We start from the raw sequence: 72089 nt of genomic DNA, 5'->3' as shown, positions 1-72089 counted from the left end.
CATGTATCATGTTATTCAAGAACAATTAATCGGGAGATAAAAAAAGGAATTAGGGGATATAAGAAAAGGACAAAAACTGGTTCCAGATATCAATTCGTGGTCACCCCTTATCTAAGTATTTTACGTATTACCTAATCTACCCCTCACTAATCAGGATTAGTGATTAATAATAATTAGTAAAATCTTAAGATTTTTGTTGAATGATTAGTGTGTGTTTTATTTGAATTTAGGTGAGTGAGGTGAGAGTAGAAGGAGGGGAAAATATTTTTGAGTGGAATTTTTTTTTTTTTGAAAATGGAAGATGATTGTGAGGAGAGAATTGCAGCTGCTGAATCTTTAGCTCTACTACAACAAGGAGCTAACGACAACAACTCTCAATTGCAACTCTTTGTTAAGCCAACACCCTCGAATGATGATTTTTACGAGTATGGAGAGTTTTTCGAAGAAGCTACACAAGAAAGTAAACTTGCACAACATGCAAGCATCCCCAATACACTGGTAAAGCTGCTAGGAGGTTGAAAAATCCATTTTTTCTTTAAACCAGCCATTTTTTCAATTGTAAAACCTCGATGCCGGCATGGTATTCATACTACGACCATGTCGGTTAAGCGTTATCCCCCAATTTGAATATTGATCCGGCATAGTATTCTACCACAAAACTATGCCGGTACGCAGTTAACTTTTTTACCTACCAAGGAATATACTACGGAATATTAAACTGGCATGGTTTTATTGATAGGTTACCATGCCGGCACAGCATGAAAAACATACAGGAAAAAAATACCATCTAAAACCAAATACCGGCATGGAAAATTAATAAAAATAAACGTCGGAACTGAGTACCGGCTTGGTACCATCAATATCGAGAATGCCGGCAGTGGAACCGGCGTTGTTGATTTTCAAATTTACAATGCCGGTACCTACCAAAAAACATACATGAATAAATGTTTTCAAGAGCTAAATACCGGCACTACATATCAATTAATTTGAATGCCGGTAGCGTGTACCGGCTTAGGACAATGAATTACGACAGTGCCGACACCTTGTTTTCCGGCGTTGCTGTCTAATGAATAATGTATGACGGAATATGTTTCAAATTTGGTCTTCAGTTTTGGCTAAGTTCGACTATGTCGGAACATTGGTCGAGCATGCCGGTACTTGTTTCCGACATAGTGTTTTAATTTCGTTTGGAACTAATTTTCATTCGATCTTTAGGTGGTGACATTTATTGATCCAACAAATGCAGAGCCGCTTTATCGGGATACGTCGGAATACTATAAAATACCTTCGGTATGTGATTAAAGAATACTTTACTAATGGATTGCTAGTAATGAACCTTCTAATGAATGTGAAATTGATCTTTTGTAGGGAATAATAGATCGAAATGAAGCAATCGCTTGGGAAAAGAGACGGCTCTTAAGAACATGTGTGTGTTGGTGAGGAATACTGAACGTTCAAAGAGGCGTTTTGAGATGGCTTGCGAGAGAAGTGGGAAATACAAGGAGAACAATAGCCACAAGAAAAAGGATTATGTATATCCAAAGAAGACTAATAGGGTATACAAGACTCGTACGAGGAAGAGTGATTGCCCGTTTAAGCTTGTTTTCCATTTAAATGACATGAACAATTGGGATTGTGAGGTTCTGTGTGGTTGTCATAACCACCGGGATCCGAAAGATTTTGTTGGTCACTCCCTAATTGCGAAGCTGAAACCTCATGAGTTCGAGGATGTAAAGAGATTGACCAAAGAAATTATCAAACCGAGACAAATTCTCAGAGGCTTCAAGGAAAAGGATGAGTCCAACGTGTCTTCTCTACGTACAATTTATAGCGCACAAGAAGCTATTAGAAGGGTGGAATGGGAAGGTAGGTTCGTTATGCAAAAATTTGAGAAGATGGCTTGGTATTACAACTACACGTGTATCATTAAAAGAGGGCCGGACGAGAAGCCCCTTCAAATATTCATTTCGCATCCTTTGCTTTCACAATTGGCAAATACATGTTGTGGTGTTCTTATGATAGATTGTACCTCCAAGACAAACAAATACAATATGTCGTTGTTCAACATCGTGGGGCAAACCTCGGTCAAGGCAACATTCACATTGGCTTGATGTTTAATGGAAAATGAGAGGGACGATAATTATCACTGTACATTACGACAATTGAAATTATTCTTTCGGGAAAATCAACTTCCGAGGGTGATCGTAACCGATCAAGATGATGCATTAATGAAAGAAATATCCGACGTCTTCCTGGACACACAAAATTTCCTATGTACATGTCATATACGTCAAAATATCATAAAAACTTGTCATGCCTTGTTTGAACCCACTAAGGCGGATATTAAGAAGAGAATGATTGTTCAACTAGAGGAAGATGTTCGAAAGAACAAACTATCCCCCTAAGAAGAAGAAGATGAGAGAGGCAAGATAAAGGAGCGAGTGGACAAAGAACATACGGAAAATCATAAAAAGTGGTTGGAATTTCTAAGAGATTGGGAGAAAGTTTATTGGTCTCTTACCGAAGTTATATACGAAAACAGATTGGAGAAGTTTATTGCCGATTAGAATGAAGTTTATCCGATTGTCGTCTTGTATTGTCGGACTCAATGGTTGGATAAGTTCAAGGAAAAATTTGTGCGTGCATGGACAAACCAGTATAGACACTTCAAGACTGAAGAAACTAGTGCAGCGGAGTCCGCTCATCGGAGATTTAAAGATCTCATCCAGTCCGGTCAAGGAAATGTGGTTACGGTCACCGAGGCAATGGAGCAATACTTTAAGGATGATATCAATAGGATCAAGGTGGCTTTTGAGAAAAGCTCAATGGAAAGGATGACTCAATTTCTTCGTTATCGTAAGTTGCTCCAAGGAATAGAATTCAACGTCTCTCATTGGGCAATAAAACATATGATGATACAAATGGAATATGAGAAAAATTACGGAAAACCGGGTGATGTGTGTATTTGTCCCGACATGTCCTCATTGGGACTTTCGTGTCGTCATGTGCTTGTGAAGTATGAAGAAGTGATACCTATTGAGGTTATTGATCCGTTTTGGAAGCAACTATCTTTCGACCCTCCCCCTTCGGGAGATCCCGGGCAATATCCATGGGATACGAACGAAGCAAAGGAATTCTACGAAGCTTACACACGTGGAACCTCGGTAATCCGGCAAGTCTTGTTGAGTCAACTAAGGCTAATTACTCGTCCATGGATCGCACAAAGCGAAGAGCCAGGAAAGGGAGATCCAATAGGTAGACCCCAAACTAAAACATCAAGGAGAAAACAAAGGGTAGAATTGAAAGGAATGACTCAACGTGAAGAAGAACGCGCAGCTAGTAAGAAACGATATCTAACCACAAGTGAGATTTCGGAACAAAGGTTCGTGGAAGCGCGGGTTCCAAACAAAAGAGGTAAGTCGAGGAAGGAACCGCTATCAAGTCAACAACAAACGAAGGATTTCGTATCCACACCAAAAGCCAACTCATCGGAGGTTCCAATGAAGAGGGGTAGGCCGCCAATAGTATCAACATCAGGTTACAAAGAACAACAAGGTGAGCATTCCGAAGACATAATCATAGTCGATCTAGCGGAGGTTCCAAGGAAAAGGGGTAGGCCACCAAAGGTATTAACATCAAGTGACAAAGAACAACAAGGTGAGCATTCTGAAGCCATACCCTTAGTCGATCTAGCGGAGGTTCCAAGGAAAAGGGGTAGGCCACCAAATGTATTAACATCAAATGACAAATAACAACAAGGTGAGCATTCAGAAGCCATACCCATAGTCGATCTAGCGGAGGTTCCAAGGAAAAGGGGTAGGCCACCAAAGGTATCAACATCAAGTGACAAAGAACAACAAGGTGAGCATTCCGAAGCCATACCCATAGTTGATCTAGCGGATATTCCAAGGAAAATGGGTAGGACTCCAAAGGTATCATCATCAAGTGACATAGAACAACAAGGTGACGAGTCAAAGTTTGTGACAAACCCAAGTGATATCAAAGTTGATGTAGTTTTAGTTCCAAGGCGAAGGGGTAGGCCAAGGAAGTACGGACTCCCATCACATATCGAAGACAGTGCAAGTGTAGAGATTGCAGAGGATGGTTTGGATATAATCAAGTTAGAAAAGGGTAATATGAGGATGTATAAGGAGCCCAGAACAGGTAGGACAATTAGAAGTTATCATACCAAGATACAGTCTTACGTAAACCAACTTCTTGAGGTTATTCGCGAGTATATTGTATATACGGATGATGCCAATGGAGATGGAAATTGTGGCTATCATGCTGTGACAGAACAATTAGGAATCTTTGACACGGCGGTTAGTAGAGGTATGACACCATGCCGATATGCTAGAACGAGGATGTCCGAAAAACTTGTGAACAAGAGGAGCTTTTATGAGCAATTGGTTGGTGTAGGCGAGGGGTTTGATGTTATGCATTCTCAATATTAGGGCCCGAGCAAGAGATACACTTTCTTCCTTCTCAATATTGGATGAGAATGCCGCTTTTTGGGCATCTAGTGGTGGATACATTTAGATGTGTTTTTCATTATTTTACCCCCACCATAGAAGTAACATTGACCCTAAAGTGGTGAAAATGCGAAGGATCCCTTAAGAAGAGAAGAGTTGTTTTGGCGTTCGTGAACGGTAATCATTTCGTAATTCCAAAACTCAAGGAAAATTGTCCTTTGCCACCTATTTGTGGGATGGTAAAAAACAAGGATCTAGATCCCAATATCTGGAAGGGATGGATGACATTGTATGAGGAGAATCACCAATTTTGGGATGCGTTGGCCTTATCAAAGAAACCTCTTCAAGAGGAGGAGATTAAAGTTAATACGTGTGGAAGCGATGATGAGTAATTTCGGTATATGTGGTTCACTAATACACAACCTTTTGTTTTTTTTGGAAGTTTGAATTGTAAACATTAAATCATATTCTGATGCCTATGCCGGCATAGTTGTGTTTTATAATTATTACGCCGGAACTCTTGTGCCGGTGTGGATTGTTGTTTTGGAACCATGCCGGAATTACAGAAAAAACATCCAGAGAAATCAGTAAATTCGCCGGAATGGAAGTTAACATCATAACGGTACCAGTTTTCTGTCAAAAGCATATTTTCTAAGGAGATTGCAGACCACCGGCATAGTATACAAACACATTTAAATGCCGGAACTCTTTCATTTAGGAAACCGGCATTGATTACTCTTTTCGAGCATACCGGTACTGGAGATAACTTAGAAATTTATGTGATCTTGCCACATTCAAACTCTGTAAAAGAGGTAATTTGACACAAGTTTATCAACATAATAAATATAATAACAATACTAGATTCTATACCAGAACAAATTCCAAAGTTATGTTGTTCCAAACCGAAAACAAATCAAACATAAACCAAGTCAAGCAAAGAGTTTAGCAAACACACAAATAAACACATTGTTCAAGACTCGCAAACAAACATAAACCAACACTAGATTGGTGATTCATTTGTATATAATACCCCCCATTCCTTGGAAAAAATCTACACAAACTACCCACCAAATAAAAAAAATCCTTCTCTCAAGAAAGCAAGCACGGTGAAAGCTTCACAAGGGATGGGAGATTCATTATCTAGCTCTATTTGCAAATTAAATAGAATAAACATTAGTAACAATATAATCTTCACTACTATGACACATAACTAATATAATCTTCTCTTACAGAGTCATCATTGCAAGTGTCAAATTTGCAAGTTACCTTCTCATCTAGCCATGGAATGTTCTTTTATTTATTCAAAGTGTAGAAGCTGTGATGGGACGCGCCAGTTTTGGATTGCAAAAACTGATGATGCTGAAAATGGAAGAATGTTTCTAAGGTGTTTGAATCACCCAAAGTGCGATGAGTTTCAATGGTTTGACAAAGATGTTGAACTAGCAGAGTCAAGAGGAAACCACAAGGGCCAATGCAAGCCTATCGATGGGTGTGATGGGTGTTACATGAAGGGAAAGGAATATGTTGAAAGAGAAGAAGAACCAATGAAAATCATCCTTGACACCCCCATCCCGGACGATGTCTTCGAACAGATTCGGGAAACGCTCAAAGGTTTCGCGATTGTTGAAAAGGGATGGAAATATTTAATCTTTACCCAAATGTAATCCATTCTATGTTTTTTAGCATGTTGAAAAGGGATGGAAGTATCAAATCCAATGTAATAGACTTCTTAGGAATGAAATAAAAGAACATTCGAAATGGATTTATACTCAAAACTAGCAGACTTCAGCATAGAAGCAACCAATGCAGTGCCGTTTTTCTGTCGACTATGAAAATTTGGGAAAAAAATCATAAAACCGGCATAGATTGTAGAAAAACGACTATGCCGGTACCTTCCAATTTCTATACAGGAACATGAAATTTTTAATCTTCTAGTTCCGGTATGGTTTTATGAAACATTACCTTGCCGGTACAAGAAACCGGCAATGAACTGTAATTTTCTCGCATGCCGGAACCTGTACTGGCGTCGTTGAACCAAAGCTTTTCCATGTCGGAAGCAGTAGTAAATAAATCTTGCAAAAATAACATTTCACTAGAAATATAAACATATTCAACATAAAGCAATCACTCGAAACCTAAACATGTTCAACACAAACCAAACAAATGGATTCTGCTTAAATGTTCTTAATCCAGGTAACATAAACTAAAAGCAGACAAAACAACTAAAGAGTAACCATAAGGTACAAACGAAAACAAGTTCGTAATTGTTCAAGACGTAACAACCACCATCCAGAAAAAGAAACACAACTAAATAGTTAATCAATTGGTCTTTTGCTTCTTTTGTGCCGGTTTCTTCCTAATTTCACCGAACAAATCCCTTGCAGTAGGGTCTTCTTCAATTTTATCAAGCTTCTCCATGACTTCCTTCACTTCTTCATTGGATAGCCACGCTCCTTCATCGTACTTGCAACACAACTGCTTCATCAACTTGCCAAGCCGACGCCGCTAGTTTCATACATAGAACACATAATTAGTATATATATGGTAATATAAGATTATGTGTACATTAAACGACTAAGTAATTAGCAATACTTACTAGCAATCCAACGGTCTTATAAAGTTGGGAGACCGTAGGTGGTGGCGGTGCGGGAGTTGGAACGAGAGGGTGTTTCTGGGGTGGAACTTGGACATCATCCGGGCGGACGACAAAATGATGCGACCATTGCAGGTAATCTTCCATGTGGTTGGCATCAACCTCATCACCGTTTTCCGCAATCTCCCACTTATCCCACTGACTAATATCTACCAAACGACGTGGTTACCTATCCCTCCAATCTGTTGGATCCGGTTTTGGATCATACTCTACATGAAACCGATTAGGAGTTGAAAAGCACCGACAAAGGTCAAGAAAAAAACATTGAAAAGAGTCCGTCTTGATATGTGATAATTGCTTGAATTCAAGTTGGCGCATCACACGTGTAGGATTTTCCATAACGTATCCTTTTGGGTGGAACAACGGCCCATGGTAGAATGCAACGTTTGCATACCTCAAAACTTGGCGTTTTCCTCTAACCTCCTTGTAAGGGTCGAAGACAACATCTTGGGTACTCATCGCGTCCAAAGCCAACCTCATATCGATCAGTCGACCTATGTTACCGGGCTTCGGAGTGTTGTTGAACTCGTATCTCCTAGTTATAGGCGTATCGGGTTCGGGAAGGTCTTTGATCTTCAAGGAGGTCCAGTCCTTGAACAAGGTGGGGAAGTGTACATAATCCCACACCTATTCCAAGGTGAAGTAATAAGTTTTGTTTCTAAGTTCACGATAAGGGTACATTGAACGATATACATAATAACATAGGTTTAAAAACAAAATTACCTGTAGTAGAGTGAAATATCCCGACAAATTGGTTGGTTTTAGCCTTAGAGGACCTTCTCATCTCCATAGACATCTTCCAATGGATCCAAGTACTGAAGGTAGTTCGCACTAACCCTGTTTCCATTAGTGTCAGGGAATACCCTAGTGCCCAAGATGTATAACAGGTATGCAGCGGCAGTATAACGAATTTCTTCAAGGTCCCATCCATCCTCCAAACATCTTTGCTTTGTGTTTTCAAAATTCTTCTTAAGCAGCGTCAACTTGATTGTATTTGTCCTACCAGACTTGGATTCATAAAAGCTCTCCACAGAATTTTTGTAGTCCCAACCCAACATCTTCTTAGTCAGAGCGTGCAACTTCGACTATTCTAGGTCCAGAGACTCAACTCCTTCTGCAATTGATTTGCCGGTAACATTCAAGCCTAGAATGTTCTGAGCATCATCAGGGATGAAGGTCATCTCCCCAAAATGGAAGTGCATGGTATCGGTTTCACCATGATACCTTTCAACGAAGAAATTGACAGTCACGGAATCAGGCTTCACATAATTTTCAACCAAAGCATATAGACCAGATTCCATTACTATTTGTTGGACCTCTTCACATTCATCGGACAATTTCTAACAATCCGCGGCTTGGTTTCGGCAAACACGCACAACCTTCTTATGATCCTACAATTAGGAGACAATATATATAAGATATTTTACATAAATACACAACAATACATATGCACATGATAAAAAACACTTACATAGGTTTGATAGATAGTACGAGCCCACGAGTGCTTGTATCCAAATAGTGTTTTCGGTTCCGGAGCTTCACCCCAAATTCTACCACGTTCAAGGTCAGGTATCATGTCATTAATATGAGGAAGGTGAGAACCTTTAACTTTCACTTTGACATTGCACTTCTTGCCATTGCCTTGTGATGGTTGTTTACTTGGCCCACCAACTTCGCTTTGGCTTGCTAATTAACTTGGAGGAACCACATTATCTTCATCCTCACTTTCCTCTTCATCTTGCTCATCTTGCTCATCGTGGTCACGGATTACATCTCGACTACGGTCACCACCACTCTCCCAAATTATCCCTCTTGTCTCAGCCCCCAAACGCTTTTTACGATCTTCATCTTTCCCTCGAGGAGGGAGAGATTGAGGAGTATCAAGACTGTCCTTCCCTCTTCTCTTAGTGAGACCATCTTTAGTTTTTCTTTTGTTAGCCTCCTTGGCTTTTGACCTATATCATAAAATCACACGAAATGAATGTGAGACAACTCACTTTCAATTTTTCTATCGACATTGACTTACTGAAACAAAGCACGCCGGTCGTCTGTTCCGGCATTCAACAATGACCGTCGACAATGCCGGTAATCTTATGTAATTCTCCTGTAGTTTTAAGTCTACTACCAGCATGCTCGAAATAAATCAATTTCATGTTGTAACCTAGTTCCGGCATTCAAATCAACCTAAAAATCTATGCCCGAACTGGTGATAAATTCATAAACTCTCCTGTATGTTTTAAGTCCACTACCGGCATGCTCAAATTTTTACAAAAGAATTCCGGTATCATAAACCGGCATACAATGCAACCAAAAGTCTATGCCGGTACTGGTGAAAAATTCATAAACTCTCATGTATGTTTTTAGACCACTACCGGCATACACGAAAAGTTATAAATGACTGTCGGTACTAAGAACCGGCAGGGAATTCGACCAAAATTCTATTCCGGTATCGAAACTTCAGTTTCTGGTGAATCTGCGGAGTGAAACCGGCATTGTATTCATCCTAGATCGAATGCCGGAAGGTAAAACCGACACCTATTCATACATATTTCAGTGCCGGTAATCACTGAAACTCAAATGTTTCAGTTAGGTTTTGCGATTCTAACCTAAACCCATTGCTATAAATCGATTAAAACACTCATAAAGTAGTTTAAAATCACTTACCTTCTCACAGAAGCCATGGTTGCGAGAGGTTGATTGTCCGAATCCGCTGCTTGTTCTTCTTCTTTCTCTTGAGCAATCTTAGCAATTCTTTGTTCCTGTTTTTGTTGAGCAATCGATTTTGACGATTGGGCATTCGTTTTCTTTCGTGGAGGCATTGTTTATGATTCGGGTATGTTAATCGACGAAGAAATTTTCGAATCGACGAAGAACGGATGATGAACGATAAAGAACAATGAATTTTTTTTTCAAAACCTAACCCTAGGTCAGTGCCGGATTTGATGTGAAATGGGGATATTTGATTTGGTTTTTGATTTTAATGTTTTAGGAGAAAGGGTATAATGGTCTTTTCATAATGTTTTTTAATTAATCAAAGAGTATTTTAGTATTTTCATACCAAAAAATCACCCCTTAACACACACCATGGGTTGGGGGAAGTAATCAATATTCCCCAATTCCTTCTTTTATCCCCCAATTAATTGTTCTTATTTAAGCCATAGTAAATTATTCCTCTTGAATTCTTTTTCAACTTTTTGCAGGGTAAGAGCGTCCACAGTGGTGCGAGTATAACCAAAGATCAAAGACTAAAAAAAAAGACCAAATTTGGGTTTAGTCCGTCCTGTGGCGTAGCGGGTGACGAGTAAATTTGGTCGCGCGTTGATATAAAGTCCGCTTCATCGTCCAGCGTAGATAAAGATTACGCCTGGCATGGGACGTTGATAAAGATAACGCTTGGTATGGTGCGTGAACTATAGCAATGCCTGGTGTGTGGGACGGAGATTATACGTTCGCCCAGGTCCAAAAAAAAAAAATGGGGCGTTGATAAAGACAACGCCCCAAGCAAATTTCCTAAAGTTTTAAAACTTTAGGCGTTGACTATATAAACGCCTCTCTTCAGGCGTTAAGAATATAAACGCATGTTGCCCGCGTTAACTTTACGTACGCCCGACGGGACGTACATTTAACCAACGTCCCATCCAGGCGTACATTTTACCAACGCCTGTTCGTTGGGCGTTAACTATACGAGTGCCTGATGAGTGGCGTAGACTATATCAACGTCCGTGGTGTAGGCGGAGATTATATAAACGCCTGACTATATTTGGGTTTGGTCTTGGTCGCCGACCAAATTTGGTCTGGTTTTTACTCTACGCCAGCCCACTGGACCAAATATTTGGGTTTACTCGTCCACTGCAGTTGGAAACTCATTACGGCACTTAATAATAATTAAGAATAGCATTTCAGATTCTGAACTTTCCTTTTTTGTCAAAAGACGATCACTTACAAAAGAAAGTTCCTTCTCAACGAGGAGAACTGGAACCAACAGAAAAAAGCTAAAATCAACGAAAATGTAACCAATTATGCAATTCCAGATCAGGCAAGAAAGAAGGTCTAGTAAAGTCGCAGCGACCTGGAGCTAAGGATGTATCTCTTTATGCCTACCTGTTAACTGAGAAGTTTGTCCTCCGAAAACTAACAAACCCCAGCTGAGCTATTGTCCTTTAAATGACATTACATCTCGACTGAGTAGTCCAGGGAAGTTTACCAGTCCCAAAAGCAGATATCACGGAGCTTGAATTAGACTGAATCAGGATGCTAAATAAACCCTTTCTGGCTTAAGTCAGACTGACGAAATTTCTGCTGTGTAATTGGTTGCACAACCAATGCCACCTGCAACAGCTCCAAAGACAACTCCATGATTCCTGACAATGAACCCAAATCCAGCAAGACCTGGTTCTCTTTGACAGGCATCACAACAAAATATGTACCAATTTGGAGGAAGGATACCAGAAAACTTGCCTAGCATTCACATTCTTCATTTTCCTGCACCCCAGCCCAACTTCTTGTAGATCCTACATTCCATTCCACATATAACCCTTCATTCTTAAACCACAATCCTTGGTACAAAGACAAATATTTAATTCAATTCCTCTGTTGTTAGGTTTTGAGCCTTCTCAAACACAACTTTGTTTCTTTGAACCATAGTTCCATCATGGTACTCATAGCTAGCTGCCGTTAACCATATTTTTTTAACGACTGGGCATCTTGGAAACTTCAGAACATCATTAAAGCTAGTCGGATTACTAAACAGAAAAGTCCCACTCAACCAACTCCAAATGGTTTTACTGAACTAACAGATCCAGAGAATGTGGTCTAAGCCTTTCTTCTGCAACTTGAACCTTGAATCCTACACAAATTAGCAACTCAAACCTCTAACCTGCTTTATTGAAATGAACGCCTTGTTCAACTACCAATAATCCGGCTATAGATTTTAGGCGGTCAATCAAAGTCAATAGAGATGGGGTACCGAAGGTTAGTAATCTACCGCCAACCGCAAATGTTAGTAACTACCAGAGTCTAGAAGATAAAGCAATTAAAATACGCAACAGACGACGAAGAAAAAACCAGAAAATAATATCCATTACTTTCAGTAAAATGTAAATAATATCCATCACTTTCATCCAAGCAATAAAACGTAGTATGAGTTAGAATATATACATGATTCAGAGATTTGTTGAGTATGCAAAAGAATACCTGATTCTGAAAGCACTTGAATTTGCCAATATTTTTATAAAATCGTAGACGGGCACAAACACTAAGATGGATCAAAATGTAAATAAAAGGTAAGAACGAAAAAACAACACTGTCCAAAGCTTTAGGCCTAGTAACTCTATTTGCCTAATCAAGTATATACACCTAAACACTAGAATACATTCCACATATGCCCGAGAGCAATTTTCAGTTATAATTCCATCAAGATGGTAAGAACGGTATGACACAACAAAAAGTCGAAGACAATGAAAACAGATAAACAACTAATCGTTCAACCATATCTAACTCAAATGAACACTGTGTACACATATATCTCACTATCAGACACGTGTATATAAAAAGATATGTGGAAAGCATGTAGACCAAGACATCAAAACATGATGCGCTGCGAAACACCGAATAAACCCCGAGGAGTTACTTTATCTCATCCCCAAAAGAAGCTAAGATCAACGGTGGAGAGAAAGTTAGCTGACACGGACGTGACAGGGGCAGAAGACACTTGTCTGACACGAGCAGACCTCTCAACTACTCGCATTAAACACTCTGAGCAGTGTACGTGTCGATCAACCTGTGGAACGAGCGAGGATATATCTGCGGGATCAAGGGGAGAACGCAGACCTCTGCGTGATAGACGCAAGAACACAAGAAGATAAGGTTTCAACGGCCTTCAGAGATGGGTCCCACATTCTAACCTTATAAATACCCCTTCTCCACCAAGAGGAAGGGGATCGGAAAAATCAGGAAGGGAAGGAGAGAGAGAGAAATTGCAAGTGTAAGTTAATCCTTTAGAAGAGAGAAACATGTAAACCCAAAAGTCATTCAACTACTCGTGTAACCGTGAAGAATATAGTAAAACAACAAACCCCGTGGACGTAGGCCTTAGTGCTGAACCACGTAAACCTCGGTCTTGTTTACATTTCAGCACTTTATATTTGTCTAACCCCATGGATCTTTACTTATACGTTTTTCTTTCTTTGTTTTTACCTATATCCCGTGCGCAAACGCCTCGCATGGAGTTGTTAGATGAGGCTATGATAAACCCGAAGGTTTTGAGCCAAGGAATCAACACTAGGATATCATCATCACAAATCTCTCTAGATTACGATGATTGGTTGTGAGCATCCGAATGAGTCCTTCGTGATTTGTGTGTTCACAATTTGGCGCTAGAAACAGGGACTTCGTCCCGGTAAAAGATTTATCTTGTCCTGTGATTTCATTTTAAATTGGCATATGATTGCTCTGATTTATCAGCTCGGACCGTATAGATCATTTGTTAACTGTATTGTATTCAAAAACCCACCTATTATCTTCGATAATATTTATTGTTTTAATCCGGATTTTCTTTAGATCTCGTGCGAACCCGTCTCTTTGGGAGGTTTTCGTAGTTTTTATACTTGCATTTTTAAAAGGATCTCCTTTAATAAAGCTTTAACCCGTGTATTGTAACTCGTGTGTATTAATCCTCTCCTGGAAGAAGATATTTCGCCAACTAACCCGATTCACGCGGACATTCCCGTTTTTCGTTTGAAATTCCTTGTGATAATAACGATAGATTTGTTAAAAGATTCTGTTAACAAGAATTTTTTTTTAGTTAGTAGTTTCTCTAACAGTAGTAAATAGAATGTTAATTCTCGTAATTGTTTTGGTTTTCAAAATTAAAAGAAAAAAATCATATCAGATACCTAAACTTTCTTTCCACTCGTGTGTGATAGACAATTTGACAAACAAAATTAAATTAATCAAAATCGTCGAAGATATGCAGTTGAGAATAAAGAGTAAAGCTCAAATGTTTTTCTTTCTCTTTCAATTTATATTTATGGTGATATGAGAAGTAGAGTATTTTACAAAACATTTCCACATGGATGCCGAATCAGACTAGATACACTGGGTGCAGGATTTTTTATCGACGCAAGCTAACCCTTCATTCAAAAAGGAGAGGAAAAAATCCAATCAAGCGAAAGAACACTTCCCATATCCCAATAAAATAAAATGATATATCTTGTTGTAAAACAAGTGATATCATTCTCTTTCCCTTCCTCACCACCATCTCATCCTTCATGATTTTCTTCATTTAGTTTTGTTAAAACAATGTATCTTCTACTTTTTTATCGGTAAGCTCGAAGAAGCCATTAATTTACTCACACACCAGTTCTTAGTCTAACTATAGAATCGGATACTACTTCATCTCCTCCTTTCAACAACAACGACAAGAAGAAAAACTTAAGAAAAAGAAAGTACAAATATCACATTTAATCCGATAGATATTATATCTCTTCATTACCGTATCTAGTATTTGTTCTTAAAAAAAATCAGTGCTATATGAGATTTGTAAAAAAGAATTCAACCATTTTTCTTTGTATCTTGTTATTTCAACTAAAATATCTTTAAAACCTTCTTGATCTGCAAGTAAATCTTATTTCTCTATTCTTTTAGTTTAGACCATCAAAATCTACTTTATGATTATCCTAGAACGACAATTTTTTTTTTAGTAAGAGTGATATCATTCCCCCCCCCCCACCCCCACATCACCACCGTCTCGTCCTCAATGATTTTATTTTCTTGTTTTCTTCATTTCTTTTTGTTTAAACAAAATATCTTCTACTTGTTTATCTGTGAGGTCGAAGAAACCAACATTTATGATCCAAAGAGGACGAGATCAACATTAATGATCCACTTGACGACCTAATTCCTAATTTGAAATTTGGATACGAGCACAATTTCAAAAAGAAACGAATTAAACATTAATGATCTACAATGTGATTACACTTCCAAAGAGGACGAGATCAACATTAATGACCCACTTGATGACCTAATTCCTAATTTGAAATTAGGATATGAGCACAATTTCAAAAAAAGACGAATTAAACATTTATTATTCAGTTGAAACCCAAAAATTAGCAATAAAAAGATACTTGAATATATGATAACTTCAATAATTAAACATTTATTATCCAATCGAAACCCTAATTTCTAAATTGATTACAAAATTAGTAAGAAAAACCATTTCTAATATCATCAAAACCTTCCAACTAATTACAATATATAAATACACATCTCAAGACATAACAAGAACATCAAAGAATAAATTAAAGCCATCTGAGAAATAAGATCTATGTAAATCAAGAAAAACAGAAGGAATCTTATATTAGAACGTAGGTCTTTAAATTGATTCTCCAAACGAACATTTCTTCTTGAGGAAAACATCTTCGTTACCGGCGATTTCCATTTCCATCTACTCAGATTCTTACAAATTCGGTTTTATGGCGACTGTCTCTCTCTCGATCTTTCTTATAAGACGATGAGATGAGATTTGAATGAGACAAAGAGTCTTTAAATACTAGGGTAACCGACTTATTTGTTTCTAGGTTTTGACTCCCACTAGTCTAGTTTAGTGATCATTTGACTATTTTAGTAAAGAGTTTTGACTACTGGTTAAAAACGTAAACGTATAAACTAAATAAATGGACCGTTTTTGGATTTGTGGAATTAAATGGTGTTTCTTTAGATCTCATTGTTGCCGGGTTTTTTTCTCTTTCCGGTGGGAACTTAATTTACTCACACACCAGTTCTTAGTCTAATTATAAATTCAAATACTACTTCATCTCCTCCTTTCAACAACAACACGAACAAGAAAAACTCAAGGAAAAAGAAAGTACAAATGTCATCTTTAATCTGATAGATATTATTCTCTTCATCGCCATATATCTAGTATTTGTCCTTAATAAAGAAAATCAATGCTAGATGAGTTTTGTAAAGTTTTTTCAACAAGTTTGGTTTGTTTATTGTGATTTCAACCAACATATCTTTAAAACCTTCTTGATCTGCAAGTAAATGTTCTTTTAGCTTGGATCATCCAAAGCTACTTTATGATCATCCTAAAACTAAAAATTGTTTTTTCTTTTTTAATTTCTGAAGATATGATTATGATCTTAGCTGAAAGTTGAAACCATCTTTTCTTCTTCACCCGTATAATAAGTATAAAAAGAAACAAGACATATTAAACCTTTGGATTTTGGATTTTTTTTCTCTGAATCTGAAATTTATGTGTCGGACGAGCTCATCTCATTTCAGTTTTTTTTTTTAAAAATACGGGCATTTTTCTTCGACTAACTAGTTTCTTTGTCGAGTAATTATTATGGTTTGGATCTTCGTCTATATTTTGATGTTTTGAATATTTATTCATCCTCATCAATCATCATTGGAATTATCATCATGTTTTAAATAATATTGTATGACATTCAAAATCTCTTTGTCTCTCTATCTGTTGTCAATTATCTCTCTTTACACTGTTTATTGTCACAGAAAGTTACATGGAGAATTAAATGCAACGTAGATAGACGCCTCGTGTCACTCTTTTTTCTAATCATGACGATTCTCTCCTAACAATTAGGTAAGGTAGGATTTGGTAAAAGAAATATAATCGAAATTTTGGTTAAGTTTGTTATTGGTCAAGTCAATATTCATTTCAATTATTAGGATCGTGCATAAATACCTGTCTTTTGTATTTGTTTCAGTACTTTCTCAAAGTTAAACAAACATTATAATCAAGAAAAAATATTCCAATCAACTAATTAGTTTATTTTTATGAAAAACCTGATGAATATTAAAAATACATGTTGATGGAAAATTTGTTTTATGTTTTAAGACACATTATTGTTAAAGGGAAATTCAAAACATTTAGGGGAAAGCTGACTTTTAGTCGAATGTGTCTGGTGGGTTAAATCAATGAACAAACTTGACAGATTCTGCTCTTGGGCACTAGACCTGTATTTATTTATTTTTAAATTTAGAATATGTTATAAGCCTCTAGGTCTTATGGAATCATGTTTAGATAAATATCAACATTCGTTGTTTTCTTATTTCAAGGATAAAATATTCAAGATCTGGATCCCCATTATTATGATCTGGTTTTTCATTTCAATCACATCCTCATTTTTTTGTTAGATTCCGCACCGAGCAAGCTGTTGTATATTGCATCAAAACAATAATATATTGTTGTTCCAATATTTTTAGGTTATTATGTTTTTATTATTTTAATATTTAATTATCATTCATTATTATTTATAAAAGCGGCTTGTTTTTTTCCACTTAAAAGCGGCTCATTTATAATATCTATTTTTTTAAAGCTATACCAATTATAATATCAAAACCTTTGGTGACGAAATTTTTACATTTTCATATCTTTTATTTTTAGACTTCAACGAATAAGAATTGTATTAACAGTGTAATTGTATTGTTAAAAAAATGCTTTAAAAAAGTATTCTTAAAAGATACTAATATCTTATTAACATGGAAAACATATTTAAAAAGAACCATTAAATGCAATTAGTAAATAAAGTTATATTTATATATTCGCTTTTGCGACGCCTAAAACTAGGTTACTGCATCTGCTAGAACCAGTTTAGTTTGGATACATTATCGGCATGTGGAAGTCAGAAGCAGAAATCAGAAAACAGAAATCAGAAAAAGAATATTTTTGCTTCATAAAAGTTGATTTTTTTTTCTAGAAGTCGTTCCGAGATATTTTACTCAAAATTAATTTATTGCTTTTTGACTTGTAAAAGTGAAAAAGATACTTCTAGAATTTCTAGCTTCGTTTGTAACACCAAACTTTTTGACCTTATGTATTATCCAAGTGTAGGGTCTCTATTTTCACGATGACAATTTCCTGCATATACCAAAACTAGATTATTCGATCCAACACTTAAGCTCCCCTTTCTTCCAGGGCAATCATCATTGTTGGAGATCATACCAATATTTGTCCTTCATTTTTACCAATATTTAGTTTAATATTTTTTATTGTTTTGTTTTTGGCTCATATCTCTTTGCTCTAATATCTTGTAATATTAGATCATTCTACTCTTTTGCTCTAATATCGTTGTGCAAATGACTGTTGTTGTAGTATATTCTGTGTTGTTTTTCTTTATTTCTTACCAGAATGTATTAGAGTTGAGTTGCTAACATTGTTCTATTTAAACATATTTTAGATTTGGATCTTAGGTACACAACCACGAGTTATTGGAATGAACATTCTGCATTCTCATTTCAAAAATTTATTAGGCCACTTAATAATTACGAATAATATCTTTTTAGCGCGCATAAAAAATTCAAATTGTTGTTCAGATTACTAGTTCAAACCTCTGATCCGTTTTGTCGAAAATAATTATATTAATTTAACTCAACTAACTCGCATGAGTTTGACTCATTATATTTAAATCTAACTTATTACATCCGTCTCAAAACCATTTATAAAAAACTTTAAATCCAATAAGATATGTGTCCAACGAATCAAATATCACATAATCATGTGTATAAGTTGAGCTACATTTCCAGCTGGACATCAGAGACGAGAAAACAAAACATCTAACATCCCACTCGAGTCAAGTCAGATTCTAACTCATGTTTTCAGATCACCTAACCTGTAGTTGAAAGTCAAAGTCAGATGATATAGCGCAGGTTAATAACCTACCGCCAACAGCACATGTTAGTAAACCACACACCGAAGAAAAAGCCATCCAAGCTCTACAACTACACAAACTGATTTCATCCAGATAGAGAGAAAAAAAAACGAAATTTCAAAAAAAAAAGAAGCCTTTTTGATGGGATTATTTGATCTTGAAAAGCATTTTGCTTTCTATGGAGCATATCATAGTAACCCAATAAATGTTTTGATTCATATGGTTTTTGTTTGGCCAATTGCTTTCTCTCTTTCCGTTCTTCTCTATTTCACACCATCAATTTTCAATTTTCTTCCTCAGATACACTTTTCTTTACTTGGGAATGATTTTCACTTGATTTTCAATCTTGGGTTTTGTTTAACTTTGATTTATTGCTTATTTTACATCTCTTTTGATATCAAAGCTGGTTCTCTAGCTGCTCTTATTATTGTTGGTTGCTGGATTGGTGGGAGTGCTGTTGCTGTCAAGCTTGGATATTCTCTAGCTTGGAAGGTAAATGGTGATGATTACTGTTCCTTCCTTTAATTCTTTTTTATTTTGTGCTTATGGATTTTATTTTGGGTTCTGTTCTGTTGCTATTGAAACCCATATGATGAAAATTGGCTAAACTATTGTGGTTAGGTATTAGTAAAATTCTGTTTGGAATTGATGGAATTGCAACATCCATATTCGTTTTAACACATGGTTGAAGAACTCCCACAAATCGTTTTTGTGCTAGTTTCACAGGATTGAAGTGTCTCTGAACTGAATAGCTTCATTTCAGTGCTTTTTTGTCCCGTTTCCTGTTTATGCATCAACTAGGAGCCCCTCTAGTTATCGGGGTGGAATAGATCTCCCACCTGAACCTGTGTTAAGTGACTTCCGCGCACCTCAGCTTTGGGATCTACTTGAAGAAGTTAGGAAAGGGAGTTCGGTTAAGACACATAATTACCAGTATTACAATAGCTACGAAACTAAGATGGATTAGCTTTGCACTGGAGCTTGTTTATGCAACATTTATTGGTTGGTTTAGCGTTTCTAGTGATTATATTCTTGGTCCCTTTTCGTCTAGGTTAGGTTTAATGAATCAACTTACGATGAATTAGGTCTATTTGGTCCATCTGATATGTGAATTACGTCGGGTAGTTCAACTAATAGAGTATTAATTAGAGTTATCCTTCTTTTGACTTGGATGCTTGGTATCTTGTCTAGAATGAATTTCCTCAATGTACTGATATATCAGCTCCAAATAAGAAAGACTGTTAATTAGATCACAATACTAGCAATATAGACTATCAACTAGACTTGTTCTTGATGCTATTGACAATGGTGGGAGATTTCTTTGGATGAACAAGATAATTAGATCACAATACTTCCTGGAGAGACATTACTGACGTGCATAACGTCACAGCACAAAAGCAAAACATTTGGAAGTGTTGTATCTGTATCTGAACTTCCCTGATTAGTGTAGTGAAAGATTTCATGTAGAAGGGGAAAAGGTAAGAAACCACGGAGAAGACTTCAGGAAAAGAAGTTCTTGCTCAATAGTCAGACAACCTTAATTGAACTCTTAAGACATGCCTGTTCCACAATTTAGTGATTAGGCTTCTTTACTTGGGTCTAAGCAATAGTCTATTTCAACTCGTATCTAATACTTGTCAACAAATTCACTTTTATTTTTGAACTAGTAAATTGGAAACTTGCATTATCATAATTTCTTTAGCCGCGGCCTCACAGTAATTCCGCCTGATAGTGATTGCAATGTTCAATTGGATATACTCAGGTAGTGTTGGCATCTCAAATTTTCTGTTGGGCAGCACAGTTCATAGGCCATGGAGTTTTTGAGGTAAGTAATAAACTATATAATATCTTTTTCACATATTTCATGATCTCCCATCAGATTGTGAGCACTCAGTATTTGTTCATTTTCGTACTTTCTTTCTTTGGTTTCATAAATAAAATTAACTGTTAATACATCTGCAGAAACGAGCTCCTGCTTTGTTGGACAACCTTTCACAAGCCTTTTTAATGGCTCCATTCTTTGTTCTGCTTGAGGTAACTATTTTTATAAGCCTCCTAAAACTGACAAACCGTCTTGAATTCAACATTATGATGAGATTGATTTCGAAATGCTTGGTTTTTCAGGCTCTTCACATGTGCTGTGGTTACGAACCATATCCTGGCTTCTATACGAGTGTGCAGGTAAAAGTAGATGCTGAAAAACAACAGTTGGAAGCCAAGAAGTTGAAAAAAGTTGCTTAAATTATAAACAGTTATCGTCCTAGGTTGAACTGTAATTTGTACTTGGTGGTGTGATTGTGCGCTTGAATATGTAAATGTAATGCAAGTGCCAGAGCTACATTTGTAATATTTAAAGGTTCATTGAAATGGTTCCAGTATAGGCTAACTCAGAACATTTAGCATTTGTATACAAAGATAATTCTTACCCATGTTTTTCATCTACTTAGTTTTGCATACAGATTTGACAAGAGTAAAAAAAGAAATTCCCCCTTGTTTCTGATTATGATTCTATCAGGTTCCGAAGAACGCATTCCCCTTAAATCGTATTCCAATACTGTGTCTCTGAATTGTGAATGAGTGGATAATGGTCAGCAGCAGATGTTGGAGATTCAGAGCACGAGGCATCCTTTGAAATACTCTGTGTTTGGCTATTATGTGCCATGCTTTGGTCCCAGCTCTGTTCATCATAATCACCAACAGCTTCGGATTTTAAATCATTGCTAGATTCGCCTATTGGATTCGAAGCGAATTCTCCTACAGAAGTTCGACCTTCAAGCATGGTGACTACTGAAGACATTTTAGGCCTTAATGTTGGAGATATGCTGGTGCACATGAGAGCTATATTGATCATCCGCAGAACCTCTTCCTCCTCGAATTTCGACTCCAACTTTGGATCAACCAACTCCAACAAATTTCCCTTCTCTTGAAGAACTAAAGCCTGAGTGGAAGAGTATACCAAAAGAGAACTGCAGGTTTAGCCCTTTGAGAATCCAAATCAAATTAAGCAAATATAAATACTTCAGAGGTTTTATTACCCAATCAAGAAGATGAGTACGCTCTTCCTTCGTCCAAAAACTCGTATTGCTCTTCCCACTTACAATTTCTAACGCGACAACTCCAAAACTGTAAACATCTGCTTTATCTGTCAAATAGCCTCTCAATGCGTACTCTGGTGCCATGTAACCACTGAAAAGTACAGATTATGGGTATAAAAATGCTGGACATCCAGTTTCTTTTAGCAATCTAACATCAGATGAAGAAAATATGCAAACTTACCGAGTACCTGCAATTCTAGTGCTGATATGGGTGTCATCTTCCTCATCAAGTTTTGCCAAACCAAAGTCAGAAATCTTGGGGTTAAGATCCTTATCAAGAAGCACATTTGTACCTTTGATGTCTCTATGAACAATCTTCAGCCTTGATTCTTCGTGCAGATAAGTTAGGCCTCTGGCTATACCTACACAAATCTTCTGCCTTGTTGGCCAATCAAGCTTCAATTGGACCCCTTCTTCACCTATAATGTGCAACAGCAACACCTTAATCGTTGATGTTATATTAATGCAGCATAGAAGATATTAGGAAACAGAATGTGTCAAACTCACCAAACAATGCACGGGCAAGGCAATTATTCTCCAAGTATTCATAAATAAGAAGCAACTGATTTCCTTCAACACAACATCCATAAAGCTTTGCAAGATTAGGGTGCTGTAGGCCAGAAATCATTCCTATCTCGTTCACAAATTCACGATTTCCTTGCTTTGATTTGGAAGACAGTTGTTTAACAGCAATTATAGTGCCATCCAAAAGATAGCCCTGCATTTGTCAATGAAAGTACGATTCAGGTTATGTCACCCTTTTATAAGCCGTCCTTGTAAACACAACACAAGTAACTTGATGATGGAGCAAGACAAATGTCCTTGATGTAAAGACCTTATAAACAGGTCCAAAACCACCTTCACCAATCTTGTTTTCTGCAGCAAAGTTGTTTGTTGCAGCTTTTATTTGCCTCAACGTGAAGGATTTCGTGTTTAGGTCCACACCTCTTAGTTCTATCAAATGCATATTGGTACAAGAAAGAAAGTTCATTGTTAAGGGTCTGCGGAATTAAAAAGAAATGATACCGAATGAAGACATGGGTGTTTTGACATAGAATTACCTCGATTGGTCGCATTTTTTCTCCCCGAGTAACACTTCCACCAGAGAGCACCCAGAATAAAGACAAGGCATGATACAGAGACGACAATTCCCGCCAACACACCCACAAATAGTTTTTTCCCGGAACCAGGAGGTACAAAATCTAAAATAACATACATCATTAGATACAAATGCAAATCATTTGGTTTGCTAGTTCGCACATACTAAAAGATGAAGCAACTGTGCAAATCTGAGCTTGATTGTATGGCGCGGGTAAGAAAGAAGGTGCAAAATAAAAACAAAAGCATGGTACCGGTATTTAGTACAGAAATAGCTGAAATAAGAGGACCATAGATTCCAGCCTTAGGGATCCTTTGTGTGCCTTTTCCAGCCCAGTAAAATCGAATTTCCAGGGTGTTACTAGTGACAGATTCATTGAATGTTCTAATAACTGCGTTACCAGCTACACCCGCTGCTTCCACAATATCGAAATCCTTCAACAGACGCTTTCCCTGCAATGGCTAAAAAGCTAAGGAAATCATTTCTTATATTATACCAAGGAAGAAAAAACTTTTAGGATGCTGTTACCTGAATGTAGACATCGAATACACGTCTCGCAAGACTATCTTGTGATTTATCATTTGGGAATTCTATCTCAGCGAAGCGGAGCTTCACAGTATAATTCCCATTAATCAAACAAAACCCATAATAAGTTAGAGTTAGAGGAGATTTGCGCACTGTCATGTCTAATTCCGAATTCACCAGTGAGTAGAGTGATGTTTTTGCAATTAAAGCTATGTTACTGTCACTATCGTCATCGTTGTCCACGAAATCGCCAGTGGTACTCATTGCCCAATTATTAGTGCCTTTGTGGTAAAAGTCTGAAGGGCCACCTAAAGTTGTATCACCATCGTATTTGCCATCGTCATTTCCATTCGTAGAAAACTCTTCTCCACCACAATTGATATTGAAAAAATGACGATCTGTAAAGTGCATACAAATATTGGATGTTAATTAAATAACTCCAGATAAGAAGAGTTTTGTAAAACATTGAGGAGAAAGTAACATCTTATGTTCTTATACTTAATTACCCGGTTGATTACAAACACGGCTCTTCAAGCATTTTGGTATGCCATTCCTTCATCCATGCATACAATTTTTGAAAGAGCATGTCAAGAAACTACGAATTCAACTGAAACTGCAAATTTTTCGAAAAGAATTAATGAAAACTTACAAGTTGTTCTTTCTTGAAGAGCTTCCAAATAGATTTCTGTTCAATCAAAATAAATGAAATTTCTCACACGGTATGTATATTCAATTAAAAATAAGAAAGAAAAGTGCCAAAAAGTACAAGTTGGGTCGTAGGAATTTTTCTTACATAGTATTGTTTAGTTGACAATCCCACGAGTCCTCTAGTGTGAGATTGTTGTATGAAAGGTCACTATATGCGAAAAGTGAAATATAAGTAACGAGGTTTATAAATGTCCGTATTTAATAAATAATCCTTGGTACATGAAACTTTGTTCAAGATAATTCATAGTTTCTTGATTCAGTCTTAATTGTTAAACAAAGTTGCACTAGTGCAAACCTAAGTCAACACATCATGAACAAGTTTTTATTGGCCTTTAACCGCTGAAGAAGATTAAAGCTTTTAGGGAAGTAATGGTAGAGGAATTTCTAGTTGCAACCATGGGAAATGATTGCCATCGGCACAATATATATGTGTAGACATACACCAAAATGTATAATGGGCATCAAGATGAACTCTAATGATTAAGCATCAAGTAAAGGAAATACAACTTACATATTTTTTACTTTTCCAAGCATCCAACTCGGTAAAGGCCCAGTCAGCAAGTTTCCAGTTAAGTACCTAATTGAAAGTCAATTCATTACATGCATATTTAAATCCAATAATTTATTTTTGTGAGAAGAATTTACAGATTTTTTAAAATGCCTTACATGAATTTAACATTCGACGGATTGATAAAGGGGGTATTTGGAATTTCGCCTGAGAGTTTGTTAAAGCTGAGGTCTCTGCAAAGAGAGGCAGCAATACAATGATCAACAGTGGTAAAAGAAACCAGTAATGAAAGAGTAATGTATATATCTAATTAATAGAAAGAACAATGGTTCCAACTAAATCGTGAAAAAAACAAGCCAAAAACCGTATCCTCCACAAATATCGCACAAAAGGGGAATGGTGAACTCTTTGGGGGAAATGTAAAAAGAAAAGTTTTAATTTTGGTGGGATCTTTGGTTAAGGCTGATATTACTAGTATAACCTTTAACATCAATATGTAACAGACAACTACCATTATATATATGTACTCAAGGGCAAACATTTACATGAAGCACATCTTTGCATATTTTAAGAAATGTCATTTTTTTTAATAGATTTGGAAAGCTCTTTGAATGATCTACTTAGTGAAAACCGAGATAGAAATTGATTGATTTCTTTTTATTATTAAGCCGAAGATTTCATTCTTTTGGGTATCGATACCCATGACTGCAGTTTAAAAAAAAACTCATAAGAAACAACTTCTACAGATTGACAGAACCGGAAAAGACATAAAACCAAAATATTGTCTGAAACTTGGCTAAACTACACTTGAACATAGAGCATGTGATAATCTGATATTACCATCCAAAATTTAGAATGGATTATTAGTAGTTCTAGCAATAGTTTACTTTTCTTTTGCTAATATATATAGGAAAAGTAAAGAAAAGGTAAGTGAACTCACAAGGACTTGAGGCTCTCTATACTTGCAAGATAGGTAGGTAATGTTCCATTAATATTGCAACTCCTTAGAGTACTAAACAAAAGTACACAACCAGATATAAGAAAACTTTGATTATAAGAAATATCATACATATATATTGCACGCAAGTAACAAAAACTAAAGAAATATCTATAAATGGAACATTCAACTCACAGCGTCTTCAGGCTTTTCAGGTTATTAAGTGGTGGGAAAGAACCACCATCTTTACCGTTTAAGTCACTAATCCTCCTGCATTAAGATGTTGGGTACGATATTTAAAACAACCTTGATAACTATGGTGCTCGTCTAGACTGAAATAATTTATTCCATTCCGGAACAATATGTCGCTTACAAAGATAGTTATAATGATGTTATTGAGTTCAAAGCAGATGGGATGTCATGAAAGAACGTGCACGATATATAGGTAGCGTTTACCAGTTCCCATGGTGATAAAGCAGCATTTGGTGCATGAACTACTAGGTACCAAGAAAAAGCAGGACAAAATTTCGGAAAAATAAAAGAAAATTTTGATTAAATAACTAACAAGTTTATTAAATTCTCCAGGGCGGAGATCTCAGGCGGGATTGGCCCTTCCAAACCGCTTGCATGAATCTCTCTGCAAATATTGAAGAAATTGGAAGAGATAAAGCAAGAACGAAGAGAAGTGGTGAATCATAGACTGGAATGGTGGAAAATCTCACAGTTTTATAAGGTTGGTCCAATTTTTTATAAAGCTAGGTATCTTTCCAGTAAACTGATTGTCACTTATTCGCCTGCAATATCACAAATCAAAACCTATTATATCTATACTATGCAAATGTTGTTCAATCGATTAAACTAAGATACCTCATATATATACTTAAGGATCTTACAAGTCTTCCAGGCTGGTTAACTTAGAAAACGTGTGTGGCAGTTCCCCAGTAAAATTATTGGAGGAAAGTAGCCTACAATTACAAAGAGCAATTAACCAGTTTCATTTATAATAACCACAAATTCCTTTAAGAGTTGTAAAATTGCAAGAAGTGAAAAAGAAAAATCAATAAGCACTAAAAAAACTTACATCCGGGTAATGCCCACGATGTCTCCAAGGTTTTGAGGAAGCTCCCCATAGAATTGATTGAAACCCAAATCTCTAAAAAGTAAAGGTACTTAAATTTTAATTAGGAAACGATACATTAATATTGAAGACTTCGTTAGTAGATTGTCGAGCTCAACTTATGGGTATTGTTTCTTTTTTGTGTGATTTTGTATATAGGGAGTGGGTTATCGCCATTGACAGGCTGGTTAATGCAAATGTTATCGACTTGGATTGCTACACCTCCTATGATCCAATAAAGTAAAAACACAGTAATACAAATAAAAATGAAGCGATCAACAAGAGACTTACAATTCTTTTAAAGTAGTGATATTTCCTATCTCTTTCGGGATTGGGCCAGATAATCGATTTCCCCCAAGATAGCTGCATTTTGATTTGTTTCACTCTCTATTAGTTTCTATATTGAAAAAGTAAGTAAATAACAGCATCTGAATTGAAAATTTTGAACGAATATATATACTCTTACATGCTCACCAATTTCATAGAACCCCATGCTTTTGGGATTGAACCGCTGAGGTAGTTGCGATTAAGGTTACTGATGAAGTAAAAATAAATAAATTAGAAACGATAATTAAAGAAAAATCATAAGACGGTTGATAAGAACAAATTGATCAGTCTTACATTACTTTGAGGTAAGGAAGCTGGACAAGCTCGGGAGGTAATATGCCGGATAAGCTCTGTCTATTCAACACGCTACAAAAGCCACCGCCATCATCAATTTTCCTCAATTAATTCCACACAATCCACAAACGAGACAATCTTAATGACTAAATCCCAGTTCAATTGACCCCTCTCCCATCATTTGATTGCCAAAACAGAATTTTGGATTCTTAAATCTTTCACCAATTGCTTCTACAGATATGATTTTTTGAAAAATAAAAATAGAATACTAATTTGTCTTTAGTACCAGGTAAAAATTGATGAAGTGGTGTGGGTTCATGTTTGGAATTTGTAACGTAGTAGGAATTTTATTTACATTTACTAGTATTGTGTCCGTAACGTATAAATCTGTTTATGTTTGTAACGCAATGATTGTTTCTAGGGTCTTTTTTGTTTCTTTTTCTTTCTTTGCATTTTCTTTACTGGAATTTGTTGTTTTTGCTGTACAATGTATGCTTTGTGCGGTTGAGAATGTTTCCACGTTGTTGTTTGTAAAATGCCCGATCAATGCTGGATTCTTTATTTATAAAATATTGATAACTTTGGTAAGATGATAATGAGTCATAATAGTATCAGTGATAAAGAAAATTGGTTGCTAAAATCTATTTTTTTTTCTCTTTTAGTATGATACTGGCTCCAGTGGAAATGATATCTTTCGTCCAATTGGTTGAACCAACTCTATTCGAATATCATTGTTTTATTTGTTTTTGGCTTAGAAGTACTTGTGTGTCGTTTTTGTTTAGTTGGAGTGGAAAATGAATGTATCTTATATAAAACCAATTTTGACAATGCACCGTCTAAAAGGTGGAACTATATATGCCATTGTGTTTCTAAACACATGCATCCCTATTTTTGTGAAACAACTCACAAAAAGTGATATGACTCAGATTTTTTTTTATTATTATTTCATCTGTAATACTAATGCACCAATATATGTTAAAGTATGCAAACAAGAGATGGTACGATCTTTAGTAATATATCCAACCTAATGTAAGTGGTTGACATGTATCGTGAGATTCTCTTGCCTTGTTGAGATAAAGAAATTTCTCAAATTAAGCTAAATGTAGCAAAATTGAAAATGCAAAGAACCCCGAAGTAATGAGAGTTAGACCTATCGACTCATATAATAAAAATCATGTGAAAAGGGACATATATATATATATCATGAGACAAAGATGTAATTTTTTTTCCTCCGGTAGTAATGACACCAAAGTACAGGTAGCAACTGAACATGGGATGAAGCTAAGATGTAATTCTAGCTCTCACCAAAGAGTTGGGAATGAATCCTCTTACCGGTATTGGTACAAGCAATGTAATGGGGGTACCATAATAACAACCAATTTCGATAGGAATATCATACTTTAGATATAAATTTTAATGACAAAAAGAACTTTGCCCGGCCAATTGATTAGACTAAATCCAATGTCTGTGCTTATGGAATGAAAAGTACATCATTCCCACGAGACATAAATTCTCTAAAGCACTTGAGACATATCTGGATGAAAAATACATCACGCCCCTGAAAGGTAACATATATTCACTCTAAAGTACTTGAGTTGAATCCTACTTTTGTTACGTAATAAGGCCACATCACTCATTAAATCTCCCAAGACTTAATGTCTAACTGATAGTGGTCTTTCTCCCACTAATTTAAGGAATATACACTAGTTGTTCAACTAGTTCCTTACAATGTGACTACGATGATTGGATCATCGAGCGAAGCAGTGCTAAAATTATGTTTCCAAGATGGAACAAAGATTAAAAGTCACGAAATCTCTATATGTACCGAGAACTAATCACCTTGTTAAATTCCAAAGAAACACATGTAAATGGATATCATGTGGAACCTCACAGTGGTGAGAATGTAATTGCATCTTTTATAGTCTCTAATATATTTGGAAGGAAATATATTTTAGAGAAACTAATGAGTCAATCTAGTGAAATGTAAATCGCTATAGTATTTGGATTATTGAATCCATATTGACTCCAATGATGAAATGTTGGGAATTGAATCATATAGGCTTTGACATAACCATAATGACACTTTGGTTGTGACATGATTTTTCGTTTTGAAAGGAATCATACGTATATCATTGTTTTTGAGTGGACGAGACAATGGGAAAAATATTGAGAGAATGCGAAGTGAAGATATATCTCTCAATAAGTGTTCTCTAAAGTACTAGATGCACAAACCCCCTTCCCATTATGTTTTTATGTAAGAAAGCAAATCACTCATTTTTACAAAGTCTTCAGTAAAACAGGATTGAGACCATCCTAAGATGCAAATGGTAAACAATCCATATTACAAAGAAAACGAGCTGATATTTAGAAAAATATCCATGCAGAATGCGGACCATTAAAGTGACTTATGGCTCTCGTGGATTTTTTGACATTTTGGACTAGTTATAGTTCCCAAGTAATGTTGCGTTCGGAAAACTACTAGCACACATTATACATGTAAGGACTCACCACCCCTTGTAAATGCTAGAGAATATACATCAAAAGGAATTGATGGTTATTGCATGTTCAATAGGATCAATGTAGAGCATCCTATACCCTATGGTCTCGCAAAGGCTATCATCAAAGGTTACATATGGTGCCTAAGGCATGGTTATGCATACAAACCTACCTTTAACTACATGGTAAATATGCAATATTACACACAACTTCACTTATTCGTTTTAGACCCACAATTGGTCAATCATTCTTTGCGTACCAGTTGGTAACTGGATATAAGCCTGACATTTTTTTTTCTTACACATTTTTGGTTGCACTATATATGTGCCCTTACGAATCCACATCGTACTATGATGGGTCATCAAAATGATTAAGTGATTATGTTGGACAAGAATTTCCAACAATTATCCGCATTTTAAAATATTTGGCAGGAGATCCCTTACCGCTAGATTTGCGGGTTATCACTTTAATGAGACAGTCTTCCCGTCGTTAGGGGGATATAAGAAAAAGTATTTTCTAAAGGAACGACGGGAATTGTCGTGGTGTGTTCCCACTGTGTATCATATTGATTCTTGTACTCCACAAATGTAAATGTGAAGTGATAATGAATATTCGATTTTCAGAATGTACACTGATGTTGCAAAAGTGATGAGATCACATATACCAGCTGCAAACCTACCTGCAAAGTTACAAATCCTCAATACGGGATATACACCACAGACTTATGTGTTGCAACTACACTTAGTGGAAGTGTGGTTGAGGCTGTGACTCCGTAAAGGAAGTTGAAGAGACCACTTGGTTCGATCGATGCTCACCTAGAAAGGAAGTAGGTGAGTAAGGCACAACTTATTTATATCATCAGAAATCATTTCATAATATTGTCTCTGAATATGTCCATGAATCAAACTGGAGGACGCTCCGAAGTTTAATGATTCCAGATAACAATGACATCCCAAGTGGATTATGAGAATGCGCACGAGTCAATGGAAAGATCATGCGAGCATATTGGTGATTAATTTTATATATACTTGCTTAAGGAAATATAGCAAGATGAGATCGAACCAAGCTCCTTGTTTCTTAATGTCAATGAAGAGCATATTTGGCCTATACAATCCAGGTAGAACTTGGTTCTTTGATAAATATATAGGTATTTGGTGTGGTAGTGCTAACCAGCCAAGTGTAAAACCTATTGGACATACATGATTAATTTGTCACAAAGCATAATGAGAAGAAAAGAGTCTTAAAGTATAAAGACTAACCTTGTGGCGCGAGGTTTCTCACAAAGCCCTGGAATTGTTCTCTTGTAGTGAACGTTATAGCGTTCTACTACTTAGTTAGCTTGGTAATTTCAAAAGGACTTGAAATGCAGCATATATATGCGGTTATTACTAATCTCTGAAAGAATCAAGAGATAACAGATATTTACAAAAGTACTTGATAAGCTTTTTGTTGACCAAATAAAGTGACTCTAAACCACAGAGTGCGTTTACAGTTAGATAGAACGCTCACTTATAGATTGAATCAATCAGGCGGATGTGGTATACTCGTCTAAGTGACTATTTGATTTGGAGGGGATATACAAGCAAGGTATTTTTACTTGTGTATTCACAAGAAAGTTCCTGATTTGGAATTGTAGCTATCTATATCGATGGTACAGACATGATGGGTACTCTTGATGTAATAAGAGACCTTAGAAGCTATTTGAAATCCAAATTTGAGATGAAAAATCTGGGGAAATCTAGACCGAATACTGAGCTTGTGGTATATTATTCCACCAATTTGCATATATCTAAATTTATCAGGAAATTTAACAAAGACATGCATCCTGATAGCACTCCCATGATTAGTCGAGGTTCAAATGTAAGTAAGTAACCATTTCGTACAAAGGAATATGACGAAGATGTGCTGGGAGATGAAATTCCCATATCTAAGTATAATGGACGCATTTTTGTACTTAGTACAATAATGTACTCGATAGAATTTTACATCGTCAGGAAACTTGTTAGCTAGATATAACTCAGCGACAATGCAACGTCATTGGAAAGGTACAATGAATGTAATCATGTACTTAAAATTAACCATTGACATGAGTTTTTTTTATCACTGCAAAGACATAAAAGGAATGTTAAAGGAACTGCAATCCAAAGGTTTTTGATTAACGAAAGTAATCAGGGGGAGATACGGTAGACTATTTTCTAGGTCATTACCGATACTCAGTTTTGAAAAGTACATGACTAAATGAACAATCTGGAACAACTCTGAAAGTAATCAGGGGTAGATGCCGACATCAGGGGGAGGATCCAAGGATATGATGTCGACATATTTTACTTTGAAATTAAAGATATGTTGTACTCTTTTTCCCTTCGATCGAGAATAGTTTTCCCCAAAGGGTTTTGTTACTCGACAAGGTTTTTGAAAACACTAAAAACATCAAGTATGTTGAATTTTGAAGACATAAATATCGCGTTGATATTACTGAAAATATCTGAATCAAAGTAATGAAACGCGATAGTATGTTAAGCAACGTAACTTCCAGAATCAACAACAAGGTCATATAAACATTCAAGTCACCAAAGTAAAGTTTGATAAACTCCTTTTGACTGCATTAGACTAATGAAAAATGTTTAACATTAGGGGGAGCATCTAATGGTGTGTTGAACTATTTTCCTTCACCGAGGTTGCTTTTTTCCACAGGGTTTTGTTACTCGACAAAGTTTTTTTAATGAGACAACAACAAACACCGAGAATGTAATTCCCCAGCTAAGACTATTGTCTTTCCTACAAGGATTTTCTTCCTCAGGAGTTGTGAAGCAACTAGTCAACTTCAACGGAGCAAAGTGATCATCTGCAACGGATCACCCTTACTTGCATCTGTCACGTTGTACTCTTTTCCCTTCGTCAAGGTTTTATCCCACTGGGTTTTCCTTGTCAAGGTTTTAATTAATGAGGCAACGTATACGCATCCAACTATGTTCTAAGTTCACTTAATGTTGTACTATTTTTCTTTAGTTAAGGTTTTGTCCCACTGGGTTTTTCCTTGACAAAGTTTTAACGAGGCAATTAACTTAGACTCGTCGATCTTTGAAGATTGTATTGCATGTGATGAACTACATGTAAAGTGTGAAGAGTTGTACCAAGGTTTTATCCCACTGAGTTTTTTCCTTTTCAAAGTTTTAATGCGGCAATTGATTTCCGCACAAGTCATCTAAGAGGGGACGATATTTGAAGAACTAAATGTGAAGCACTGCATATGAAGTTCTATTGGACCGCACAAGGGGGAGTGTTGTAGGGCCTACGACCCATAGGTGTGCGGCCCAACAAGATAGTTAGGGTTTTGCATTTGATTGTATATAAACGACAACTATATTATGTAATAGGTTTGATCAACTAATGAAATGTCATGCCGTTTCCATTTTTTCTTTATCTCTTCTATTATTTCCCTATAAAATTGTTAGATTTTTATGCTAAAATCTCTCGTGGCCCCATTAAGTTACAAGGGTTTTAAGAACACAACGGATAATCATTATCTGTTTCCACCTTTTTTAGGACAGTTAATGATTAGCCATATCCGAAGTCTTCCCGTTGGGATTCCCGCATACTAGGGAAGGCTTGCGGCAAGAGTGGCTTTAGACCACGGTTTTTTCCCTTGGAAAGACCTTGGGCATCTCCATAAGATCCGGTTATAATCTTGGTCAGTCAAACTTTTGACTGGGATCCAAATATGGCACCCGTCATTTTGATCATTAATCGGACCGGAGCTGCTACACTCACCGACACTTTCTACCGAAAATTGTCCTGATAGGTAAATGGACGGACGAGATCCAAGCTCTCAGCATTTAGATCGGTAAAGATCAGATGCGGGTCCCTTTTTTATTTCACGCGGGATTTTGAAGCGGGATTTACTGTCTGTAGGGGAATCGTTTTCGTAGTCGGACCCAAAGACCAAAAGTTCGAATTAAGCTTTATATATATTGAGTAAGTGTGCGTACTCGTGAACTGTAAGATAATGAGTAAAAGTTGATCAGGGTGATTTAAATTTGATTTGAATTTTTCACGGGGTTAGTGTATTTCAGTTTTTATCCGTTAAGTGTATTTCAGTTAAGTGTATTTCAGTTTTTATCCGTTAGTCGTGGAAAAATTCGAAGGAGTCTCTCAAAATTCCCGTTAGTCGTGGGAGAGTTTCGAAGAGTCTCCCAAAATCCCTATAAAACCCCGTTAGTTATGGGGGAGTTTGAAAGAAACTCCTGAACTCCCTATTAATGGTAAAAACTAGAATGCTAGGGAGTTCCAGGGAGTTCTGGGGAGTTTATAGCGCATTTTTGCCTCAGTACAAATCTCTCAAATGAGTAGAGATTTGTGGAAAATCTCTCAAAATCCCTACACTCTCTTACACTTCCTCAAAATTCCCAAAATTCAAAATACATTAAACTCCCCCCAACTCACTTGAAGACTAACCCCTTGTTTATTTATATTTTGAAGCATGATAAACTAAAAGTTTTTAATTTGAATTAATTGGTTATCGTCTTAAATTGGATTTCATTAAGTATATATTTTTGATGGAGGATCCCCACATAGTTTGGATCTTCTTTTTTGTGAACAAAAGCCAACGGACAGCGTAGATAGAGTTTTTTTTTGATCATGTTTGTGTTATAAAGTTTGAAATACCAAACTTTATCATTACCCATCTTAGTTTAAACAGTGTATACGGTGCAGTTATATATTTCGTAATGTGATCATCTTACTTTTTTGCATATGTAAAGCTTTATAAGACGAACATATCCCATGAATTATCAAATGTTTCGGCGTATATGATGATCGTGTACATACTACTAGGATGGTGATGTAGTACTGCTTAATGACGTTGAAGAGATTAAAGAGTAATCAACCTCTTTTCTTTTTTAGTTTTTCCTAATTCTTTAATCAAACTTTATTTTTAGTTAGTCTTTCTAAAGTTAAGTTATTTTTCTTCTTAGTTTTAGTCGGCTATTTATATTGTTCTTGTTTTTAAACTAAAGAATAAAAACCTTACTATCGTGTTCTCCAATTGCTTCTTAGTTCATTCATACTTTCGTATTTTCATATTCTTTTCGTATCATCATGTTCTCCAATTGCTTCTTAGTTCATTCATATTTTCGTATTTTCATATTCTTTTCGTATCTATGTATTTATTCTTCTTGTTCTTCTACATTAGTTGCTATCTAGAGACTCAAAATTTAAAATTCTCATCTAGAATTCGATCTTTGGTATTGGCTTCCGCAACGCTGATTTTATCTTTCTTCCCTAGAAAGTTATTTTCATTCAGGACAATATGAAAATAGCCACTATGAAAGATCTTGCTAATTAAGCATGGAAAAGATTTAACGGAATAGTTTGATAAGAAACTAGATAATCTTACCAAGCTTCTAAAGAAACATCTAAATATTGAAGTTGAGAAATACTATGATGATGAAGAGGATTCAATACATACGAATTAAAAACAATCTCAAGGAAAAGAGTAAGTCTTTTTTTGTTTATAATACTGATATTTATGATGAAATGTTATAAGAATTGAAAAACAAGAAACTACATGATTTTTTTTTTTTGATTATAGCGACAAAAAACATTTTGTCTTTCAACTTGACAGTTATGAGCATGATTCCCTTGAAGATGAATAAGAAACAAGATGAGCTGAGGATAAACATCTAAAATAAGGACAAAGTCCTTATGGCACATTACCGGAATACAAGTTGAAGGAATATGAGAGTTTCAAAATTGAAGAATTAATGGATTGATTCTATGAGGTAGAATATTTTTCAAGTTCATGGTAACCAAACCATTCCAAGGTTAAGTTGATTACTTATAAACTTAAAGGGGTGCTGCAGCTTGGTGAGAAAAACTTTGTGAGGATTGTGATACATATGGGAAGCCTGTTGTTCGTACATGGGACCGAATGGTAATAAGAGATAAGTTTTTTCCTAGAGATTAAATATAATAGATTTTTGTGAAACTTCAAAATTGTCAACAAGGAGCTAAGTCAGTGGAAGAATTTGTGGCCTAATTCTACAATCTAGTAGCGTGTAATCAACTACATAAATCAGAAGAATAGTTACTTGATCGTGTTGTTGAAGGTTTAATTAGGTTAATGCAGCATCAAATGACTCATTCAGCTTTTACTACGGTAGAAGCAATTCAACAAGATATTAAATTTGAATGTCGTGTTTTTTGGTATGATATAATTTCACGGTCTCGTTGAATCTCTCACTATCAAGGTAACTGCGAACCCTAAAATCCATCTTCTAATTTTTTTCTAGACAATAGTTATTATCCCCATTTTCGTCAGCAACAACAATACACCAATTTTACATATTCTCCATCAGTTGTACCACATATCGTCTCTCGTATACTTCTCATCCCTATGGATGATCCAAATATACGATAACCACATACTCATCCTTTTCATAGTAGCCAGACTAGCAACTCTAGTACACGTTTTCATAATAAAAACCAACAACCGTTCCCACCCCAAACCAAACTTCAAAACCTGTAATTATAGTACCTGCACCTCTCTCCCGACGCATACTAAAAATGCGCCATTTGAATGAGATGAAGCTTCATCTCAAGCTTGTGTAGCGCATTTAGAACATGTTGTCACAAAACCAAAATTGCACCATAATGGTGCATCACGCCAGTGAGAGGCTGGCCAAAAGCGATATTGCACCACTACATTACATTTCTCAAGTTGGGGATTTGGCCAGAATTGGATACGCACTACTATGGTGTATTACTCGAAATTCGTTGTTGCGAAACCCGGTGGACTTGGCCTACGGAAAATATCTCCCTCATTTTAATATGTAGAAATGTCAATAAAACATATACAGAGAGAAGGGAAGTTTGTTCAATATGCATTAAGGTAAGATGCACCATTAAGCTATATAGCTTAGCCGGTAAAGCATATATGACCCTTAAGCATCACTATTGCTATGTAGCCTTGATGATGGAGCATATGATGCGTAATCATCACTAATGTTGTGTTGCGAATTAAAAATGTATTACTTTAATGCATTCCGATGGAAAGGTCTATGATGGACTAGGCTTTGCATGGCGTTCACCTTGCAACACGAATTGGTTTTATTTTCTAGTCCCACGCTGATGAATTATGATTTGTGCTTGATCCCTTCAAGGAACGGAAAAAGGGTACATAGGCAGCCGTAATGAGTTGCAGTGGTCCGACACGTTATCACTCATATCATTTAATTAGGAGGTTTGGCAACTCATATGTCTGGCTCGGCATTTCGATGCAAAAGATATTATTGTCATACTTGATGAGGTCGTTGCAATCCGTCCCTTGGATGCTCATACTTCATATGCAAACCATTCAAGGTAGTCATGCACCAATTGTGAATTGGGAATGGCCAGGAAAAGAAGCATACCAGTAGAAAGTTAGGGAATCTTATATAAGCCCACTTGTATCACAAGTATCATGCAAGGTATTAATGGAATAAACCTGGATGATACACCTTTGGCACGAGCAAAATCAGTGCATAATTCAGCTCAATGCCCAGGCTTGCAATGTCTTATATGAAATTCCAAGGCATGCATTATGTCTGGACAGGAATCAGAAGTCGGTGATGCATGCAAAATACGTATGCAATAACCTTTATGGCCTTGCACCCTTTGCAGAAAAATGGTACGTTGAAATAGTGAGGAGCCAGTACGAAAACCTACTTTTAAGAAAACATGTTTATAAAGGAAAATCAACATGTATTTGCATTGTTAGAGGTAAAGCTTTGCGAACCGGTCACTCTGTTACGAGTGGCACATCGGTAATTTCGGCATGCGTGGCTTGACGAAGGAGGCAAAAATTTTCGGTCTGTCACAAAACCCATATGTTACCAACATGGAAATACATCTAGTGATTGTTGTTTTTCAATGGTTTTATTAGAGAAAATCAATTTCAGAAGGACTTACAAGATGCCCATGATGGGATTAATGATCAGTTGGATTAATGAGCAGTTGGATACTGACGAGCAGCGGAAAATTCGAGAAGCATATATTCCAACATTTTGTTTGAATAATTCGTTTGATCTTACTTACTCAAGCTTGTTATTCGCAGAGGCATAATATACTTCCATTTAAATGTGTAATTGAGGGGAAAAGTTTGTGACATGATTATGAATAGTGGTGGATAATTATATTGTTGTTCATGTCGTCGAGAAGTTGGAGTTACCGGTTACACCAAATACTTAACCTTACATAGTTGGTTGGGTTAATAGTTCTTCCATGTAAGACATCACTCATCAATGTAATGTTCAAGTTGTACACAATTGTTTTGAGAATACATACAACTTTTACCAAGATGGACACAAGAAAATATTATGTCCTTCCAAATCTTCTATTACTGATAAGGAACATTGTGATGGGAGAACTAGTTCTTTGCTGGACACTATTGCTTGGTGGTTATATAACTATCATATTTTAAGTTCTCGCGAGGATAATAAATCCATAGTAAAAATTCCAGAGAATGTACAACCTTTACTCTCTCAATAGAAATCTTTATTTCTGGAAGAATTTTCAATTACTTTACGCCTCTAGGAAACCTTCGACATAGTATTGATCTCATACATGGAGCCTCTCCAATAAAGCATATTATCAGTTAAGTCCCACAAAACATGGTATTTTACAAGATCAAGTTACTGATTTGCTGACCAAGGGATTGATTCGACCTAGCAACGACCCTTGTGCTATACCTGTATTTTTTATTTGAAAAAGAAAGATAGTGCATGGAGAATGTGTATTGATTGTCGAGATTAAACAAAATTACAATTCCTTATTAATTTCCTAGCCTATTCCTCATATTGATGACATGATAGACTTACCTTCTAGATCTACAATCTCTACTAAGATTGATCTTCTTAGTTATTATCACCAAATCCTCATTCGAGAAAGAGACGAATGGAAGAAAAGTTTCAAAACACGTGAAGGATTGTTGTATTAATGACTTGTTATGCGATTTGGTTTATCTAATGCTCCCTGAAATTTCATGCAACTTATGAATCAGGTGCTACAACCCTTCCTTAGTCAATTTGTTATTATTTATTTATATTTTGATATTTAGTTGTAGTGAAAGGGAACACATCGACTACCTTTCTAAGGTGTTTAGATGTTGTATGATAATAAGTTGTATGTGAATTTTAACAAGTGTACTTTTATGTTTACAAAGTTACGTTCTTAGGATATGTGGTTAGTAACAAGGGAATACATGTGGATCCTTCCAAGGTCAAAGTTATAGACGAATGTTTCATTCCTCCTTACATTTGTGATGTGTAGAGTTTTATGGATTAGCTTGGTTTAAAAGAAATTTCGTTAATAACTTCAATATTATTCCATCACCTCGTACTGATTGCTTGAAAAATCAAAAAGTTTGTCTGGACGGAGGAAGATGATAAGAGTTTTGATACTCTTAAGCCTAAACTATATAAATCCCAGTTTTCGTTATGCCAGACATTTCTAAACTTTTTGAGGTGGATTGTGATGCTTTTGCTAATGGCATTGACACGGTTTTATCCCAAAATGGCCACCTGGTTCGCTTACGACCTTGACAAAATTCAGATACACTAAAGAAATGGTTCACTTATGGGTTAGAGTTTTTTTCTCTTGTTCAAACCTTCAAGCAATGGTATACTTAGTTAATATATTATGAATTTATTACTAATGGTGAAAATCATGATTTGAGTTCTCACAGACACCAACCAAGGTTAATTGAAAACATGATCGTTGGTTATCAACCATCAACAAATACACTTTCTCTGCAAATCATAAGAGTGGGAAGCTAAACCAAGTAGCAAATTCTTTAAGTAGACGTACCTATGTTCTTACGATTCTTCGAAATGCTAGTTTGCTTTTTGACTATATCAAAAATATATGTTTCATTGATGATGAATTTGAACTGATATGGGAAAGATGTGGTCCCTTGGTTCATGGTGTTAATGATTTCACATGGTTTTCTATTCAAAGTCAATCGTCTTTGCATACTTAAAGGTTCCTTACTCCTTCATCTTATTTGTGAACTGCATGGTAGTGTTTTAGGTGAACATTCTGGTTATGATAAAACTATTTCTCTTGTGGAAGAATGTTACTATAGGCATTCACTTAAGCGTGATATCCATAAATATGTGATGAAGTGTATGGTTTGTTAACAATCTAAAGGAACGTTTCAAAATACGGGTATTTACACACCTTTGCCAGTTCCTGAAGCTCCTTAGGTAGATGCAAGTATGTATTTTATGCTAGGATTACCTCGAACTTCTAAAGATAATGATTCTGTGATGGTTGTAGTCGATTGATGGTCGAAGATGACACTTTAGTGCTTGTAAAAAAACTATGTTGATTCTAGTGTAGCTTCCTTGTTTTTCAGAGAGGTAGTTTGGCTTCATGGGGAACTAAAATCCATTATTTCGGATCGTGATACTAAGCTTTTGAGTTATTTTTGAAAGTCTTTATAGATGTGATTGGGAATTGCTTTATAATTCAACATTACTTCTCATCCCCAAACAGATAGTTAGACTGAGATGGTGAAAAATTTATTGGGAAATCTAATTCGAGCTGATTGTGCTAGCAATAGTAAGCAATGTGATATGCTTTTACCTCATATGGAATTTTCTTTCAACACATTTGTGCATCGCTCTATTGGTAGGACACCTTTTGAAATTGTACATTTTAAAAGTACCAAATCATGTTCTGGACCTGGTAATACTTTCAAATATTCACCGTTCAAATAAAAAGCATATAACTTCGTTGCCAAAGCTTATCAACTTCAATACTTCATCATTAAGTGAATACCAAACTTGAGGAATCTAATGTTAAGTACAAAGTGGCTGCTGATAAACATGATCAATACATTTCAAGAAAGAGAGCTAGTCATGATTCATCTTCAAAAGGAACGTTTTTCAGTGGGTACTTACAACAAGGAAAAGATAAAAAATACGACCCACGGAAAAAATGAACTCGTTTTATTTATAGACAAAACCTGGGGACCAGTTTTTATTAAGAAGGAGGGAATGACGCAATACATCTTACCACGATTGAATAATAATCGTTTTTTTTTGTCTTTTATAAATTCTGTAAACTCTATTTTTATTTAGTCTTTCCAAAGTTAAGTTTTTTTTTCTCTTTATTTAATTTAGTTTTATAAAATTATGGTTACTGAATACAAAGAGGGTCAAACAAAAAACTGGAAGGGATCCTGGCAACAAGCTGGGCTCCCACACCTTTCTCTTTTTAGTTTTGATCGGCTAGTTATGCATTTCTTGATTTTATTATTATTTTTAAACTAAGAAACAAGACCTTTTCTCTTATTTTGTTATTGCTTCTTACACTAGATTTATTCTTTCACATCTTTCATATTCTTTTCACATCTCTGCAATCTCCGTGTTGCACTCTTCTTATTGTTTTACACTACATGGTATATTTTGAGTTATATTTTTTATTATAAAATGATCATGTGCATTATGGGTGAGTATCACATCCGAAGATTTAAACTTGATTTAGTTATCACGTGACTAGATCCTCATCGTTTAATAGTTTACGACATATTTTTGCTCGATTATGTATTCATTAATCGTCTCAAATCCTGATGTTACTTATGGATCATTGAAGGGTACATTTTTTATGATTTAAAAGTGTATATCTCGTATTCGTATTAAACTTGGCAATTGATCTCAAATATGGGAATATGGAAAACTAGTCAATTCTAAATCTGGTTTTATGGGCTTCATCTTTGTTCTCATGTTGTATCTTTTCATTTACGATCAATGTCACGTTCTAACCTTTTTTTCGCCTGTTAATACTCCCAAGGTACAATCTAACTAATTCTTTGTATCTTCCTTGTGAGTTGCAGATTATGTAATTTTTTGATGGTGTTTGCCCTATAATGTTTGCACGAGATATTCTTTTTAGTATACAAACTTACATTTCAGTAACATGGCAGGCGGTGTTTCCAGAGAAAGTGCAAGTACAGATAATACCCTCGGTAGCATTACATGGATTTGCAAAGTCCCATCCTTGTTTTCCTAATGTTATCATTATTTCTGTTAGAGCCTCGACTGCACATACATATAAATTAAATAATTAGATGCCATACATCTTTATTTTAGAATACTTATTAAGAAATAAACTCCATATATGAAAATGCAAAATTTTATTCTCAGTTTAACTTAATCTTTATAAAAATTACCTTTACTTAAATTAGCATAGCCAGATTTGGGTATACCTCTTATATCTTTGAGGGCTGCTGAAATTACTTCCCGTCCATGGTACCTTATAAAGGGAATCTAAAGGTCGTAAAATTACTAAATCTATCTTTTCCCGAAATATGGATAATCATTTTATTTGATCAAAACCTAAAAGAATGGATTTTAGTTACAGGCTTACAGTCGGCTAGGTTCGATTAGAATTACTCTACAAAATTTTGATGATGTTCATCAATAAATGAAAAACATTATCAAAAGTCTTCATGGTTATCTAACAAACTATGATGACTTTTGATTGTGACATTCACAGTTGAAATGTATCTATTCTAAATTGGAGATTAAGTATGATTTTGCGTTGTGTCATTTCATGCTCGGTTTGAGATTGGGTATATCACCATACCCTTTTTGAGATTGAGTAAGAAGTACCACTAACAATCGTCATGAATATAGGACCACTAATTAGTCATCATGGTATTCTTCAATACTGAAAAGTCGTCAGGGTCGATATTCAATAATATATATGACAATAATATCAAGAAAGACTTTGAAAGAAAAATTAATGAAGTAACTCTAGAAAACTCCCGCGAAATTTGACTATGGATTAAACAACATCTTTTTACAGTAAAAATTCTTTAAAATAATAGCTTTGGGACCGAAAAAATTATTATTTTAGAGAGATTATTATTTTAGCGAGGAAAAATTTAACCTGTGCAAGTCTAATTGGGACTAAAGAATTTTATTATTTTAGATAAATTATTATTTTAACGAGTATTATATTAAGAAAGTTTTACTGTATTCTCAGACCAGGGCTTGGTGAGAGAGATCGAGCTATGACATGGCAATGTATTCAAATGCGATTTTTCCAGATCTAGTTTTTCATCGAACTTTTTCACTATGGAGACAAAATCTCATACTCTTCCTAATGATTTACATAAAAATAGTGTTCAAAAATCAGTGATTAATGCAGAAACAAACTTGGGATGAGTTTGAATCATATGGTGCTAATGAGACAGTATTGAGAAACCTAAAAATATCTTCACAACCAGGTTTTGATGATACTGTTAAAAGGAAAAATCAAAAAATTTAAAGATAAGGGCTTCTGTCGGTGAAGTGGTGATCAATGGTGGATGCGAAATTCAGATTCTTCTTTAATTGGAGTCTCAGGGGGTGGTAATGGAATTCAAAAGGTAAACCCTGGAAAAGGTGGCTCATCTGAAATTGGTATGAAAGGGGATGATAAATAAAAAAAATACTAACAACCTAGAGATTCATGTATCTTTTAGGTTTGAGAATACTTCTTCTTCTTCTTCTCATACTTTGGTTATATGCTCAATCAGCTATTGAAGAATTTGGGGGTACTGGAGCAAAACAAAATTGGAGGGATTTATTTCCTACAACCTTCGATTAAATTTACTCCTCCAACTGAAATTAATAGTAAGAAGGTTGTAGATGTTGTAACAGAGAATTCCTTTTTAGGTATGAAGACCAATGAAAATCTGGTTGTATTTTTTTTTGTTGGAGATCGTTTATCCTTCCCTGCAGTTCAACTTGCTGTAAGAAAACTATGGAAACTCAAGAAGGAGGTAACCATTAAACTCCATGGTGAATCATATTTAATCTTTGAATTTTTAGATAATGATGATCGTAAACAAGTTCTGGAAATTGAATCGTATCTCCAAAAAGTTGTTTACAATGAGACCTTGGTCTCATTCGATTGGAAAAACTATAACCGATATCAAAACAATACCCATTTGGGTTCTGATATATGGAATTCCTTTGCATGTACGAGATAATTATGATTTAGGCCTAATAGCTAGTTACTTGGGCAATCCACTTATAGCTGATGAGTGCACTATTAAGAGATCTAGATTCACATATGCTAGAATCTGTGTAGAAATAAACACTGATTTTTCCTACCCATAAAGCATTTCATTATTGGACGATGGGAAGTATGCTTTTAATCTCCCAGTTGAATACCCATGGAGACCACCTAAATGTGATTCTTGTATGGTTTTCGGGCATATAGCTAAATTCTGTTCTAGGAAAAAGTCAACAAGATGGACTGCTAAGAAAAGTAAAAAACTTCGCCTAGGGTCCAATTCAGGGGACTCTATGGTGAATGGAAATCTGAGATCAAACCCAAGTATGGCCCAAGAGGAAGATATTGTTACGGAAGTTGGTGGTACTGCAGAGATCACAAAAGCACCTCAACGGAATAAGGAGATCATCCATGTAGCTCTAACCAAGGAGGATGGTGCAACTATTAGAAATGAGCGGAGTTTACAAAATAATGAATGGAAAGGGGAGATTAAATACCTCAGATTCCATGCAGATGATTGGATGGTTCCAAAAGGAAAATCACCTCCTAAAAGAGGAGTTAATCAGTTGTCGTCTCCAAAAGAGATAGGAAAGACAGTAACTTCTCCGAAAAAGAACTCATTTTTGATGCTGAGTGACTTTAGGGAAGAAAGTAGGTTCCCTATCGATAGTAGAAAGTTAGCAGCAAAAGATGGAAGCTAGTGCTCCTTCAACGGTGGTTAATAAAAATTAAGTCATCGTTGAAGAGGTTGAAGAAGATAATGAAGACTTGGATGATTGTGAGTTTGAGAGGAATTTGAATTTTTTTTCAAATGAAGACAAGATCTCAAAAAGAAGAGAGATATCAAGAGAAAAGATCGAGAACTTCGCATGCTCAATTGGGATGGGAATACTGGTAGCTCAAAGTATGACAAACAAGAAAATTTGGGGAGAGGAACTCAAACCAAGAATGGTCATACTTAGCTCGTTTTTCTTGTCATGTTTGTTTGGATTCCCATGGTAGTTGGATCTTTATGCTTTTGTCCGTGTTTCTTCACTTAGTACAAAAGTGTAAATTTTTTTTGATGGTTTGCTGGTGCGTTGTGGATGTTGCGTCTTTACTCTGTTATAGTTTGGAGTGGGATCGGGTTCGCACTCACTTCTTCCTTTTTTTCTTTCTTTACCCTTTCAAGTCTAAAAGGAAGGTCATACAGAGTTTAAGTTGGCAACCGAGCAACAAGCTGGGCTCCCACCCCTTTTTGAATAGCAACACCTAGCCTATGAAAAATAAAGCTGCCTAGACCGCTACCAGCATCATTACTGACTAAACAAATTCTTCAGACGCTTGAAAATGCATATAAAATCCTCACTAAGCTCTCCCAAAGTCTAAAATAAAACAAAATAATATTGTTTTGACTATGGATTGAAGTCTACTACTTCTTCCTAATTCTAGTTTTTTTTCTTTTGTAGATGATCTTAGATTGCTATTGTGCTATGATAGTTTGTCCTTATCATTTAAAAATTTATCTTAAGTATAGTTGGCAATTTTTTGTATAAATTGCAATAAAACAGAGAAGAACAGAAATGCAAACCCAACTAAACGAAACCAAAGTCGAGGAAAGGATTATACCCTCTAGCCTTAAAATAAATTCACCCCGCACCGGTGCTTACATATTATCGATGTCTGTCTCCCAAGATACAACGACTATTTTCTCGATATAGTAGCAGTACAAACTTCGAGTACGGCGAACCAAAACTTAAAGTGATGAACTCTCTCTTTAACACAAAACTTGAAAGATGATTTTAGAATGCAGCAGCATGATAATTAGGTTTCTAATTGATGTTCTTTTCTAAGTGTGTGCAAGATATTTATAGAAATCATTGGTACTTTTTCAATGAACAATCATGATGCTTCCGATACCTCTTCAATGAAAAATCATGAGGATTTCTCAAGGGTTGGGTTTTTCGAATTTCAACTTGAATTCCTAGGAGTTGCATCCCTTCACCTATTTCCTTTTAGGTTTATGTTGGTTTCCCGATTGAAACTAACTTAAACCTAACTAATTAGGCTAAATAAAAGTTAAGCCCGTTAATACGACCCAACACCCAAGTCCAATAAGGTACTAGCAAAATGACTTTTTCATTCATATAAGAAAATTCGATTTTCCAACAAGTATTTATGAAATAGAGGAGAATTTTTTAACTCTCGTGCGACAGAAGTAGGAGGAGGAAGATGAATGATCTACCAAACGAGCACTTTTTTTTAATGAGAAAAAGGGGGACTTGGAGAAATTATCATCCAATTGCTTTCCGGAACAAAGCTATGTAATTCGTTCATCTCATATATAAACTTTCCATCCAAAGAAAAAAAAATCTATAAATCTCTTAGCACGTGTAATAACTGAGAGTATCGACTCGTATGCTTCAAAAAAAACAAAAAAAAAGCATCGATTCGCAGAGAAAAAGAAGGTCATATGGGTGGTAGTGGTACCTTCAACATCTGGTAGCTGCTGAGAAAGAGCAAGATCGGAGAAACCATATCCAATAATCAACAACACCCCAAAAACATAAAGATTAAGCACAGGACGATGATGAACTGATGACGATCCTCTAATAACCTCCATCATGAAATGGCGAGCTTATTTTGATAGAAGAAGGAAATCATCTCATGAGTAAATATATTGTTAATTGTATACGCAGTTGTGGTCGCAAATTGAACAAGTCACGTCTCTTGGCTCTCATCGTCACCTCATGAATAGTGTGTGGTAGACCTACTGAGTCTGATTGTACTTTATGACACTGTCAGTCAAGTCAAAAACAAAGAATGGAAGTGTGATTTCGGGACATCCCGGCAGCCCCACTCAACCGAGTTGCACAATTTTCCCATCCTCATTTTCTTTCATGAATAATTTCAACATTCAAAAAAACGGAATTGCTCGACCAACCGGAGGAAAAAACCGAAAAATGCACCGTGTAGAATCGAATGGATCCAGGATGCGTTTTATGCATTGGGATATGGATGGATAGGAATGGGACGCACCAGTACACCCAAACTATTATATCCCGAAAGGGGAACCAATGCAATCTAGGCCGCTCCTCTAAACATTTGGATGGGTAAAGGAAGAAGTGGATCCCTTTGCATGTCTCTTGTCGGATTATTTGCGGGAGAAGCTGTCCCTAGGTTTATCATTGTCGTTCTTCATATACTTGTTCTTTTTACTTTCTTTTTGACATGGCGAATGAGCTGACAAAATCACAAGGGAAAAAAAAAAGAAAAAAAAACACTCGTAGGCAGTGGATCATGTGACGAGACATGTGTCTCACATTGGAAATCGAATAGATTTTTAGCCTTTAATATGCATCACCTGGGTCTTGAAATTAGTCCGACCATCAATGACAAACAGAAAAGGTTGTTTAAGAGATGGTACAACTTGCCCGTCGGTGCTTTATCAGTTACTATTGTGTCCATGGCCCCTGATACATACACATTATGTCTCCTCTAAACATCCATAATCCGATCGTTACATGAAATAGTACCAAATGTTCGAACATAAATTCATCAATCAAGAAGATGCATTTATTCAAAGAACTGTCAAAAAGTGAAAGAAGACGCTGTCCTTCCACCCACACAAGTGCCAGAGTTGAGTGAAACTAAGCTTTCAAAATAATTGCATTTGCCAAACAAGCTCAGCGTTATACTGGTATTTGGTTCTCTGAAGCTTCCTGACTTGGGGTCATATACACCTAGTTTACCACCAAACGTGAATAGCATCTCATCATTCTCAAAACCCCACATAAGCTGCAAATGGAACGTCCTTTCCAAAACCCTCTCATGCGTAATGATATAACGTTTCGTCCATGATTCCTCAACTCTATAATCTTGCATGACCCATACTTCAACACGAGCTTTAGCAACTTCCACAACTACAGAAAGACACCCTTTCAACTCTCCGATAGATAAAAATGTATGCCTACTCTCCAGAGGCTCTTTTGGTAGTTGTAACACCTTGAATTTCTCGTCACTCATGTCCAACGAGATTATAACACTGGAGGAATATGTATCGCGCATTTTACCAAACCAACGCGAAGCTCCACTAGAAAGCACCCCGGGTCTCTGGTGATGAGGAATCCAATAAGGAACGGTCTGAATGTTTTTCCATGAATTTGATCCCATGGTATAGATTTTGGCAAAATAAAAATCTTGACCGGCTTCTTCGTAAACGTATACCACCTTGTAATCATAACCAAAACCATATACGACGGTACTAAATCTAAATCTAGGTTCACATCGGTCCAATGATTCAGGTAGGCCGTTGGGTATTTCCTTGTACTCTCCGGTGGCTGGGTTCCAGAGACAAAGTCTGGAGGAAATTCAAAAGGAAAACCACGCCATTAAAACAACCCAGGAACTCAATATCAAATAACTTTAAAGGTGCTTTGAATGGATAATCCGTATAATCAGCAACGGCATCATCAAATTCATTCATGGAAGATATTAGTTTATTGTAATCTATGGAGCAGATGATTTTACCACTGTGTTTTTTAAAACCCATGAACATGAATTTAGGATTGTTTTTTGGGAAGTAAAATTGCAGTGCATGGTAACAAAACTAGGGCTGGAGATTAGCGCATACCAAGACTTGCAAACGCACTGACATACGAAGGTCGACTTCACCGGTACACGCACAAGGATTTCAAGGTAGACATCGGGAATGCTTGAAAATGGCATGATTGCTTCTTCTGGCCTTATTTTTCAGTTTCTTACGAAACCTAGGTAATTTTGATAGGTTCTCGGTGGTATTTATAGGTATAGGTAAGCTTTTGAGGAGTTGCAGTATAGTCCGGTTTAGAGCCGACACCGAGACAACACCGGCGGGTACGTACGTAAAAATTTCTGTTACGTGATTAGCAAGACAAATTCTCAAAAGTTGAAACTCAAGTCTAGGGATGGCCATTTGTCCCACCCAAACCCATCTCCGTGGGTACCCGTCTCTATTGGGTAGGGTTTTACCCGTATAAACGGGGTTGGGATTGTGTATGGGTAATATCCGAAATTAGTAAAGCGGGGATGGGATTCTAGGTCCCGATCCATACCTGCCCCGTACGTTCCCATATTAGGATTTTTTATTTTTATTAATTATTTATATTATATTTAAACTAAGATATTATATTATAAAAAAAGATAAAAATATAAGATATCATTAATTATTTATATTATATTTAAACAAAAAAATTATATTATATTATAAAAGAAAAGATAAAAGTATAAGATATCATTAATTATTTATATTATATTTAAACTAAGAAATTATATTATATTATAAAAAAGATAGTTGATAAGAAATAATTAAGAACTAAAATGAGTGATGCTGGTTTATAAACCAATTTGTTTTTCTTTGCTTGTTTTACGATAAATTTATGAGTTTGAAATTTTAAATTATTATTATTATTATTGGTTGAATTTAGGTATTGATTATTAAATTAACTCATCATATTTGAGTTTAATGTTATGGGTAATCCGTCAAAAACCTGCCCTGTACGGGTATTTTCCATACCGCCCCGTTCCAGATCAAGCGGGTAATGGGGAGGGTGTGGGTTTTTTTTTTGAACGGGACAGTGACTGGGATACCCGCCCCATACCCGCCCCATGACCACCCCTAAACTCAACTCCTACCCTGCTCGGTGGTTGTAAAAAGAAGTCTGGGCGGTGGTTCGAATCTCACTTGCGTTGTCCACATTTTGGGTTCTGATGCTCTTCATATGTGTAATGTGTTGTGGTTATGAACCATATCCTGGCTTTTAAATTGTCAAAAAAATAAATATATATATCTGGTTTTTATACAAGCTAAGTGTGCGGGTAAAAGTAGATTTCACTTGAAGCTACATTTGGTTCATTGAAATGGTTTCAGTATAAGGAATTCAGAAGGCTGCACTTCGGCGATTCAGTTAAGAACTAAAGTAAAACAAAACAAAAAAAATGTATTAACCTTTAAATCAAAATAAAAGAAACCTAAGTGTTACAGTTTATTAAGAGGATGAGTCATAATAAATTAATAATGAACCTATTGTTGTCAAACCATGATTATGCTTGCAACAATGATGGACGAATGATCATAGTAACTAGGAATTACTGGCTAGTCCAGGAATGAGGGAATCAGTTACTGACTAGTCCACTCCCAAAATTGATTTATTCTCTGTTCCAAAAACATGTTTTTGGACCAAAAACTTTATCCCCTAATCCATCCACGTGCGGTTTACACAAGACCAGTTTTCAAATATTCCCAACATACCCTTTTGCAACTCAAAGTGACGAACATAAAACCAATTCAGTTTCTTTCCTCTTTTTTTCTTCTCAGATCGGTTTCTCTCACTCTGCGTTTTGGATAGAATCAATTTCTGGTACTGTTTTTCAATCATCTTCATCTGAGCTTCGAATTAGGTTCTTCTGAGTTTCGAATTAAGTCATCTGAGCTTCGAACCAAGGTATTTATCCTTTCAATCATCCTTTTCTGCTGTAGTTCTACAAATCTTGATGAATAATTAGGTTTATTCTGATCTGATTTCTATCAGGATAATTGTATATGATGTATATTGTTATCTTTTTATGATTTCGTTTTATGATGATTTACAATATCAATTCAGTTTCGAAGTAATTTCCGATTGGTTTTTAAGTAATTTTCGTGATTTTTGTGTGTTTCAATTAGGTATTTGAGCTTCGAATTAGGTTTATCTCATATTCGAATAAGGTATGATTTCTTTTTATGATTTCTGTTCAGTTTTTTGTAATCTGATTTTTTGTATTTTCTACGTTTTTCTGCTGCTGTTCTGTTTAGTTTTCATTGGACAGATCATGTAGTATGTATTACCAATACGTACTGCATATAGCGTGCTCTCTTTTCATTCTGCAGTAGATGCCAATACATATGAATATGAGTCAGTACATACCAATATGTACTGCATATACCATGCTCTCTTTTCATCCCACAGTAGATGCCAATACATATCAATATGAGTCAGTACATGTCAATATGTACTGCATATAACATGCTCTTTTTCATCCTACAGTAGATGCCAATACATATCAATATGAGTCAGTACATGTCAATACGTCCTGCATATAGCATGATCTCTTTTCATCCTGCAGTAGATGCGAATACATATCAATATGAGTCAGTACATGTCAATACGTACTGCTTATAGCATGTCAATACAAAGACTCTTTTTGTTTCATCTCAGTACATGTCATTTTTTACAGGGTTAACATGTCTGACGTTGCTCCCAAACCAGACTTCTCCATCTATTCTCATGTATACCATAAGTAATATCATTTTGCATATGAGGTTACATCGTTTTCAACTTTAGAGGATTTGAAATTTTGCATCTGTAATATGTGGAGCTGGTTGACTCCATCGACTATTCTGGTTAACTATTTCCAGAATCAAGCGATAGTTCTTATTCTTGCCGATGTAACACTCCAGGGTATCTCTGCATTACATTCTTCAAAGCAATCAGATTTATTTGATTTGCACGTGGATGTAATTTCAAATGGCGCATCTAGGCGTATGGAAGTTGACAGTAATGCAGACTTAGTTGTCAGTGCAAAGAATAGTTATTTGAAAAAAGGTAAAGAAGCCCCAAGAGTGTTTTTTTCAGATGGTTGGGATAAGATTTTTGATGATACAGATCAATTATTCTATGGTGGTGTTGATGCCGTACATATAGCATGCCAAAAATACTGCATGAGAACTGGATATGAGGTAATTAAGAAGAAGAATAACCTTGAGAGATTCACCGCCGTATGTAGTTTGAAAGGTTGTTCATGGAAGCTTCACGCAACTGCCATTGGTAGTTCTATTGATGTCTTTAAGATAAAGGAATATGTGGGAAGGCACACCTGTGGCGGTGGTTATATGTTGAAGAATCCAAGAGTTACAAAAAAACTCATGAACAGTCTAATTCATGAGATGGTCAGGCACAACCCTCGTATAACACCAGCAGAGATCATAGATTATCTTAAAGTTGGTGGTGGCATCGAAATCAAGTATCACCACGCATATCATGCAATTGAGTTGTCGCATAAACAGATTTTTGGTAATGATGTGAAGTCGTACAATGATCTTGCTTGGTGGGTGAATGCTGTTAGGGAAACAAACCCTGGGTTAGTTATGATTTCGATTTCAATGATGCTACAAAACGATTTAATAGACTTTTTGTTTGCTTTGGAGCTTGTATAGAGGGATATAAACTATGTTGTAGCATCTCGGTTCTTTTTCTTAAGTACTAGGGTGCGAACCCAATCCATATGGATTGGAAGGCTAGATTTAATGCATTATGGAGAGTTGAACCCAGTTGTTGTCGTGTTTCGGTTGCGAAACACTTGATAATTTCTTGAGAAACCATGTTTCTCTTCGTGTGAGCCAGCCTTGGTGAGTACATATGCCAATAGGGATGCATATTTCATGGATTTTAGAGAACACGACACTTGCAAGGGGTACGTGTCATGTTTTAATCGAATCAGGGGTATTTTAGTCTTTTTAGCTCTCTTGATAAACTTAAAAATACGATTTTCTTTCAAAATCAGATTATGTTCTCCATGTTCGATTCATCTCTTTCACTAGCAGAAAAATCAGACACAAAAACTAGAAATTGAAGCATATCTTTCATAGTTTGATCCGTTGCTTGAATTCATTGCTTTGGAGCTCTTGTTTCACATCAAAGGTAGGGGGAATTCCTTCTCAAAACTGTTTTGAATCTTCAATTTATATATATGTTGATTCTCTGATTTACAACTCAAAGGAATTCATATCTTCACATTCTTACAATGGGATTTGTGTTAGAATTCTAAATTTCAAGTTAACATATTTATCCTCTTTGATTTGAATGATTGGGTTCATGAGAAAGGTTAGGGTTTTCAAATAATTTCATGTTTAAGTCATGATTTTTGCAAAATATAGCCTGGGTTACTTGGATCTATTGGAATTGTTCTCTATTTCTTGATAGAACTCAAATTAGGGCATTTCAGGATTCAGAAAACAGATTACTGTCATGTTTTTGAGATGGTTTAAACACCAGGTTCATGTTACTCTTATTTTTGATCATATGTTTATTATGAAATAGATTTTTTTATACTTTCTAACGAGCTAAGAACCGTCGAATTCGGAAATATAATGTAGCCTGTGTGAATTTTCAACTGAACAATATTAAAACTGAAAAATTCCTGTAACAGTTTTCTGTCAGTTTGTGTCAAAGGAGCTTTGAACAAGTTAATGACCTTGTTTGATTTTCTTATAATTTTTATGTGATATTATATTGTCTTTATTTTAAAACTAGACGAAAAACACTCAATTTGATTGAGTAACGAAGCCTATGTGAATTTTCGAGTATAGGCTATCCAAACTGTGAATTTCAGGAACCAATTCTGCTGTCCAGTTTTCCTAAGGTCTGTTAACACAGGTACATCTAAATTTTGTTACCTCTTATTATTTTTCTGTTAAAGATGGTCTCATCTAGTTTCAAACAACACTTAACTCACTGAATTCCGTCGCTCAAAGAATTTTGCACGAATTTTTGAGTGGAGACTGAGCAAACTAAAAACTGCAGGAAAACAGTTTCTGTCCTGCTTTGTCAAGACGTTTTAAACACAGGTGTATAACTTTCTCTTATTTCCTATGAACCCTATGTTAAAGATGGTTTTCTCTATTTTCTAACGATATCAAAACCACTGAATTCCATTGCATAATGAATTTTGTGTGAATTTTTGTTTGGAGTTAAGCAAAACTGAATTTCTGGAGTGTTTTAGAGTAAATCATGGAGTTAACTCATATGTATGGTTTTGTTTTGTGTATTTAGCCTTATGTATGAATACTCCTCATTTATTTTAGCTTTGTTTCATAAAGTGAAAGCTAAGGTAAGGGCATTTCATGGTTCATGAATTGAAACTTTGACAGTTTAAGCGATATTCATATTTAACGATATTTATGAACTATCTATCGATCGTTTGAGCACTCTTTTGGTTACAAATGCTACTAATGAGTTTGTCGGGCCCATTAGGGGCAATCCATACTAATGGTTACCTGCGTAAGATCGTCTGGGACGATGGTTAGTTTTCAGATAAACTCCGACACTTGGTAGGACCCTCACAGTAGAAGATTGCGAACTCAATCGCTTTGGATGATTTCAGAATAGTTTACCGACTTTATAAAGTCTTTGAAACTTGGATATGGATGTGCTCAACAACTTAATGTTTTATTTACATATATTTGATGTTTTTGGCTATCCTTATTGGGCATTGAATTGTACGTTCGACTTCGTATCATCGTCTCCCTACTGGGCTGTGGCTCACCCTATTTGTTTTGTTTTCCACAGAGTTTGAGAGCGGCTTGAGGCAGTAAGCTTGTTAAAGCTTGGTGCGTAAAGCATTGGGGGTCAAAGTGAGTACACTCGCTTTTTTTGTTCATGTATATATCTACGTGTAATCTGGGATGGTTTGTGAAAACTAGTACTTTGTGTTTACTTTGTGAAGGTTTGAAAAGGAAATCTTTTGTTACTTTTGTAAATGAGGTTTATGTTGATAGTTGTGTTTTTGTTTGAAAATCGGCTAAAGATATTTTCTTGTAATCTTTAAGCTACCACCTTTGAGTGAACTTCTTAAAGAAGTTAAATCCTTTTTGGTATTGTTTATATTAGAAGTTGTAAATTACTACTTTGACTGTTTGTAAGAGATTGGAAGTTCATATCTTGACTGTTATATAAATGTAAAGTCTTGATTTTTGGTGCTTTTGAATTAATCAGTTTTGTACTAGTCGATCCCTCTTTTATCTTTAAACTGTTTTCTTTAGTATATTTTCGTTTTGGCAACTCGGAAGATTGAAAACTTGTCGGTTGACTGGACACCACGGCCAATCGAAAGCGAAAAATTTTCTGGGTCGTCACATATGTCGTCCCATGATTTTCTGTGATTGTACATTTCTCACTGGAACTTTTAAATGAGGTCTCATGGAAGCAACATGTCTTAATGGCAATCAAGGTAACTGGTTCTTTTTTTTTTGATATGTAGTGTCTGGTAGTTAGATCACTCATATTGACCTTACTTCACTATCTGACAATGAGTTGACCATACTACATACTACATATTGACCTTACTGAGTATGAGATAAACCATACTGCATGTGAAAATGTAGTGTCAATCAGTTGCTTAACATGTCATTATGTAGTGTCAGGTTTTCACATATCAACAAAGAGGTAAACCATACTGCATGTCAATATGTATTCCTTTTTGCAGGATTTTATCCGCTTGTGTTTGCTTTAGTACCCGGTGAAGAGAATATCAGCTGAGAATGGTTTTTCAAGAAACTGAATGAGGCTTTGAATGATGATCGCCCAATCACTTTTATCACTGACCGAGGTGAATAGTTGGTTAAATATATTCCCAAAGAGTTCCCTGATTCTCATTAAAGATATTGTTACTTCCATTTGGACAAAAACTTACATATCGCACAGTCTGACGAAAAGTATAAGGAAGTGACTGATGCTTTCCGAAAGGCGACATATGCTCTTTCTCCTGCAACATACGAGGAAGGTCTTCAAGAAATGGTTAATTTGGGAAGGCCTTGGGTTGCTGACTACTGTTGCAACATTCCAAAATAAAAGTGGTCCACTGCTTTCTTCAAGGGATGTAGTTATGGTTACACTTCATCTAGCGTTGTTGAATCGTTCAATAGGTGGATTAACAAAGAGAAGAAATTACCTGTGTGTACGTTCGTTGACTCGATCAGGTTTTTATCAGAATTCCTTAGTCACAATACAAGTTTATATTAGTTTTCATTTTGTAACAGTATTAGCATATATGTTCTGTTAATCTACGTATATTTTTAGTATAATAGACTTGCTATTTCCTTTTCGTGTAGGATACGTATGATGGAAATGATCTCAGAACGTCGTGAAGAGAGTCTCTTGATGGACCCAGAACTGATAACCCCTACGTATCAAGCATTGCTTGAAATACACATCCAAATTGGCCGTCCCTGAAAAGTTAGCCAGTCAGATGCTAATCGTTATGAAGTGCATTCTCCAAGGCTAGCGTTTACCCATAATCTCTATCATCTGAATGTTATTTACTTTCTCTTTCTTTTTTTAAGTACCATGTTTCTGTGAGAACATATTAATATGTACTATGTATATTAGGTATACTTAAAAATAACACATGAATATGTACTGTGCAGATCTCATATGGTAGATCTAGAGAGAAAAACTTGTACTTGCCAACGATGGCGCGTTTATGGTTTTCCATGCTCGCACGCTACTGCAGCTATTACTAGATCTGGAGGAAGGATTCTTGATTACGTTGAATATTATTTCAAAGTTACCACTTTTCGTAAGCTATATTCAATAGCTATTAGACCCGTTCCTAACCACGACAAGTATGTGTCTTTAATCAGTACATTTTCATATTTTGCATAACAATATGTAATGGTAGATACCACTTACACATGTAATAGCAACTGAAACTGTCAACATAAACCTACTTACATATGGATGTTACATACTGATATGTAATGGTAGATACCACTACATTTTTTGATATTTATTTTTTCAGGAACAATATACCGTGTACATATTCATATGTAGTTGTGGTTCATTCCATTTATATGATACTGTTTTTTTCTCACAGGCCCGATGAGTATCACATACACGATATAGTTCTCCCAGCAGAAGTAATTAGGGCTCCACTAGGCAGGAAAAAGGGGAAACGTATTAAGTTTGCATATGAGACTAGTAGAAAATATGTCAAGTGTTCAAACTGTAATTTGAAGACTCATCACAACAAGGCAACATGCAATCTTATCCGACAATATGAACTTTCTGAAGAATGATTTTGTGTCAGGTATGTATTTCAGTCAGATACATATTAATATCTTAATTAAGTAAGTATGATACAATACAATGTATTTTTAAGCAAGTAGTGTTCTGATTTCTCTTTTTCTTTTATCTCAGGCTTGAACGTGCAGCAGAATGTTATATCGATGATGTTGCCAGATTCCTTTTCCACAATTCTTTCCTCTAGCCCTTGTTCTATTCTACCATTTTTCTTTTTGATTTTGTCAGTACCAACTGAATTTGGTTAATAAGTATTTCATTTACAGTACATACATTACAAGTGTCATGAAAAATACTGTTTTTGTTGTTTCTTAGAACATATTTTGGTTTTCGAAACATTATAAGTCTATCAAAATGTAGTTATTGTAGTTATTTTCGAATAATGAAATATGTTATTAAGTCGATCAAAATGTCAGTATCTATCACCAGTAGTGAAGTATTTACATACTGAAATTACATGTCAGTATTGTAGTGTTAGTATCTACCACTATATACAGATATGTAGTGGTTGTACTGTAACCATACTAGATGTTTGTAACAAGAAAACAATCAAATATGTACTGGATTGTGGTTTAACCATCTTCCACTAAAATTATTTAGAACATATCATAATTACAATTCCACAAAAACTTTTGTGGTTTCAATCAGGTTAGTACATATTAAATAAAACAATAAGTACTTACTGATATGTAGTGGTTAGTTTAATTATGATATGTTCATGCTGATTCACCATTTTAGTAATTGTGATTAGTTGTAAAATTTTTGTGGTTTTCCAGCTGATTCACCATCTTCACGGGGGTCGAGGGGGCAGCGCCCCCTCGTATCAATAACACAAAATCATGTTTAAGTAACACAATTGAAATATCACTACATTAATGTTAAACCCAAATTCAAATTAAAAATCACTACATATTAGATATACCCAAAAAAACATGTTTGGAAAATCTATATGTTTTTGAACATTCTTGAACTCATGAAATGAAATGTAACCAATAATAAAAAGAAAAGAAAATAGGTAAATAGTGATATGTACTGTCAGATTACTTTTAGCAAGTAAGACTATTTTTGTGTTATCTGCCAACTGATTTCTGGTGGAGATGCTTTCAGAAATTTGCATGCTAACGAGACCCTTTTGTTACAAATCTTCACTTGCACTTCTTCATCATCTCCCAAAGGCACTCCCACATATTTGCTTTTTGACTTCATCTTCATAAAATGCATCACATACAGTAGACAGTCTGGCGATCCCCCTTGTTGAGGTGCTTCACATTCATTCATTATTACATTCTTCATTGTTACTTTGTTCTTCTCCAGCAAGTACACGTTGATAGGTACGTACATGTAATCTGCCATTTTGCAGGCGTGTGGATAACAAATACCTCCCCATTCAGCCTTAGAAGAATTGTAGTGGTTGAACACCATTTTTTCGCAGTCATACTCAAGTAGCGTCCACTGAAGATTGTGGTGGCACATTGGTACAAGAATCTTCTTGATACTTTCATCCATCGTCAATATTGGTTTGTAAACAGAATCATGTGCTGCTCCTTTGAGGTTATCCGGGAACTCGACATTTTACTGAAAACATGGATGTACTTGAAATAGTTTATATCTAATTTTATTTTGTGCAATATCAATATGTAGTGTATCTACCCCTACATACTTTTTTAATTTTTGAATATGTGCTGTAGTAAATATATGCAGTGTAAGATAACAACTTACCCAAGCGGACGGATCCAGATGCAACATAGGCTAGTATTTCCTGTATACTTCGTGCATCGGTTTCTCATTCTGAAATTTGGTGTTAAGCTTGTATTGTGCGTAGTTGAGAAGATCTTGTTCTAATAAATCGTTCTGCACCAAGTCATCAACTGTAGTTCCACTTACACAAAGACCACCTTCTCCCACTCTCCAAGCAATTGAGCTAGAAAATAAAAGACGTAAAGGTTAGTATTCTTTGTGTAAAGTACATATTGATATGTCTTTCTCAGTATTTTTTATACAAATATGTATGTATATCAAAAGTACATACACAAACTAATAGTACATATCAATATAAAAGTGTCAATTGAGAACTCACCTAAGATTTTTTGCATTATTGATGTATGTGGAAAGAGTACTCTTTTGTTCATCGTTCATGTCATTATAGAATAGTGATTTAGTCAGTTTCCGGAAATACTTGCGCAATTTAAGCTTTCTCTTTTTGTTTAGTGGTATTGCTTCTGCTGCTGCAGCTTTCTGTCCTTTATATGATGGTGATAACTTACTTCCACTCTCATATATATCATCTACCTTCTTTGCGGGATGGGAACGAGTAACAGGTCTGGTGGGTGTTGTTACCTGCTGCTTTTCGGGCTTTGAAGCGCGCTTTTTGTTCACTTTTACAATTTTTTGTTTCTGGATTGGGCTAAACTGTTCCTTCATTTTTAATCATCATAAAAAAATATGTAAATATCTATATTGCATAAAACATAGTTACATCACCTAATCATTTTTGAAAGCATGTAGTGGTATATGATTGTATGGTGTAGTGATTTCTAGTGCTACCATACTGATATACATATCAGTATGTAGTGATTTGTAGTGTAATATTAACTACATAAAATGAGATTTTTAGTACATATCATGCACCTGTGATGGAACCTCCAAAACATCTTGCGAGGGGACATCTAAAACATCTTCTGATGAAACATCCAAAGGATCTTGTGATGCAACCTCCAAATGACTTTTTGAACTGGTTGTAGGTATGTATTCTTGTTGCTTACCTGTAACTTCACCTGCATCTTTCGGTTCAATGGGTTCTTGTTGCTCAGTTGTTTCTTGTGGAATCTGTAAAGGCCGCAAATCTCTTCCAAACAGATTATCAAATTGTTCTCGTAAGTTAATACCAAAAAGACCATCGTTGTTATCTGGAAGGAGGTCTGCAAACTCTTCGACATAAACACCAATGCCTGAGTTTGCCATTTCTATAAAATATGGCATAGACAGTTTTTCAATGTGTTCCAAACTCGACATCATAGTAAAAAAAGATACATCCAGCAAATGAAACTCTTCCGCCGCCAATCCAGCGGTATACTCTGGAAATTTCTGCGAATTAACTACAATTGAAGACTTCGTTTCTAGCATAGTTGTAAGCAACTCCTTTGATGCTTCCTTCCTAACTTCAAGTTGATCAACCTGCAAAAATCAATTGAAACTGTCAACAAAAACCTACTTATCTTGAGTTTTTGCTATGTCTACCACCACAAGAATGTACTGTTACATATAAATATGTTCCACTACAAGAATGTACTGTTACATATCAATATGTAATGGTAGATACCACTACATATTGATAAGTAGCAGATAGATATTGATATGTAACAGATAGATAGTGGTATACAAGAATGTACTGTTACATATCAATATGTAATGGTAGATACCACTACATATTGATATGTAACAGATAAATATTGATATGATACTTAGACTACGTACTGATATGCTACTTACCTGTGTGTTTTATTTGCCCTTTTTCTCTTGTATCTCTTTGACTTTTTGCTCCAAATTATATTTAGCCCAATTTTTAACCTCAGAACGCGGAACTTCAACATCATGGAACTTCAATACTGAAGTTGTTGACAATTCAACCTCAGAGGTGGCATTAGCATGAGTTTGATCTTTCGGTGTTGACAAACCAACTTCAGGAATGTTGACATTAGCATCTGCTTGATCTTCCGGAGAACCTTGCATTTCGTTCTCAACTATTTGGTCCACATTCAACTCTTCATTGGGGTTTCTTGGAGTAGGTGTACATACCAAGCTAACATAATCTTCCTGGATGGCTTCGCTCTGCAAAGGGAAAGCTTTCCGGTAAATATCATGCAACATGAACTCAATCTTTGAAGCGTCAACCGGTTTGCCCTCTTGCTGCATTGTGTTGAATTCACTCCATTTGGAAGATATTGTATTCCTCAAATCATCGTATTTAATCTTCCAATCTTCTCCCCCCAATACTGAGTCCTCTTCTTCTTTCTCTTCTTCTTTCTCTTCTTCCTTCTCTTCTTCCTCTTCTTCTTCCTCTTCTTCCGATTCGGAATTGTCATCTAAAAAAAAAGAATCATCATTTGCTTCCTGTTGAATCCTTCTTGAAATACGATTGATGATTTGTATTTCTTCGTGTGTGATCTCGTCTTTGAAATCAACATGGAACTGGTACAGATCAAATAAATGTCAAAAAGCAACTACATATTAGATATTACCAAAAAAAAACATGTCGTAGTTCTTTCTCTATTAGATACACAGGGAGAACTACATATTGATATGCTAATAACTACATATCAATATGTATCACCACAAATTGATATGCTAATAACTACTGCATATTGATATGCTAATATGTAGTAGCATATTGATATGCTAATATGTAGTAGCATATTGATATGCTAATAACTACATATCAATATGTCGAACTACATGTACTTATCAATATATATTTTTATTATGACAAAATATGTACGGCAAGTTTATCTGATACTCAGAAAGATCAATATCCTTTAGGAACTCAGCACGTATCTTTGTATGATTCCACCTAGCCACTCTTGGCACATACATTCCTGCAGGTTCTGTCACTATATCCTCGGGAGCCACCAAATGGGTATGCTCCGCAAACCATAACTGCAAAATATTGATATACAGTATTAGATATACTATCAAAATGTAGAAAACACATAAAACAAAAACATTTTGAAGTAGAATAAACAAATTAATAGATTCTTACCAACAAATAAATAGCACAACCATTTGTGCGTTCTACGGATTCCACGTTTTCATTCAGCTCTTTCTCTAAATGAGAATGGATGAGGTCAGGCCATGAAATATTCTTAGCCTTCTCAAGATCAAGAACGAAACCAATATATTTTTCAGTCAAAGCGTTTGCATCACTTGTAGCGAAAAATAATGAAGTGCACATATACAGGCAGATAAGGCTAACAAGATCTTCGACATCTTCCTCGTCTTCCTCGTCTTCTTCAGAATCTTCATTTGATTTATCACCCATGCTTTGCAGAGACTCTTCATCAGACTTCTTCTTTTTCATATTAATTGGTGTTCGTTTAAGGATTTTCAAGATTGCCTTCACAATCATTGGCCTAGTCACTTTATCACCAGCTTTCATATCAGCAGGAAAAGTCCTTTTGAAAAATCTGTTTCACGCCATCCACTTTTTTTATTGACTTGTGTAAGCCTATAATCAAGATATTCTCTATTTGGAATTCTCGGCATCCCATAAATAAGTGCCATTTCTTCTGGTGTGGATACTAGCTCATTCGATTGGCCATTCCTTTTAAAAACAAATATAAGCTTGTTTGGATCTTGACCCCTAACGTAACAGCGTAACATTTTCGTCATTGCATCTTCAATTTTCAACCAATGTTCCAACTCAAATCTTGTGTACCAGAACATTAAGAACATGTTACCGAATGATGCTTCAGAAATCATCTTCAGTTGTAACTCACTCAACTCAAGGTTTTCAGTAGACTTCGCAATAGCCTTCTTAGTGGTCCTAATAGTCTTCGCAAGCCCCCACAAGCCCCTGAAACCGCCACGGTATAAACTTCGTGGTTTTCCATCTCCTTTCTTACGCTTATTAGCACCTACACAATAACAAGAACCAAAAACTATTACAGTACATATCAATATGGTATATCAAATATGTAGTTACATCATCAATATGTAGTTGTAATATCTACCAAGTCTTGAAACTACATATTATTAACAGTACATACGAGAATATAAGTATCTACCTCTACATATTTATATGTAATATGTAATATGTTATGAGAGTATAAGTATTTACCTCTACATATTGATATGTAATATGTTATGAGAGTATAAGTATTTACCTCTACATATTAATATATAATAGTAGATACCATTACGTATTATTTTAACTACATATCGATTTGTAATAGTATGTATGGCATATGTATCTGCTTTGATACAGTAAAAATGTAAAAACACTTAATACCAAAAACAAGCACAACAATGCATCATTACATACTCATAAACATATGTTATTAATGATACATATTATTCATACGCTTTGTTCTTATATGTAGTTGTACTACATACCTTCTACATTTTCTTTCCCCCCTTTTGCTTTTGGTGAAGTAGTAGCAGCTCTCAAGGAAAGTGCTTTCTTCCCATTCTCTTCCCCTACACCATATCAAATATGTAGTTAATGTATCTACCATGAACATGAAACAACTACATATCAAATACCACAACATACTGGTAATTTTATAACTACATACTGATAACTACATATGAACCACAATTTACGGGGGTCGAGGGGGCAGCGGCCCCTCGTTATTAAGAATTATCTTCACTTTTAACATTACAAACCTTCTTTCAGGAGCGCTTTTGCTTTCCCCCTTTTTGCTTTTCCCTTTCCTTTTGGAGAAGGAGTAGCAGCTCTCAGGACAAGTGCTTTGTTCCCCTTTGCTGGTGGTGAAGGAGTAGCAGCCTTTGTCGTTGTTTTTTCCTTTTGCTTTAGTAGTTGTCGCTGTTGTTTTTCTTTTGCTTTTTGCTTCAGGAGCAGCATCTGCTTTCTTTCTTTTGGTTTTTGCTGTTTTTGTAAACCAAAAGTTTTTTACACATTACATATTACAGGCAAATAACAATATGTAGCACACATATCAATTTGAGATGCTATCATTACATATCAATAAGTACAAATTGCAGACAACATATTGATATGTAGTACAGATATAGAACATATGAATCACACACTGCATGTCAATTTGTTGTGTCAAATTACATACACAACAGATGAAAAACATGTAAAACATATGACTCACAGAGATGTTGTGATTCTATTGAACAAAAAACATATGAATCACACACTGCATGTCAATATGTTGTCTCAAATTACATATACAACATATGAAAACATGTATACCAGACACTACATACAAATATGTAGTGATTCCATTGAGCATAGAAAACAAAAAGAAAAACGACAACAACTTACCTATTTTCTGATCGATATGTTTCTTCCTTTTTGTTGGTGAAGGAGTAACAATTTTACTCCTACTTCTTGTTATTGGTGAAGGAGTAACATCAGGGGGGGTTTCTTCGGGGTTTGTTGTTGGTGAATCATCATCGTTTTTTCTTCTTCTTTTTGCTGGAGAAGGGTTTTCTTCTGTAATTGTCCTCTTAATTTTTTTCTATTCAATACCATTTTCTCTCTTCAATTGAATGAAATCAAAATTAGGTCTGAAAATTAGGTTTTCTGTAACTGTTGTTGATAGATTTTCGATTTCAAATTTCGGTAATCGTTGTTGATGACCTTTATCGATTTCGTTTTCTTGTAACTGATTTCAAATTTCGGTAACTGAATTTCTGCAACTGTTGAAAAAAGAGAGAGAACTGAGAGAGAAGAAACTGAAAATTGAGAAGAAGAAAAATGAAAAAGGAACTGCCATAATCCCGTGTTATGGGTATAAAGATAATTGCCGTTGTTTTTAAACATTTTTGGACGAGCGAATAAGAGCGAATAATTTGTTTATCACCACGAACACAACATAACACGTGATTTACTTGAAAAATACCAATTTAGAATTTTCTTTTCGTGATATGATTTAGGTGTCCTCCTCCCAGATTGATGCACTTTCCTCGATCTTTGCATCCAACCGTTTATGAAACCCACTGCCAGATATAGCCACGTGTCACTTAAAGCCAGATTGACGGTACGTAGCTTCGAGCACCAGAAAAGTGAACTATATGAACAATCTGAAAGGAAAATGCTTTTATGAATGCAACCTAATTGTCAATCGTAAGTGCAATCAGAAAATTGGATTTTATGCAATGAAATTTAACGAAACTTTCACTACCAACTCAGAAAAAACATAACAATGTCAAACTTGTTTCTACCATAACCACATTATCTTACAAGCGTAACTACAAATAATATCACTGAAACCACTACGACAAAGAGAAACCATTTGAGATTTCTTTGCCTCTTTGATGATGGCGCACTAATATTCTTAGTCTGGTTTTATATGTGACTGCCATTGTGAGTCTGGTTAAAAAAACCAGTAGCACCAGCAGGGCTTGCGGCAGAGGCTGATGGTGCAGCATTAGTTACCTTCTTTGAAACAGAGGTAGATGATGCACAATAGCAGTGGCACTTGTCTTTCTTTTGGATGCAGCAGCAGAGTTTGGTGGTGCAGCAGTGCCATTTGCCTTCCTTATCGAACCAGCCACAGATCAGGGATGTATATTAGGAGCAGAGGTTGATGCAGCAGCAACACTTTTGGGTCCAAATCCATCAGATACTGAAGTGACTCTTCATTAATTTCTAGCATTTCATCCATATGTACCTAGAAAATAAGTAACAGTTGCAACAAAAGATTCATCAAAAATTCATATTCATTTATTCCTAATAGTTGCAGTAACAAAAGTAGCATTTCATCCATATGTACTACGACAATTACCAAACAAAAAATTATAAGAATTTAACAGACAATTACAAGAAATGGCACCTCCCACTGATGCTTCTTATATGCTTTTGCAGCCTGCCAGAGAAGGGTTGTCAGTTTTCCCCCCTTGTATCCATGGTTCTGGAAATTCTAGTATAGATGTATGCAACATTACCAAAAGATTATCAAAATTCTACAAAAAAATAGTTGTATGAATAACAAATAAACAAAAGGTAGAGATAGTACAAAACAGATATGTAGACTAGACAAACCACTACCACTACCACTGTGTGCAGCACCAACTGAACTATTTCTAACATTATCACTGCCACAATCAAATGGTATATCACCATCAACCATAAAAACTTTAAACTCAACAAATCTAGCTTTATCTGGGACACCATGATTCCACATTCTAATAAAATCATTTTCCTTCCCACACATAAAATTCTCTTTAGCATAAGGTTAAGGTTTTCTTCCATACCCATGGCCATCATCCTATCCTCCACCATTTATATAAACCTACGACCACTAATACCAGCAGCAACATTTCGAAAATACATAGATGGAAACTTATCATTCCCATTGCTCACAGTAACTCTAGTGTTCCTATACATAGCTGTATACATAGCACCATTTTTGTTTCACGCTCATAAACACACAAAAATGATATGATAACGGAGTAGAGAAGCCAAATAATATCAGTATACAATGTGATAATTATGTTACAGTAGCCAATGATTAGAGACATCACATATATATGGTTATACATAGTCATATCCTTTCAAACTAGTAAGAAACCCATCCTCCAAAGGCATTTCCTTTCCTCAACTGTGTTTGGATAAATGTGTCAAGGATCACATGAACATTTTTTTAACTTTATTGATCACCCAGAGTTTACTTGGATCTATATGCTAACAGCTACAAAAACAAGACTGCCTAATTTCTACAGGATTTAAAATTTGAAAAACAATAATCCCAAATTTTAGATGCAATTCATATTATTATCCTTCATATTAATTCACAATTACGAATTTCAGTTACAAATAATATAAACCCTAAATTAAAGAAAAAAAAACATAAAACCCCAAATTTTATGTAACCTTAAAACTATTATTCATCCATTTTCAAATTAACTCAAAACATCACGTGATTTAGGAAATATGAAGGAATGGCTTCCATTCACTTACATGTATCGACGATCAATTTAAACCCAATCGTTTTGGTCTTCAACTTTCCTCATCTGCAACCATTTTTCAACCATTTTCTCGAGATTTTAATCACTACAACAACAAAGTGATCGATCATTAATCATGAACTGTTAATATTAACATTGTAATCGATCTGAAATCTAACACCTTATCGTACCTGATTTTTTTTTTATTTATCTTCTCTCATCTGTTTTTTCTCTTCAGATCCAGAAAATGAAGAATACGCTCGAGCCTTTTGTGTTTTTAGAGCATAAATTACACACATGGGTTAGTCACGGGTGTTAGCTGACACATCTCACTGTAAGATCTGGGCACGTGTGTTGTATTATGACACATCTCACTTCAGTGGCACATGGCAAGATCTTAGCGACAGTGGGTGTTTCTGTCATTTTCCTACATTTGAGAACTCGCACATGTGGACTTAACCAGTTTTTCCAACAGGGGCATTTTTACAACCTTTTTTAACGTTGGGCAGTTATCCAAGATTGCACCCTGAATTGGGGCATTTTCCCAAGTTTCCTTGAGAAGAAACCAACCTTTTGCGGCCAAGCTCTGGACCAAACCTTAGTTTTTGGAAAAGAATGGACAGGAGCAGAAGTAGTCGAAGCGATATTGTAAAAAGCCTTCACAGAAAACACTCCATTCTCATCCCCAAGCCAAATAAGTTGATCTTCTTCCTCTGCATCAAAGGATACAGTTTCCAGAAGAGGAATGAGTTGAGTCAGCTCATTTATTTCATTTTCATAAAGTCTTCTCCTATGCTGTAAGCCCAAATTCCAATCGAGACCTTCACCATTAGGTTGGTAAGCTGCACCGATGGACATTTGCTTATTAGTTGAAAGGTCATATAATCTGGGACACATTTTAGATAATGGACCCTGGATATGCCACTTGTCTTCCCACAACCGAATTTTGTTTCCTTTACCAATTTTGAACTGACAAAGACTAAAGAACTCTTCAGAGCAAGAGTAGATATTTCTCCAAAGACTGACCCCATGACTATCCTTTGGTTGTTTAGTTCTCCAACCTAGATCTGAAGTACCATATTTATTTCTAATCACTCTTGACAAAAGAGCCTTAGGTTCATTTCCCAGGCTCCACCTCCACTTTTGAAGAAGGGACCGATTCACATATTAAGATTTTTAATACCCAATCCGCCGACTTTAAGAGATTTACAAACATTTCTCCAACCTACCCAGCGGTGCTTCTTAATCTCCGAAGATTCGTCCCAAAGAAAGTTCCTAGGGTCAAGTGACAAAATGCCCCAAAATGGACCCCAAGGTTGTGAAAATGCCCGGACGTTAGGAAAAAGTTCAAAATGCCCCAATCCGTTACTTTATAGTAAAAAGTCAAAATGGGGCATGTTGACTAGTCAAGGGTATACGAAAATATCCAAAATACCCTTCTCTGAAGTGAACAATCAGATTGTTGAATAACCACACGTGTTTAAATCTTAGAGATTTCATTTCCCAAACAAAATGAACGGTCAGATTGTGGAATGATGACACGTGGGGAGATCTAACTATTGACACGTGAACCAATAATATATAAACACGTGGATTGCAACTGACACCTATCTATGTACCACACATGTGAACATCATGTGCACTCTAATCTTATCTTCTCACCCACATCGAGTTTCAGCCACGAAATCAATTCGTTTCAGAGAAGAGAATGGAGAGGCAGCAGAGAAGATCAGGGGCGAGAGAGATAGAGAGAGATCGAGAGCAAAGAAGATAACAAAGTTTAGATCGATAAGAGGTGAAGATAGATGAGAACTGAAGGTGGTCGTCGTCGGAGCTTTTGAACCCTAGCCAAAATCATTCAACAGGGGAAAAACAAGTAAGTTTTCTTGAAACCCTGATTGTATTTTATTTTATTTTTACTGCTTTGTTGTTTTTGAATAATCAAAATCATTGAAAGGTTATCTAATTAAAAATAGGGTTTAAAGAGAAACGAAATTAGGGTTTATAGTTTATAATTTGGAATTTTTTTAATTTTAAATCTAGGGTTTAAATATAAAGGATTAAAGGATATAATTTGGGTTTTTGTATATAATTGAGTGTTCATAGTAGAGTTAAGTTCAATTGGTCACACTTTGCTGCAATTGAATGAGTAAGCAATTGAATTAGGGTTTCTGATAAACAAATTCTGTTCAATTCAGCATTTTGATTAGTGGGGTTAGTGGGTTTGATATTTGAAAAGTAAGCAAATTAATTTATGTAACAAATTGGGACACTCTTTGAATACTCTGAAGATTTTGATAGTATATGTATCTTCGGTTAGAATTAATTTATGCATCAAAAGTAAGAAATTAATTTACTTTTTCAGTTTTTTCTTTTCATCATGAAATTGTTGACATAATTGGGTTAGAATGAGCTAAGTAAAGAGCAGTTAAGTTGAGATATGTTATCCCAATTGGATATTCTTTTCATGTTTTGGTAATAAAGTTTGAAGGTTTTTTAGGATGACGTAGTAGCTTAGCTATATATAATTTACTCTATGTTGATATCTTATCCCTGTTAACTTCTTCTAAAAACTTTGGCTGAAAAAACAAAGTCATTCCCACTGACTATAGGGTAATTGGTGACCACCATGAAATCTATCTGTAGATTTGGATAATTGCTGTTAGGTATGAATAACTTCTGAGCCTTATGAGAATTGTTGTTTGGTTAATTCACAAGATAATGTCGGAATTTGTTTACTGAAGCAGTGATTTTGATGGTGTTTGCTTTAATTATGTTCGCGTATTACTGGACTGGTTTTGTAGCTTATGAACTTGTTAGTTTTTTGAGTTTGTACTTGGCACATCAATGAATATTATTTCTTAGTTCCTGTTCGAGTCATTTAGTTCGTAAATTGATTCTCCCACCAGATTGTGTAATTTTAGCATGTGAACTTGATATAAGCTATTTCGTGGCATTTTTAAAGTGTGTATCCAGTTATACTTCACTATATACAGGATCTCTTTCCTAGAGTTTTCTATGAGGAGAATACCCTATTTGAGGTTTTATCTTTATATACTCATGTTTTGATGCACCTTATATGCACTCCATATGTTCCTTAGGCATGTTAAATATTAAAGTTAAACTCCTATTGTATGATGTTCATATTCTCTATTTTGTTTTATATTTGGACATTACATACCTATCTTGCTACTTATACATTTTTTTATATCTTAACCCAGTATTTGGAATTATAATTCTTGGTTGTAGAACCTGTGATTTGAATGCATTATGTCTTTGACTTTGATTGTCATTTTTTTTGTCCTGACATCATTTACATACCTTAATATGAGTAGTGGCACTTACGTTTGGTGAGTTTTATGATGTGGTTGTATTCATTAGTACGTCTTACTAGATTTTTAAGCAATGTTGAAGTGATGATTGCATTTTAAGCATTGGTATTTGGGGCATTAAAGTCTAACTCAGTTCAGGGTTCATTGAATGATATCACCAGTCTCTGAAATGTGGAGGGATTCATGTATTGAGAGAGTCAATTTTGTACAACATTTCAAGTTGATTATATGCCTTACTTATTCAGACATAAAACCTTACATCTTCTTTCCATGTTTATGATAGACTGTGATAACTGATTATTGTTTCATTTTTGTAAAATGTTTCAGAATGGGTAGTGAAGATCGTAATATCTGGATAACTGATATAGGTGGTCGGTTTAGGGACTTGTATTGTTTTGGTTGTAAAGCGGGTACCAGTGGAGAAGCTTTCATGATATGTAATGGCAGACATACTAGTAGTCACTTTATGTTGGCAGTTTTTTATTTATACATCTATGGTTTAAAAAGTGTGGAGACAGTGGTGGTTTTATTTGTTAATTTATCCCATTTCATTTTATAAAGTATGGAGACCGCTTGTCAATTTAAAATTATCGAAATTGACTGGGGGTTAGTCCACGAATGAGTTGGAGGGAGTTTAATGTATTTTGAATCTTGAGGATTTTGAGGGAGTGTAAGAAAGTATTGAGAGTTTGAGAGAGTTTGGTGTGTTGAGTGTAGGGAGTTTGAGAGACTCTCCTAAAATCTCTACTTTTTTGAGAGATTTGGAGTGAGGCAAAAATACACTATAAACTCCCTAGAACTCCCCAAAACTCCCCAAAAAAAACAAACTCCCTATCATTCTAATTTTTACCACTAACAGGGAGTTTAAGAGTTTCTTTCAAACTCCTCCACGACTAACGGGGTTTTCTAGGGAGTTGGGAAGACTCTTCTAAACTCTCCCACGGCTAACGGGGATTTTAAAAGACTCCCTCGAACTCCCTCACGACTAACGGGAAAAAACACAACTACACCCAACTTCCCCAACTCCCTTGAGGACTAACACCGTGTGAATTTACCTTTGGATGTTCCCAAATTATAAGAGTCATAAGAGTCCAGGTTGGGAAGAAGATGACTGTTATAACACGGTAATACTCTGCAACCGTTAAATTGAAATGATGCACACGTGTCGTAATCCTAATTAATAGGACAAGCTGGTCATTTCTAAAAAAGAAAATGATATTTCAATGAAATATACCTCTTCATCTGTCACCGTCCACTCCATTTTTCTCCACGTGTCGCAATCTCATTTACATAGGACACGCTGGTCATTTTCTAAGATATTTAGGGCAAATAGGCAAAATCCAAAACAATCACGTGCATGTCAGCCCATTTGACAGAAGGATATAAATGTAATTTATCACACGTGCGATGCACATGTGTGCCAATATTTGACTACTTAATTATGTCTAACGGACAAAATAACGTATTGGGGCATTTCAATAACAGATTGGGGCATATTGATCTTTTGCCTAACTTTCAGGGCATTTTCACAACCTTGAGATCCATTTTGGGGCATTTTGCCACTTAACCTTCTGAATAGCCTTAATAATATGAACTGGAGCCATAAATAAAGAAAAGTAGTAGATTGGAAGACTTTGCAGCACGCTTTTAATAAGAGTTAACTTACCACCCTTCGTAAGAGTTTTCCTTTTCCAAGACGCGAGTCTGGCATGGCAAATTTCAACAATCTTGTCCCATTTGGAAGCAGAATTGGTTTATCTCCTAAAGGCATACCAAGGTAATTGGCGGGAAAGCTACTACAAGAGCAGTTTAAGATTTCGGCCAATTCTCCAATGTGTTGCACATTCCCAACACCAAAAAGATTGCTTTTTGAAAAGTTCGTCTTTAGCCCAGAGGCGCATTGAAACCATAAGAGCATATACTTTAAATTTCTAACTTGAGAGGCGTCATCGTCCATGAAGACCAAGGTATCATCTGCAAATTGTAGATGACTAACTTTTACACCTGTAGAGGAATTAGAAGAAAGAAAATCACCCAATAATCCCGACTCTTCTGCTTTTTCAAACAACATAGTAAGAACTTCAGAAACAATAAAGAAAAGGAAAGGTGAGAGAGGATCATCCTGACACAAGCCTTTCTCCGATGTGAACTTACCAAAGGCTGAACCATTAATAAGGACGGAAAATGGAACTTTAGAGATGCAACCAAGAATCCACTTCTCCCATACAGTTCCAAATCCCATATTTTTCAGCACTTCCATAATAAAAGACCATTTGACATTGTCAAAGGCTTTCTCAAGGTCAATTTTACAGATAACCCCT

General features: G+C 35.7%; 3 protein-coding genes and 2 long non-coding RNA genes across 6 annotated transcripts; 3 read left to right on the top strand and 2 right to left on the bottom strand.

Moving 5' to 3' along the window:
* Positions 1-18831: 18831 nt before the first annotated feature.
* LOC113333977 (uncharacterized endoplasmic reticulum membrane protein YGL010W-like) lies at positions 18832-21252 on the top strand. Its single transcript, XM_026580330.1, has 4 exons — positions 18832-19286; positions 20557-20619; positions 20757-20828; positions 20919-21252. The coding sequence occupies exons 1-4, from the start codon at positions 18936-18938 to the stop codon at positions 21033-21035; spliced, it is 603 nt and encodes a 200-aa protein (XP_026436115.1). The 5' UTR covers positions 18832-18935; the 3' UTR covers positions 21036-21252.
* On the bottom strand, positions 21156-46559 carry LOC113333976 (probable LRR receptor-like serine/threonine-protein kinase At1g53420). Of its 2 annotated transcripts, XM_026580328.1 has the most exons (24): positions 46416-46559; positions 41848-41980; positions 27405-27476; positions 27250-27318; positions 27075-27146; positions 26748-26819; positions 26560-26631; positions 26389-26460; positions 26232-26303; positions 25862-25936; positions 25670-25741; positions 24888-24962; positions 24733-24798; positions 24307-24369; positions 24163-24198; positions 24020-24066; positions 23517-23911; positions 23242-23440; positions 22951-23091; positions 22725-22843; positions 22397-22607; positions 22071-22308; positions 21830-21980; positions 21156-21732 (listed from the first exon to the last, which is right to left on the bottom strand). In XM_026580328.1, the coding sequence occupies exons 1-24, from the start codon at positions 46549-46551 to the stop codon at positions 21331-21333; spliced, it is 3060 nt and encodes a 1019-aa protein (XP_026436113.1). In that variant the 5' UTR covers positions 46552-46559; the 3' UTR covers positions 21156-21330. The 2 variants fall into 2 exon arrangements, with proteins under 2 accessions (XP_026436113.1, XP_026436114.1); XM_026580329.1 differs by lacking the exon at positions 21156-21732 and having other exon boundaries at positions 21861-21980; positions 22078-22308.
* LOC113333978 lies at positions 26254-27210 on the top strand. The gene is made up of 2 exons (XR_003352487.1): positions 26254-26399; positions 26943-27210. It is a non-coding gene; the product is annotated as an uncharacterized LOC113333978 (long non-coding RNA).
* Positions 46560-47516: 957 nt separating the features above from the next.
* On the bottom strand, positions 47517-48098 carry LOC113334065 (F-box protein At3g07870-like). Its single transcript, XM_026580410.1, has one exon. It carries the CDS (start codon positions 48096-48098, stop codon positions 47517-47519), a length of 582 nt encoding a protein of 193 aa, XP_026436195.1.
* Positions 48099-68107: 20009 nt separating this feature from the next.
* Positions 68108-70426, top strand: LOC113333973. The gene is made up of 2 exons (XR_003352481.1): positions 68108-68312; positions 70096-70426. It is a non-coding gene; the product is annotated as an uncharacterized LOC113333973 (long non-coding RNA).
* The last annotated feature ends 1663 nt before the right edge of the window (positions 70427-72089 follow it).

The sequence above is a fragment of the Papaver somniferum genome, unplaced genomic scaffold (genome assembly GCF_003573695.1).
Source record: "Papaver somniferum cultivar HN1 unplaced genomic scaffold, ASM357369v1 unplaced-scaffold_135, whole genome shotgun sequence".
Lineage (NCBI taxonomy): Eukaryota > Viridiplantae > Streptophyta > Magnoliopsida > Ranunculales > Papaveraceae > Papaver > Papaver somniferum.
The sequence above is the reverse complement of the archived record's forward strand: the minus strand, read 5'-3'. Positions and strand labels throughout refer to the sequence as shown.

Excerpts from the sequence above, each read along its gene's own strand:
- LOC113333977 (XM_026580330.1), top strand. The coding sequence starts at position 18,936 with ATGGGATTATTTGATCTTGAAAAGCATTTTGCTTTCTATGGAGCATAT. Across the intron at positions 20,620-20,756 it reads TAGGCCATGGAGTTTTTGAG|AAACGAGCTCCTGCTTTGTT; the intron begins GTAAGTAATAAA and ends ATACATCTGCAG. Across the intron at positions 20,829-20,918 it reads CATTCTTTGTTCTGCTTGAG|GCTCTTCACATGTGCTGTGG; the intron begins GTAACTATTTTT and ends TTGGTTTTTCAG.
- LOC113333976 (XM_026580328.1), bottom strand. The coding sequence starts at position 46,551 with ATGATGGAGGTTATTAGAGGATCGTCATCAGTTCATCATCGTCCTGTG. Across the intron at positions 26,820-27,074 it reads ATCACTACTTTAAAAGAATT|AGATTTGGGTTTCAATCAAT; the intron begins GTAAGTCTCTTG and ends TTTACTTTTTAG. Across the intron at positions 23,092-23,241 it reads TATTTCTGTACTAAATACCG|ATTTTGTACCTCCTGGTTCC; the intron begins GTACCATGCTTT and ends ATGTTATTTTAG.
- LOC113334065 (XM_026580410.1), bottom strand. The coding sequence starts at position 48,098 with ATGGGATCAAATTCATGGAAAAACATTCAGACCGTTCCTTATTGGATT.